Source organism: Pagrus pagrus (assembly GCF_965226575.1).
Source record: "Pagrus pagrus genome assembly, chromosome: 15".
Classification (NCBI taxonomy): Eukaryota; Metazoa; Chordata; class Actinopteri; order Spariformes; family Sparidae; genus Pagrus; species Pagrus pagrus.
The window spans coordinates 7797085-7864336 of record NC_140199.1 but is presented as its reverse complement, the minus strand read 5'-3'; the positions used below and the strand labels follow the sequence as shown (position 1 = coordinate 7864336).

The 67252-nt window shown below is 41.0% G+C and overlaps 2 protein-coding genes across 2 annotated transcripts; both read left to right on the top strand.

Moving 5' to 3' along the window:
- The first annotated feature begins 33775 nt into the window (after positions 1-33775).
- On the top strand, positions 33776-62880 carry LOC311270821 (receptor-type tyrosine-protein phosphatase epsilon-like). The gene is made up of 21 exons (XM_084375997.1): positions 33776-34044; positions 42079-42304; positions 49338-49409; positions 50769-50865; positions 51296-51369; positions 51813-51949; positions 52104-52194; positions 52320-52396; positions 52479-52515; positions 53249-53346; positions 53917-54036; positions 55394-55557; positions 57004-57139; positions 57317-57466; positions 57889-57982; positions 58356-58432; positions 58571-58705; positions 58946-59071; positions 59244-59395; positions 60694-60829; positions 60945-62880. Exons 3-21 carry the CDS (start codon positions 49343-49345, stop codon positions 61017-61019), a joined length of 2043 nt encoding a protein of 680 aa, XP_084232123.1. The 5' UTR covers positions 33776-34044; positions 42079-42304; positions 49338-49342; the 3' UTR covers positions 61020-62880.
- Positions 62881-63142: 262 nt separating this feature from the next.
- On the top strand, positions 63143-64591 carry gnrh3 (gonadotropin-releasing hormone 3). Its single transcript, XM_084375999.1, has 4 exons — positions 63143-63166; positions 63356-63498; positions 63992-64072; positions 64382-64591. Exons 2-4 carry the CDS (start codon positions 63361-63363, stop codon positions 64433-64435), a joined length of 273 nt encoding a protein of 90 aa, XP_084232125.1. The 5' UTR covers positions 63143-63166; positions 63356-63360; the 3' UTR covers positions 64436-64591.
- The last annotated feature ends 2661 nt before the right edge of the window (positions 64592-67252 follow it).

The window sequence follows — 67252 nt, the reverse complement described above, 5'->3', positions numbered from 1 at the left end:
TTGGATATCCAGTCAAAGAGATCAATTGCACAACAGTCTGATCCCTTTCCTAAGCCAGGCACGCTCTCTCTGAGTCGAACAAAAGCAGAGCTTACCAGAAAGCAACACTGCGGCTCCTCTTCTTGGCTGCGGTGTGCTTCACTGTTCAGTCAGTCATATACAGTACACGCACATACACACTCACACGCATACACCCAGACACAGACGCTGAATACTCCAAGTGGTTAGTCATCAAAGAAAAGTCTGTGTCTTCTTTTGCTGTGCTGATGTGACAAAAGGTGAACACTCCATCACAACAGGGACTGGGTACTTTATTGACATACAGTACTTGTGTATAATAATGCTGTTTCACAGCATAACAAAGGAGAAGGTTAGTACAAAGTACGTATTCCTGCCAATTTAACTTAAAGAGGTCATATTATGCTTTTTGCTTTCCTTCTTTGTGTTATGTAGCATTTTCGTGCATGTAAAAGGTCTGCAAAGTGAAAAAGTCCATGCCAAAGTTAGTTACCCTCTCCCACAGAAAACACTGCCCTGCACTGCCCGGTTTGGAGTCGAGCCTTTACTTCTGTAACTTACTTGCATCACTATTTAACATGAATTTATATATATATATATATATATAATGTTTTTTTTGATCACTCTACCTTGCTTGGCATGACCCGCCCTACTGCCTCTGATTGGCTACATCAGATCACAAACATCAAACATCGTCAGTAATGTAGGCACCATGTTTTCACAAGGTAAAAAATGCGAGGAGTAAAAAAAGTCTAATTATATTATTTAATGGATTCCAGTGATTAATTAATGAAATTGGCATAGACTTCAATTATACTCCTAATTCCAGTAACTTCTGTGATCCCTTAACAATTATTGTAGCGCTATCATCAGGTCAAATTTTTTTAATTTGTGCAATACTTCAATTTTGGGACAACATTAGGTTGTGTTTTGTGCTAATTGGCAAATGTTTCCCTAAAGGGAGATGGTGACAGTTACAAACCTGCCTGATTAACATCATCGCTGAACTGCATCCATGTGAAAGCGGTTTCATTTGTGATGCTTTTCCATATAGATATGTTGTACAGACAGTGAGAAGTCATTTCATACTGCTTGTGTTAAAACCTTCCTCTCAGTTCATACACGAGGTGACCGTCGTTGCCTTTTCAATACCCTGTGAAACACATAAACAAACTCTTCTTACCTGTGCATAAGCCAGGGGACATAGTTTTCCAATAAAATTTCTAGGAACTGACAATTCATCACCCCTTCTGTGAGACTTATTCAAACATATGCATGCCCGTTCCCAGAATATTCAAATCAGTTCATATGATTTAATGATTTTCATGCTGCAGATCAATTTCTCTTCTGTTGACACAGCAAAGGAATCATAGGAGGATTTCTTGTTGTATGTAAACAGTTGCGCAGTGAACCGACTCAAGTAATACATTAAAGCCTTTGACAAGACCCAGAGATTGTATTACAATTCATAAATCACTCATTGTAACTTCAAGGGTTTCCCCATCAAGAAAACAGCTGATGAATTATACAATGTGTTCCTGTGTACGTGCGTGAGGCGTTCTGAAAGAGTCAGACAGGCATAGCTGCAGGCACTGGTTGACACAGACAAAGTGTGTTTCTTCACTGTAAAGTACTGTTTATCTGCCAACATCTGTAGTCCTGGAAATGAATTGTCTCATCAGTATAGTTATAAAAAAGGTTTCTTTCACATTGAAATACAGTGCGTTATTTTATCGTACTTTATCACGAATAAAGTGGAAAAACTGACGCAGGATGATGTGATCTGTTCTACTGCGAAAACTGCTAAGGAATGGCCGTCGACATGGCTTTCAAACTTTCCAGATCGCAAATAACGTCCATGTGATATGCCAGAGCAAGTCCGATACATGGAGGCCCAAAGGACTCAAAGGATCACCACAGGACACCCTCGAGGTCCTGTGTCCACGCCTCTACTTGACAGAGCAAAGTCTGTTCACGGTGGGGCTTCTCATTAACTCTGAAGATAGCTGACAGTGTGTAGTTCAGTCAACCCAATCGCCAGAATACATTTTAGATAAGTACGTTTCTGCAAAACCACAGATATTGTCTTTTATATATATAATAGACATTTCTTTATTTTGCATTTTTATGTTTGATTTTTCCATTTCTCTCATCACAGCGCTGTGCTTATGCTCTGCTTAAGTTAAGGCACAAAAACCACTTGGTTAGGTTAAAAAAAATCATGGTTTGTCTTAAAATACCTGTACCCTGTAACCCTGGAGATGGTCCGAATTCCAGTGAAAAACACCAGCTTTTCACACCGCAAAAATGGCTCTAAATATCCCCAGGTCTCTCAAAGAAACGCCTGGTTATGTCGCCACAAAAACAGCTGGAAATATCCTCAAGAGTCCTTACAAATATCCAGTGGTGTGACTCGAACCGTGGTTTGCTGTTTGCTAGCCTTTTTGGCTATAATACCGCCACCACCATCCACTTCACCTACCAACATATAATGTGAACGTGATATGTCATGTTCGCTACACATGTCAACCTTAGACGTCTTGCAAACCCGAAGACACTGCTTGGACCTGATGTGTAACACTGTGAGGAGTTAAACATGAAAAGGTCAATGAAATTTGTGAAACATGTTCAATCTGAAACGTCTTGACGTAATACTTACGGCATATTGACAGTTTGTAATGTAACATTTCCTGAAGTACTCGACAAATCCTGCACACACTTATTTGAGCAAAGACAATAGGATTAATGCCATAATTAGTGAATAATGTGATTAGGTAATCTTCTTGTTTAAATATGTTTGAAATTAATTTGAGCTTCACTCATCCATCATTCGTGCCCTTCATTTTCTCTGCCCGGGCTTCTCCTTGGCCTTCGTACAGCATAGTACATTTTAAAAGTTAAATAGTGGAAATTGTTCTTGAAACGAGAGAGACTTCAGGGTAAGAGGGATGTTAAGAGCGAGGGCGGTTTGAAACTGACAGTGAGACAGAGAGTGAGTGGCAGAGATAATGAATGGTAAAAGAGCCGTCTGTCTGGGGCTCGGGTCGCACGGACCAAAGGTGGCCCAGAGCGGAGGCCGCTGAAGTCAGCGCCTGGAGTTAAATAAAAAGTCTTATGCGCTTCTTCCCATTGCAAATCAATTACTTTCCATTTAGACGGACACTTCCTCTGTCTACACTTCTCTCAGCAGGCTTCTGCTCATATGTGCTTAAAAAGTACAGCTCTCATCACACACATCGATACCACAGAGGGTCAAAGACTTTTAGCTGGGGGTGCAGGGTCAAAGGACAAGAGCATTGGCACAGGTCATTAAGAAACAGTAAAATGTCTACGGCAGCACTTGCATCAGGTTCTTCTAGGGGATCTGAGTCTGAGTCAGGTGCAACTGGAGAGTTATTTAGTGTGTTTGAGCTATGGTGAATAGTGACAAACCAACTGTCACAAATTAACGTTAATTGGGTGAGAAACTCGTCAGCATGCCAAAGAGAAACTTGTCTTTTGGGTTAAAAGGCTCTCTGTGAGCCAGCATGTGTATTCGGTCTAAGATCCTTCGTGATCAAAGATGCTTCACTCTGTAACGCTTCTGCTCTGTTGTGGAAGATTGCCTGAAAAGCACTCTGATGGGTTCAAAACATTGATGGTTTAATGGATAACAAACCTTCCCACAGAAGTCAGAGGGAAGCGTCTCACCGAAGAGTACATGGATTGTTCAGGTGCTTACTGTACGTTTGAGTCGCCTGAACACACACACACAAAACATCTGCCTCACTCCTTTAAAGCACATCGTAGCAACAGGATAGTTGAAGCGTCAGAGAAACACCAGAGTGAATTAATGATAAAACTAATAGCATTTTTCTATCACAGGTAGCTCTTTAGCCGTTTAACAGAGCAATGCACTGCTTGTCCACACAGGGGGAGAGCTGACGGTCATCTACTGCAGGTAATACACTACTATACACTGAACATTTGAATAATGGGATGCCCCAAGAGTAGCTCCTAATATCCAAGTGAGGCTGGGTTTCTTTAAAATCATGTGGCACACACACAAACTCATGTCACATTCAATTACAGAAGTTATTTTAGAACCGGGTTCATTTGAGTTGAGCTAATTTTCAGACATACATAAATTGAGACATGAGCCTCGATAAGATGATTTATATCTCATCACAGGCACGTCGGCATCAAAAAAAGACAGAATGTGTTTGACATGATGCAACAAGGAACACGGAGAGGAGTCGGTCCCCGAGGTGAGGTAAGCCTCTCGCAGTTATCAAGTGATGAAGTAAACCCCAGAATGTCAATATAGATTAACAAGTGGGTTGAAATAAACATCTGACAACCAAAGCCAACAATGGGATTTCAGGCGAGACTGCACAACCCACTTAGTGCAAACTCCGGGTGCATAAATTAAATACTTCCGCTGCTCTGCATAATCACTGAAATCACTTATGACTTCACCGGAATAATGTTGAAAAAGTTGGATTTCCTGTTCAGAACAAAGAATCGGAGGATCCTCGAAAGGTATAAAAACAACAACAACTTGTGGTCTTTATTATATTCGGAATAAAAACATAGGACAGGGATGACTCGAGGGCATTATTATGACAAACACCACATAAGAATCCTGTTTATGAAGCAAATAGCGCACGGGTCAGCTGAAAAGATGTGAAAGGATATTAGATGAAGAGGTCTGTTTTCATTTTCTAATTTCAATAAATAATTTGCTACATCCTGTAAATGCAGATGCGACCAAGCGTGGCGTGTTTCATGTTCAGTGAGGAGAAATAAGCAGGCGAGACTCTGTCAGGGTTGTGTTCAGAGCCAGTGCCAGGGTTGATACGCAGCACAGTCCCAGTGGAAATGCACAGCGCTACAGATCTGAGCAGCTCACAGTCAGCCCTTATTAAAAAGCAAGGACCAGGCAAGTCTCTGCTGAATATCATAACCCTTTTCTCTTTTAGTCTGCTGTCTGAGCATTCTCCCACTTTTAAGCCAAAATGCAGTTATTTGGTGTCTAATTTCAACAAGTTATTTGATTTATTTATCCTTTATTCCAAGGAGCCTTATCGGTATGAACCACAGCACTGCTGACTCTTCACATTAGGAGCCGTTTCATTTGTTTCAGAAATGCAACTCATGCTGGGAATTGCTGAGTGAATAGCTAAACATTCATATTCAGACGCCACCTGTGTTTTCAAACGATCCAGGTCTCTTCTTGTGCGGAAGACGAGTAGATTCCCCCGCACAAACAATCGGCCATAGTATCACTTCATACAAATACAGACGTACATGAATAAGCTATTTTAAAATGTAGATCATTTGTACAATTACAGGGACGTTGTGAGCTGCAGGCTAATGGCTTGTTGAAGTACTTGTAACCCATCAACATTCCAGTTACATCATCAATTCATCGCATCACTTGCAAATGTAACCTGTGGCTGTATTCTGTTTAACTGAAACTGACACCCAGAATAATTTAAATTTTATGCTGTGGCAAGTTCTTTGTGATCTGGTTCAAAATATACCTCAAACATCAATATACATTTTTCTGAATGAGGCCATATTGCACGAAATGCCTCCTTATTTGTGTTATCTACTGACTCCTGGACATCATTTCTCAAACCAGCATTAAAACATAAAGACATAAAATGGCTCCGTACAGTTTTATCCAGCGCAATCCAACTCTCTGGAAGCCCCAGGATCTCGAACTGATTTGAAAAGACGTTATTTATACCCATTTTTAAGTCACAATCTTCACTGCAGCTGCTAATCTAAAGGTCTGATGTCGGTGCACATGCTCGTTTGGCATTGAGGGTATAAATAATGTCTTCAATATGGGATCTAGGGGCTTCGGGAGACTTGGATTAGGCTGGATGAAGCTGTATGGAGCTGTATGCTGCTTGTTTTAAGTCTTTTGTTTCCTTCTTTTTTTTATGTGAAACTTTAGTTTAGTTACTATATTACCTATAGTAATAACTACATACTACATATGGCATTATATAATGTACATTCAGCTCTTGAGTCAGCCCGCAGCAGGCTTCTCATTAACCAGCCAGGCGTCACACAGTGGAATAATCTGTCGCCAACTTGATTCATTTGACATGTGAGTAGTGTTAAAGTGTCTCAGTGCTTTCAGCCTACTAAAAACCTACTCGAAAGCCATTGGTTCGCCTGTGTCAGTGACATCTTTAAACTGCCATCAGAGCACTCATTTCATTATAACCAGCAGCGCAGTGGCTCCCTCATGGCATTGTTGCAAAGGGCCCATTTGGAGAGCTGCCACATATGACAAACACCCCACAAGCCTTTGGTGAAAGCAGCGAATTAATTAATTAAAGTGACGCTAATGTGAATGTCATTTGAATGTCATTGATATGGAGATTATGTTTATTCACATCAATTATGAATTGGCAATATCTGGGCTGAACATCCCCAAAGTCCAAACGTTCAGTTTTCATGTGCATCATGAGTTGGAAGAAAATCAATGACTTTTTATAAACTTTTCAGTGTTTGTTTTATTTTTAAAGTGATAATCCAAAACCGTATACAGTATATAACATAAAACAGTATGGAGCTACATTCATTGTGGTGCCCAGTGATCCCCTGGGTTAGGAAGGTTTTTCACTTTTCACTTTTCAGGATGTTCTTAAGGGTGGATATTTCATTTCACTGTGGGGAAGGGGAAAATAAGAGGGGGACACCAAAGGTGCTGCCAAAAGTGCTGTTATATTAAATGGAGAAGGAACACTGATGACTGTTAGGGGTGTAAAACGCGAGTTTCATTGCTATTAAAATGTACCGGATAACTTCAGTCTCGTCATAACTGTGGTCTAAATGTGTCAATAACACGTCTTTTGTTTTAGTTAACTTTTGCAAAGTAGCTCTGTACTATAGGTCAGCCATCACCACCAACACACCCCCAGAGACAACTTGTACTAAGTGCTAATTTGAGTGGATCATTGATGTAATAAGGGATATCTGGATATAACATCGGAGGCAGGGCCCCAGTCATTCATAGGAAAGCTGTTCAGCGGCACGTGAAGCCAAAAACTAGTAAACTTACTCTGGCTTCTGTATAGTCCGGCCCACAGAGCGTGCACACTAGAGACTTCTTCTGGTTAAGGTTGAGCCCGCCTCTAACTTGAATAGGAATACAACAATTAAACAACAAACTTGAAAATATACTTTCCAAACATTATTGGACCTAATGTCTCAAATTCTGATAACGATAACATCATTTCATGGGGGTTGGGACACTCAAAAATGTATCCAGGCCAGTGAAAATCTTGTGATGGTGTAATTACATGGTCCAACCACTATGTTAAACTGGCTTCATCGCCTGCTGCTGTTCCTGTCCACCCTGTACTTTTCCCTATATGGATTTTCTGACTGTTGTTACTCTAAAAACAAAGTCAAAGTCAATAAATCACAGCTTTGAGCAGCACAAAAACAAGTGCGGCGGTGTCATCTTTAGCCGGGATAACAGGGCATCTACGGTAAACAGAATAATGCTGCTGTTCTCAAGCCATTCTCCAACAAATCCTATTTTAATATGACTAAACTAAATGTGCATGTAAGCAGCGTTTTCTCAATAAGACCTTAAAATGAAATTTATTACTGTCTTGGATACAGTGAATGCAAACACTCGCACTGTTAAGCCCTGTCAGTGGAGCGGAGGTTGAAAGATGTTTATTTGAAGTCTCAATACCTGCCAGGACTCGCTAATGGAGAATAATCCCCTGCACAACTTTCCGATTCGTCTGTAAATCAAAATACGGGGGGATTTCTTTTTTCCATCATCCAGGACATGTCCTTATATTAATAACTCAGTCGACCCACTTGAGAATGAAAAATGTCTTCGGAGCTCAGAAGTGAAATGACGGGGAGCATCATAATCTCTTCCAATTTTTTTTTCAACCTTTCATTCTCCGACTGCAGTGTGTGTTGGTGTAAGTACACTCTCTGTCTGCTTTTTTCCTCTTCCCTTTTTCTCTGTTAGCAAAATCATCTCCATTGATTGTTTTGCATGAAGCCTTTAGCATCTTCCCAAACAGCCAGGTAACCTCAAGCCCCGAATGTTTATTCAGCAGCCTGGCGAGTAGCGCTGCCAGCATCCATTTCTTTTTCTCTGTGGCTAATTCACATACAGTAATCAGGCCTCGGATCCAGACGCTGCCTGATGTGACCTGGTGCTTAAATGATGTTTACTGCTCTGCATTAAGTCGAAAAAAATCCTACACGTGTATAGGGGGGTGATCAGCCATCTCCAATCTCGCCTCTCAACTGTTGCCTTTGTAGCGGGGAGGTGTGTCTGACAGGGGCATTATTGGTGCATTACTGCCCATTGATTCAAAATGATCCGTGCTGGATGAGGATGATACGGTGTGAATACAGATCGGAGGAAGGGCGGGCAATTGGTTGTTTATTTGTTGAATGCTGTGTACGTTGGATGCTCTTTGAAATCACTGTTTTGTGGTTTTCATTCGGCTGCAGCCCTCAAGGAATAATCATCACTTATTCTATTTTACGTACTAACAGTGCAAATTACACGCAGTGGAAAACAGGAAAACAGTACCTGCCTGTGGAAATACTGTATTTTTTTTTTTATAAATATGTAAAATTGCACGTGGAGCGTTACGTTCATCTTAAAAGCTGTGAAACAAACAGTATCCAGCCGCGTGTCAATAACATTTTTTTCCTTCTAACCCTTTCCCCCCCTCGCTCTTCATGATGAGGTATGGAAACAGAGGACATGTGTAATGGTGCTCTCCACTATCGCTGACAATCACTCATGGAGTATAAGAGTCTATTAACTGGAGGTTCGTGGTGCATTTCAGACCCTCATTCTGTCTCATGGTTCTCCTCACATGCGTTCGCCTGAACTCACGCTAATAACAAAGATGGGTGCTCGTGTTATTTTGCAATAAATGTTCTACTCCCTTCCATTTGTCTCCCTCTGCACACCAGATCTAGTTAGACTTTAACCTTGTTTCATTTGTACAATGATGTTTTCACACTGCATTTTGTTGAACGTATTAATGCCGCAGCTCCGAAACAGCAAAATGAAACAGTATATGAAGATAAAATTAAGTTCATTTCATTACTAACAAACATTATTCAAGCTCGCGTATGCTTTGCTCACATAGCAGGCTCTCCTGCTGTTGCTGCACATTATAATCTATGAAGTACAGTGAGAGGGTCAGAGAAAGAGAGAGTCGACTACTAATGATGAATTATTCCAGTTATTCTCACAGCGGAGAATGTTACCCCATCAATGATGGATGCATCTTGTCCTTTGATACAATATGCCATGAAAGTGGCCATATTGTTTGATGTATATTGGAAATGCATCAAAAATATAAGATCAGTGAGCGTAAAAGCACTGTCAGAGGAATATCCTGCTCGGTCCACTTTATTGATTTCAAGTATACTGAACAGCATCTTTGCATTGATGTATTGTGGAACTGAAGGATTGTCATGGTTTGTTTTATAAATTAAAAAACGATCTTTCTCAAGGATGTGAATGAGAGATCTCTCGAGCTGTTGGGTTGTTTCACCATATATTTTACAGAGGCCGTGATTAGATTACGTAAGTACGTAAGTAACACCAATCTGCAGTGGAGATGGTTGTGTTACGTAGTTACTGATTTCCATCTGCAACAAGTCCTTTCATCACGGAGCTACTTGATGCATTGAACTGATTAGTTGATGTTGAGCCTCATTGAGAAAGATGGATTATTCAGCTTTAAGATTATTATGATTGAATAGTAATCTTTCCTGGAATAATATATTATAATACACATATGACTTTTATTGTGTGTGTGTAGATTTGTATATGTGTACTGCATACCTGCGTATTGTTATATTTGTATATCTTTAACTACAATTTATAGCTGTTGTCATGTCTCCCCTAAAGTATTTTTGTGATCCACAAGTTTCCTGGGGAAACCAAATATGTGATACCCCATACCAATTGAAAAAAACCCTTTTACATCGAAATTAGCACGTAATAATCTGCAATTAACTCTGTTCACATGGATGAGTTTGCCTTTTTTTCCCCCCTTGTGTTGCATTCATGAAAATGCCGGAATTACAGAGCAGTACAAAGTAGCAGATCATATACATAAAGTTGTTAATCAAATGTCAAGTGTCAATCAATAACTTTCTGAATTAAACACTCTGTTTTATAGTATATTGTTACCAATCCAAGATGAAACTGAGAGAAGGTCTGGAGTGAGAGAAAAATATGATATTACAAATCCGCCTGCGTCTTCAGCACCGCGGGCAGTGCCATGGATTTATCAATACACCGCGAGAGGGTAGTTCAGAACCATGGTCGGGTCCATAGATTCTAACTTGCACAAACCTCAGTCAGATAACGGATCAATGAGTCAGGCAGACTAGATTAACATATTCAACTGAGCAACAGCAACACCTCTGATTGCGTGGGATGCATTTTGCTAACGAGGATCCCCTCTCAAATGGCCCTCTGTACAGCATGAATCGTTTACAGGAATTGTTTACAGACTATTTTCTCACTGTTAAGACATTAAATGGCTCAACTTCTTTCATTTAAATGTGTCTGTGCAATCTGAAAAGTGCAGAACTGCTTTGCATTTGCAAGAAAATGTTATAAGTATCACTACTTTACGAAAACACTAAGACACTTAAAGTATAACACTTTCTCTTTCTTTCTGGGTTTTAATCCGTTTTCTTTTTTTTTCTTGCTTCTTACATTGGGTCCTTTCTTTCTTTAGAGAGGCAGACTTGATAGAAGTGCTAATGTAACATTTAGGGATTCCACATGAGTCCTGTAGTCATTCCACTTTGATTTGTGCAGTAGCTGTGATGCATGGGCGATGGTGCTGGCTGAGTCTAAGAAGAAGTGGTTGCGGGTGGTGAGGCTGAGGAATCGTTAGGAATTAGCCCACTAAAGTGATGTGCCCAGGGTTCGTAATGAACACGTACACTGCTGTGGGAAAGTTACACAATTGGGAGAAAGAGCCCTGATTGCCTTTGTCGGTCATCATTTAAGTGCTGACCTCTGTTGAAGTGCGAGCTCGCTCAGCTTTGCAGTGGTGTATCACTGCTGTGTGGTTTCTTACTTAATGTAAGGCTGCGATCAGTCTTCAGATCCTTTACTTAAAGGTGTAGTGTGTAGGAGTTAGGAAGGATGTAGTGGCAGAAAATTGAATATAATATTCAGAATTGAGTTTTCAACTCAGAATGAGCTACAGAGGGAGCGGGTCCGTTCCACAGAGTTGATCATGTTGCGCTGCCATTTTTCTACAGTAGCCGAGAACGGACATAACAAATACTTGCTTCAGAGTGGGCTTTTTGCATTTTGTGGCACCACTGTAGGGGAGGGTGAGGCGACTAAATCCTACACTATGGATCTTTGAGTAATAGTTTGAATACCACCATGTAAAAGTAATCTGTTATAAGTAAAAGTCCTGTATTTAAAAAGCTAAGTCCTGCCCAAGCGTCTGCTAGCTAGCGTTAGCAACATTAAGGCAACCACTTGAGGGGGCAGATGATTCGAACAACTGCGGTGCTGTGACATTTTGAAGTGTCTGTCATGTCGGCGTGTATCTAAGAAGTCTCGCTCTGCAGTCTCGGATGCCATTTTGTTCAGTGAACATGAATATACATAACTGTGTCACGTCTTGATGTGTGTGTTTGTCTGTGTCACCCCGGGTTGAGAGAGAAGAGCAAGGATGGTATTTGCGTAACTGAGCCCCACACGTCGTGATGTCCCACTGTGCAGGTAAAAGGGGCCAGTTGTATTCACACGCAAAAATGTTATGCATAATGTGATTACGGTCTCAGCAGAGACGGAATTGGAAACACATCTCATGCCATTATTAGGCTCTCTTCTCAAGACGCCGAGCCAGAATTATTTGTTCGCTGCATAGCAAAGTGTTTATTGTTTTCTTTTCCTCGGCATTTCCATGCTGCTGAGGAGCTCTTGAGGGAGCAGCAGGTGTTTCTTGATCCCAGCACTGCTACTCCTGTTCCTCACTGTGCTGCCTGTCAGAATGACTCCTACCCCTGCCACTTGTTCTCTTGACTGCAGTCTGTTTACCTGACACCGACTTAATAAAGCCCCTCTACTGTATCTTAACACCTGCTCTGAAAAGTGTGCGGTTGAGCCCGCTGCGCTTGAATTACCCCTCGTGTTTTTTCCCCCATGTAATAGATTTACAGTGGAGCGATTAAATGGCCAAGAGAGAAATAAATCTAAGTCTAATTTATACACTCACAATTCAAGCAAATGAAACGGTATCATAAAGCGCATCACGGAGCACCGGTTGAAACTTAAACCTGCCAGCAGGAAAAAAATATTAGATTATTGTAGTGAGCAATTAAACGTTCGCTAAAATTCTTCCCCTGAAGACCGATTGTCCAATCATAGCTTAACAACTGTAGGCGCGGCAGGACTGTCAAGACACCAGCTGAAGTGAGAGAGTTACTCTGTTATTTAAAGCCTGTGGAAGGTGGTGTACATTTTTTATTCTCTCCAAGAAACCAAAAAGGTTAAGGAATGAATTAAACATTGTGTTCTGCTCTAATGAAATCTGCAATTGTTAGCATGTCCAGCTAACCAGGTTCCCCACATACAGTCCTAATCGAGTGTTACTTCCAATGCACATGGCCACACGTCATTTAGTGCTATAATAGTTTATAGGGTTATAGATTACATTAGAAGAAGCCCTGTTCACAGGTATCACATCGACTGTGTAGTATTTCCCCGGTGGATATCACTAAGTCTTAGAGAAGGCTAACGTTAGCAACTCTGTCCTGCTCTCTATTATATTACACTCCACCAGTCCCAGTTAAGGGGACACCTGAGGAAGCATTACGTTTGCCAGACACACAATAAAACACTTTCTTTTAACCTTTGCGGTGAAATAATGGTTCGAAATAGAAAAATCTTTCCACACTAACTAACTTACCAGACATATTGGTTTGTCCAGAGTTGTCCCCGTTTCAAGCTGGGTGTCCCAGATCAGACATATATCTACAGAACGCTAAAATGTCCTGTTTTCATCATTTATTTCCAAATTGTTCCAGTTTTAAACACAATCAAATCAAGTATTATGTTCTGTCCCACTCCCTATTATCAAACCCAACATGTGAAAACATTTATGATGCACCATGCGTCTAAATTCAACACCGATTTGTCTTTCTGTGTCAATCAATCAATCAATCAATCAATCAATCAATCAATGTGTGTTGTTGACAAGGCTGTTGTCATAAGCAACAATGCTTGTGGCTCAGTCAAACTGTCATTAGCTAACGGTTAGCTTTAATGCTGAAGGGAAAGTCTGTTTTTTTCTAAAGAGCTTCAAGAGGAAAAACCTTCATAACGTACCCGGCAAACAAACGTGCTGCTTTCATGGACTGTTAAGTGTAATTCAGAACAGCAGAGAGGCATTTCTACCTTACAGACTTGGCAATTCACCAGTTCATACGTTATTTATGGACAATTAAATCTGAGGACTTCCTTTCGGCTGATGATCAGCTTTATTTGAGTTTTTCCGACTTGATTAAAGGAAACATGCAACATTTATCTGCGGGTTTTGTTCCGCTGACTGCAGCCGACTACATTCATTTCCTCTCGAATGAGACCGATCAATATTTAATTGCCCTTCTCTTTTGTGTGAGATGTCTTAAGTTCACCCTCAAGTACATGGCAAGGACTTTTGTCTGGCAATAAGCCTTCCTCGCTCTCAAGTGAGGACCTGAAATATTAAAAGGCAGAGCGGTCATCACTGATGCAAACTGTCTTCTACAGGATATCCTATGTGACAAGAACAAAAAGTGCAACGTTCCTTTATTCATCATTTTACAACACAAACGGATAAATAAATAATAATTGAATACAGAGGATACTGTGTACTAATTAAGGACAATTTAAAAAAGTTAAAACAATTGATAAAAAAGCAGCATTCAGGCAGCATTGTGAGCTATAAGCATGCAACCTCAGAAATAAAATTCTCCTGTGTTGTTTGTGAGGCTGCTCCGTCTGAAAAGAAGCAATGACATCTAACTACAACAGCAATCCAAGTAACAACCTTGTGATCAATACAGCACATATAGCAGCTGAGGGGGAGAGGGGTGAGGTGTATGTGTGAGATTAGGGGGGGGGCAATTTCACTTTAATGGACATGTTTTTTGAAAAACATAATGGCTTGCAAGGAGAACAGAGAAAAGGCATTTTTGGTCGAATCTCCACAGAATCAGAACTCAGGCAGCGTCATGTTGTTTGCTGAGTCCTCCCATGTCCACCATTTTCCCTGCGTCACCTTCTGACCTCGAAGCTTGCACGCTTAAAACTGTCTGACAAAAACACTTGACCCCTACCCTCTCGTTTCTCCTACTTCGGATAAGCTGTCAGAAAAAGCTATCTGACACTGTTCAGGGATGACCTATTGAATCGCTTTTGCGGGAAAACAGTCGCTCGGAGTTTATTTAAATAACCCCACCGCTGCGAGGACGGCACATTACAAGAGCCGTGTATTCTCTCTCCCATAGGAAGTTTTTGTAGACATCACCTCAGTGTTGGCTGTTGCCTCAGGAATTTGTTAAATCTCATGAATGAGTTGGCCTTTATTTTCATGTGCTGATAAGTGACGGCCGCATCGTGCAGCGGTATAAAAGAGAATTTTTTTTTTCTCTTGGGAGACTGTAGTCTTGCCTGAGCTGTGGTAAAGCTGCACTGGAAATCCCTGCTATGCTGATGAGGGTTTTAAAAGGAATAGCTCATATAATGGGGTGATCCTGGGTGACTTATCCAAATCCCTCACTCATCTTCTTTTATTGCTGTTCACTTTGTCCCCTGTGGCCGCGCCACACATGGTGGGCGAGCAACGCTAGAGAAATCCTCCGTGTACTGCCTGTTAATTTGATCTGCTCAGGTTGCGTCCCGTTGGGATAGACAGCCACATGTTTGAGGGATGCCTTTGAAATTCAAGTTCATTAATAACCACAAAACTTGACAGATAAAGAAGTCTCCTGTTTGATATTTTATAGCCAGTCAAAGACATTCGAGGGTTGAATTATTAGCACCCTAGGGACAATTTGGAGGGTATGACGGAAAATCACATTTATATACAGTGCTACTAATGTGCAACAGCAAATCTGTTATGTTGCCATAGTCAAACCAGAGACGTTATAAAGCAGGAGACAAACCACATGAAGCATTTTGAATAGGAATGTCTGTAACGGCGGTGGCGGTTGTACAACACAAATCCCACCCCTTCTTCCCAAAAGTCAATCGTCTGCTTTATCACAGCCGATCTGAGAAACCAATCAGCCGATCACTTTGATGCACTGACATGAGCGCCCGGCTTTTACAACAGTTTAAACCGATTTGGTGCGGCTGCAGACTGACTTCTGATCGGCCCGGAATAGGAGGTAATCACGTTAATGCACAGGATTACCGAGGAAGGTGAGGTTAATCAAACATCAGACTGACATCATGAAAGCAACCTGTGACTGCTGCGTAGTAGTGCAAGTTTGCTCTGTTAGCTGATTTTCTATGGCACACTGCCAGGGAGTGTTGGTGTTTACACTGCTCGCAGCAGCTTTGGACCGCTGGGAGGGTTTTTTTTTTCTAGGTCCTGGGGTCAGAATGGGCACCAGAACAGGAGCTGGGCAAATGGGCAATACAACCAGGCTCAGCGGGCTTTGCAGGCATAATGATAGATGTGAACAGACCAAAGAGAACACTGACAAAGGAAACTAAGAAGTAAAAAAGAGACAGTGACCGAGCATGGGGCCTGGCTGTTTGGCTTCGCTTAATAAAAGGCTGCAGACAGATGCAGAGGTGGACCTGTTGCTGTTGAAAAGTAAGGAATATTAGCTGGCTTGCAAAGTTGTTTTGTGTTGTTGCACTTGTTTGATGTTCAGCTGTGTTAGCAAAGTTGTCAATAGTTTCTGATCATAAGCCAGGTCAGCTCATTTCGACAGAGGTTTAGCTGGCAGCATGTTCCAGCCAAGTGTTATTGTCTCTGGTTCACGTTGCGTTAGCTTGGCGTGCCGTTGCTGTTCCAACTTGTATGTGACGCTCGTGCACACTTTCACTGCTGCAAAAATGTCTGAGCAATGCATGTGTACTTCAAGACACACATACTCAAGACGTAGCGTTGTTATGACTTGCCGAGTTCTGTTTGTTTTGTAGTTAGCAGCCATCATTACATTATATCTGACAAATTGTCACTGACACCTGGGATTTGTACTTACAGCAGCTGCATGGCACATGGAAACAGTTGGGGGCACCTAATTGCACAAAATACAAATTGCTACACTACATTATGTGATGTTGTGTTAAACTTGCATTTGTTTAAGTGCTCTGATGGGATGAGCTGCCTCTGTTTTTAGCTTGGTAAGATGTTAGAGTCAGAAAACAATGTCTGGGTCAGAGTCGACTGGAGGCACAGTCCGGGCAGGTCTTTGCGGGAGACAGGTGAGAAAAAAAACAACGTAGGGAGAGTGTGTATTTTCAGAGTAATGGGCCTTCAGAGCAATGGACGTTTGTTTTCTGGATAACGGGCTGTTGGACAAATGGACTTTCTTTCCAATGGGACAATTTTCAGACTATTGGGGTTTCAGAATAATAGCCCATTGCAACAATGGCATGGTACTGTACTATCCCTCTTCCAATAACAGCATAAATGCCAGAAAGAAGTTCTGCACCATCATTCCTACGAAAAAAACGGTGCCTCTGGTTCAGGTGACTTCAGGATTATGCTTCCAACGTAATTGGAAATGAATTTTAAGGTTTACAAATTGAAGTAATTTTTACCACAAACAGGACAAGCGAGGTAATTTAAAAGTAATTTCTGGGAACAGTGTTGCTCCAGGTGACACACCGACACATCAAAATGATTCTCGTCTCCATTTCTGCTGCTAAACTGCGTCGGGCCTTTGCATCTATGACAATGCGTGTCCGCCTTTAATTGGTGAGCTGACTCATTTCTTGGATCCCAATTTAATATTTTTGCAAGTCAGATCCTCAAAGATTAAATATTCATTTCGGCGACAGCAAATAGTTTGGGATGACAGACACACAGTTAATGTTCTGAGCCTGATTGTTATGTTTGGTGTAATTAGACTTTTGCAGGCATTTATCAGCGTGAGATGGTGTTTCTTTGTATCTCATTATATGCCGTAATTTCATGAATTAATCATTTTTGCAACATATCTGCCCGATCCAATTACATTGTTCTTTGCATGACCGCTATTCAATTTCTCATCCTGGCATACCTCTTACTCAACTTTGAAATTAGGCGCACAATCTTTAATGGCGATTCAGCTGCTAAATAGAGGACAATTATAACACCTTAATAGTATTAATCAGATCTGTCAGGTATTCGCTACCACCTTCATTGCGAATCATTGCATGTAAACACGCTATTAAAGTAAACAGGGTTGGCAGAGTAAGTGTTCGTAAGTGGCCTTTTCTTTTGAGTTCACAGTGTTTTAGTGGTAGGTTTGTGCGTTCTAAAAAGTATTTAGAGAAGGACGTGTTTTTAACATTTTTGATCCTTTAGATAGATAAATGTCACCAACGTTAGCTAGCTACATGCCAACGCTAGGTATTTAACACTCAGGTAGTTTTATGTGGAAAATTCTGTCAAGCACTTTTTATGTTTCACTACTGAAACAGCACTAACTTAAAAGTAAAATATAAAGTAATCCTATTTTTTCAAACATCACTTTCAAAAACATTAAAAAAGATCTTTTAAAAAAAACAACAATGGAAACATTTGCAAAAATCATTTTAGTAATGATTTTGTGTTTTGCATTGCTGAGGACATTTTTTGTCTGGCATGGTAAAAAAAACGATTTGCAGCATTTATAAGTTGCACACTTACATGGGTCTTTGAGCTGGTTGGTTATGTGGCAGCGAGTTTGTATTGATTACTGTTGTGTTCAATTCAATGGCAGCCACCAATCCATCATGTGATGTGTTTCTGGTTGAAAATGTTGACCTCAGCAAGCAAGGACAAAAAAACAGTAACATTTATTGCATAGCACTGGAAAAGAAGGGGAATAAACAAAGACTGCTTCACTTTTAATGACACATGCAGTATATATCTAAAACAGGCTGTGCTGCTGTAATGTTAGCAATACTGCTCCTGGCAAAAGTGCTGAGTTGTCTTGTTCCTTTTCTTTTTTTTTTTTTTTGTGTGCCATAATTAAGGGTATTGGGCTTATTATATAATTTCCCCCCCCAAAAAAGCTGCAGTGGAATTAATGCAAAGGTAACGTGATGAAAGGTCCCAGTCCAGTCATTTCAGCTGGGTGAAATTCAAACATCAAATTCAGCACACAACAAAAGTGAGTTAAAGTGAAACCAAAAAGTTTCTATTTGGGGATTAGCATCAGACCAAGAGAGACTGAATGTTACCTAATGATGGCTGTTCAAACTTGAATATTCATGGTGGGTTTATATGTGGAACGTTGTTATCTTTATCCCTGAATTAAATGCAAACATAACTGAAGTCGTGAGGAAGATGTCCCTTCGAGGAAGATTTAAATTTAAAATCTAACCCCGAACTGGTTAGTTAAATTAATTCAGCTTAAGTCTGCCATGCACAAATATCAAATGACTTTGCTCAGTTTCTGCTTCACTGAGTGTGTGTTTGTGAGCTTGAGTGTATGCCAGGGCATGCAAATGCCAGTGTGTGTGTGTGTCTCACTGTGCGTGTGTTGTCTTACAAGAGGCCTTTATTTTATAAGAGGTATTTTGGAGCTGGATCCGAGAATTTCTCAGAGGGAAGATGACCAGCCATGTCTGTGATGATAGAGATGTTTGTGTGTAAATAAATCCGTAAAGGTCAAAACCTCCTCCACTCCAGAACCACAATTAGAGCTAGTCCTGAACTCCGGGGTCTCTTGAGTACCAGGGCTAGCATGACTCTGACCTCCACCCCCCTGTTTCCCACCAGCGGAGATGCTCCGAGTGGGTGGCACATTCAATGGGATGCTCTCACACTGTTTACCATTTTTCATACAGCACGGAGGCAAACTGGGAGCGATGCTGACATATGCGGCGGGATTCTCCTCTGCTGCTCAAGCCTCGCTGACACATCCTGCATATGAGTCATGCTTTTCCTGATAGTTACTTTGCAGAGTTTTAGCACATACTCAGGTGTTATTAGATGTGAAACCTATTCAATATTTAAAAACCCTCTACAACACGCCGGGATCTGGCTGACAAATATGCGAGTGATGAATAATTGAATAGACACAATTTACAAAGACTAGCCACAGCAGAGGTTATGATGCTCTCTATTTGTGGCATCCCTCCGGTGTGAGGGCGAGAGGGAGACGGAGAACAGGGGCTGTGCATGAGTGCTCATGTTATATCGTGTGCACATGCTTTAAAATATGTGCTTACATATGCCTGCGGGAAAGATAAATGTCTTCAACTGTACCGCGGGGCATCAAGGGCACGGAGGCATTGCTGCGAAGGCAATTCCACAAAGTGCTTGTATCATGCAACTGCGATATGGTGTTTTGTGTCTGAATGAATATTGATGAAAGCCGAAAGCCGGGTGCTGCTTTGTTATCCAGATACCCACTGTTTTATTTTCACTTTTTCTTATTTGTTATGAGGTGGAGTGATAAGACTGCTTCAGACTCGGGTAATCGTTGTTTATCGCAGTGATGACGCAGCGAAACATTTTTCAAGGTGAAATGCAGATTGCAAAACGTTGTTTATCACAGCAGGGGAGGAAGCTCTGCCAGAGAGACACTCCTAACCTGTAAAAATCTATATTTGTCTCATAACAAGCCAAGATATCTTGCTTGGAAAGGTTTACTGTAAAACGAATCTAAATGATGGAGGGAGTCGCGGGGCCAGTAGATTTATAAGAGAGAGGGACAGAGACAGGGTGGTAGAGGAGAGAGAGAGAAATCCTCTTATCTCTTCTCATGTCAGTGATTTATTCACACATGGAAATGGGGACAAAACAGTATTTCATCAGAGTGATTAAAGCTCTAGCGAAGGACTGAGCTCCTGTGTCGTCTTCTTTGCATATTCATTCGCTTTCACATTGAAAGAATAATTACACATTGATTATCCATGTCTGACACCGGGGTCCGATCGTTACTTCGTGAGAATCTCTTGAAGCCCACCAGTGTCCGCAGACCACGAGAGACATTTATGTCCTTATCAGAAGACAGATAGTTTGTGATGCATTACATGTTGAAGATTGTAATAAAGATTCCTTAATGAATATTCAGTGGTGATTAATTCTTAAGTTTACATTCAGCAAAGCAGCCAAGTCGCCAGAAAAAAATGTCGGCAGTCAACTTTTCAGCAAACCACTGCTGAAGACCTGAGTTTCATATGAGGAGGTGGAGGGGGATGATGGTGGAGTTACAGGTTGCCAAGTCAGTGACCACAGTTCAGGAATCAGTTTCAAGTCAAGAGTGAAGACACTGGATATTCTTGACGAGGGTATTACAATATTTAAAAGCGTAATAACACTGGAGACTTTAAGGAGAAATCTGGTCACCTCCAGCCATGGTATTGGCAACCAAAACAGGTATTTTAATCCAAGTGTTTTTTGTGCCTAAACTTAACCAGAGCATTAGCACATCGTTGTTACAAGAGATGAATAGAAAATTTAACCTAAACAAACATAAAGTTGCAACATAAAAAAATGTAAAGCTTTAAATTATCTGTCAGTTTGCAGAAGCTTATTTAGCTCACATTTACTCTAGCAATGACGTTGAAGTGACAGGGGAGAAGGCGGCCAAGCCAGTGACCGCAATTCAAGACTGCGTTTTAACATTTGCGTTGACACCGCTGGATATATTCCATAAATGTCCAGTGGTGACATTTGTCGCCATCAGGTGACCTTGGGACAATTTTCAGCTATGTTTTTGGGCACCAGAACAGGTATGTTCAGCCAAAACTTGATCTTTTCCTAACCCTAACCAAGAAGTTCTTGTGCCTAAACCTTATTAGAGTACAACGTTATCACGACATTAAATAGAAAATTTCTCAACATTTCTTAACCATGGAGTCTGACTTTAACCTAACCATGTAAATAAAGTAGTCATTGGTCAATCAAATCATGTGGATGAACAATCAGAATTGTGACAGCAGTAAAGTAAAAATCAAACAGAATCTAAATGTAAGTTAATAAAGCAGCATTTAGTGTTTTGAATACCCTGGGTATACATTTCACTGTCTTCCAGGCGAGGTAAGGCATGCTGCAACCTTACACTGATGTAAAATGCAAACTTCCGACACTGGTCACACTTCAGGCACTTGCAATTAAAAAGTTGTTTATCACAGCTCCCAGTCATTGTATTGAAAAGCATAGCAATGAGCTGCGAAGCTTTAATCAGACTTAGGCAGTGCGAAGAATTAAACTATCCGGGTGAAAGATGATAGCCACTGCTGCTTTTTACTATTAGCTTCACGACACCCGCTGAGCTCCACTGAATAATTAAAAGGTTTATTAATTACTCTGAAACACACAACACATCAGCTGTATGGGAATGATTTCACCTGTGATGCAATTCTGGGTCATGAGGTAAAGATGTCTCGTCAAAGAAAGCTTAATGATTTGCAGTTAATTGTTCTAAGAGCCTGTATATGTTGAAACAACAAAAGCTTATGAGAAAATAATCCTACATCTCACTTAATATGTGACCTCAGTAAACTGTTTCCCAAAGAGTTTATGGTCTCAACCTTTAGTTTCAAGTCTTCTTCAATGCAACATGATTTTCATTTTGTGAGTCACGGTCCCGTGTGGTGTGATCGTCGACTTGCTACTTGCCGAGTCAGGATATCGGCCATTGACCTACCAAGAATAAACCAAGATGGCAACAACTGTAATGCCAAACTTGAGGCTTCGAAACGGTAGTCCACAAACCAATGGGTGACCTCACTGGTGGTGTACATTTGGCTCATTCGCTTTCTGGCGGAGAGTTAGCAAACTGAATTGATTCCTCTGTAGTGTCTGTCCATCTTATATGAAGCTACAAGCAGCCACTTAGCTTAGCATAAAGACTGGAAGCAGGGGGAAACAGCTAACCTTGCTTTTGTTTAGGGAAAACTGCTAACCTTCACATTACAATCATTTGTCAGATTTACAGACAGTAGGCAGTTTTTATGCATGTTTGTCTTGAGTCTTTATGCTAAGCTAGGCTAACTGTCTCCTGACTAACTTCATATTCAACGAGGGATACTGATTTCTTGTCTGACTCCCTGCCAGAAAGCAAAACATAGAACTTTTTAATTAGACTATTGCCCTTGCTTTTACCCCGTTCACCCAAATATTCTTAAACGATTAACTTTCCAGCCTTTAATGTTACTGTCTTTATCTCAGTTTACATACACTTTTATCTGCAAAGCTCTAATTTGCAGTGTTCCTAGTTTCCCTTTCTTTTGTCAAGGACACATATGTCATTTGAAATGTGTGTGTGTGTGATGCCAAAGTCACCCGATTGCATTCATTTTGTTTATACCCGTTCATTTGAGGATCTATTTTTAGTCAGTGGCGCCTCACTTTGTCATGGCACTCAGCAGGGTTTTTCTCTCAGCCAATATTCTTCATTACTTCCCTCCCCCCTGCTGTTTTCACCCTCCAGATAGCTCTTTCTCATCTTACCTGGCTTGCCTCGTATTCCTCAACACCTCCTCTTTCCTCGCACGGCTCTCACCTGCACTCCTTCGAGCTACAACAGATTGAGTGAGCATGCAGTCATTGACAGCTTAAACTCCTGACAAAACCGCAAGTTACCGACTTTCATTTCAAAAAAGGAGTTGGAAAAAAAAAAAAAAGCTGTGTGCCAAGCATCTTTTGAAAATCAAGTAAACCTCAGTGATAGCTAACGGCGTGACTGGTGGTTTGCAATGCATTTCAGCAGGAAGCGTCTGCACATATGGTCATACATCATGCTGTTAAGCATGTGTTTAAGAAAAACACAGTGGCACTTTTATGACAGTGTAAAAGGCTTTTGAGCTGCTGTTACATTAAAGAGCCTACAGCAGCCTTTAGTTTAGCTCACATCTGTATTTGTTGAATATGAAATGAATGCATCCTGTGTGAAGAATCAGGTTTGCATAACAAAAGAAGCATATCCCAAAAAACAAAAAACAAAAAAAAAAAAATATATATATATATATATATTCCGCTGTGCTTCACTTCGAGCAGCATCTTTTACAGACGCATAAATATCAAAATTGTTCTGCCTTTTTTTTCTAGCTGTCAGAGGAAAATGCCAAAACTACCATGAAATGAGATACAAAGGTTAGAGTCAAAGAGAGCACTTAACCACACATGAACCACACGCATGCACAAACCTCTCTCTGCTATATTTAATTCATGCTGACGGAACAAACTGTCCAAGTGACGATGCACTTTGTTTATTTATGTGTCCTTTGAAAGAAAAAGAACAAAACCGGATGTGACACGGTTACAGCTCTTTCATCTACAATCAGATAACGCCAGATGTTGCGGGTTGCGGGTTGTGGTTGTGTGCCATATGCCCGCTGAAAGTTTTCATCTTATCTACCTTAATGCACAGTGGAGTCCGTGATGCAATTATTCCGTATTAATCCAACCACAATAGCGCAGCAGCAGGATTTGAGATGATACTCGAAACGGATTAAAGTTGGAGAGTAAATCACAGCAAAAGTTCTGACCCTGAGCAGTGCTGCAGCATCTGAAAAATAAATGCCAGAGCAACGCCTGTACTCAGAATGAACTTCAGCATGGACATGCCTCTTCTCACAGGCCACTCACAGTGTTACTCATGTAATGGGTTTAAGCCATGCGGTGACAAGTTAGCTGATGGATGAGGTGATTATATCCCTCTTTTGCTTCACTCGAGGACAGTCCCCAGTTCCTAACTGGTAAGAGAGCAGACGACAGGGGAAAAGACCTCTCCCTCTCTGTCTCTCCTCCTCCCCTGCGTCCATCCCTTACTACATCCCCAGTTCCCAGTCATTTAACTAATCTTGTTTTATCCCCTTGTCGACAGGCGCAAGACTCGGGCACTAAAATGGAGTGTAGTATAGATAACTTGCATGGCAGGGCCACAGTAATTTAATGGGAACAGATGTTTCCCCTGCTAGAGTGACAGCAGATCCTTCTCCAGCTCCCTGAAGGGAGGAGCGGACACATTACAGATGGTTGTTGTGCCCGTGGTCATCATTACGAAGACCCAGGTTTAGACCATGTGTTCCGATCCCGTGGAAGATACGAAGGCAGTGATGGTCAAAAGAGCCTCAGGATTAAACATGACTTTGAAGGTCTTAAACCTTGAAACAGAAGCAATGATGCAAAAGTGTGAGAGATGGAAGCAAGAGTGAGTGACAGATGTAAACACAGTTTGTGAGTTTGTTTTTGTGGGCGTCCTTGAACTGATTTTTTCTGTTTGTACTGTATGTGTGTGGGGGGGCATTCCTGTATTTGTGTATGACAGTATGTGTGGGCATTTGAGACGCAGTCTGTACGATCTCATCACCAGAGACGGCCTCCACAGACAGCGAGGCAGCAGACACTGATCGACCCGGGCGCTGCACAACAAACAGAGGCAACAACAAAACGCATTAACACTCCCATAGAGAGGGAGAAGTGCCTGAAATGTATTCCTCGCTGGCTTTTTTTCTCTCTGTCTTTTCACAGTCGACAAGATGAATCCCTCTCCATAACACACTCAAATTGAATTCTTGCCTTTTGTGTCATGCAAAAATGGGGAAACATTTCATCAAGTCTTTGCCTTTGCATCATGCTTGTAATTCAAGTTGTCAGCTGTGCTCAGTAGGTCAACATCTCACAGCATTTTCCTGGCTGCAGCACTTCCATTCATAGTTTTTTTTTTTCCTCCTGTCACTATGTTAAGAAAAATGTTAGGGTTGGGAAAATTGAAAATTTTGATGAAAGCTGCAAAGAAATATTTGTCTTTTCACTGGTCCCTATGAATGCCCTGTCCAAAAATATTCCTGACCCATGATGCACTTCCTCTTCGATTCAAGCTTGAACAAATGGAAATAAAGTGTAATCTACGAGCATTCTGAGACGACAACGTCGGGGAAAATACTTAACTTAAAAGCAGAGATGCTGCAAGTTGTTTGAGACACATGTTAGAAGTGGACTTGCACTCTTAAGCAACACTTATCAAATACAAAAAAATTGCGTTTACTGTATATCCTGTGGCTCCTGCTGAGCATGCAAGCTCCAAATCAAACATCCACTCGAGCCTTTTGTTTTGATAGTCCTGCCAGTTCATTCTGCTCCGATATTTCCCGGTGATTGCACATCCTAACAGTTCCGCTGAAAGGTAATCCATTCAAGTAAACAGTGATTTTGGCAATCACTCCCTGTGCCTCCATCCCCAACCCCGCTGCAGAAATGCATTTTATGATACAATCTATCCACATTGTACAAACGGAGACTGGGGATTTTATTGGTATGTACCGTGAACGCTGTGTTTTGCTCTGCATCTTCCATGTGTGTGTTTTGTCTTGTATTTCTTACCATATTTCTTTACGGTTCAGCAGCTCATATCTTACAGGCCAATAGTTCTCTTTGAGTTTCAGCGTGTTAAGATTGCTCTCGAGGGATGCTTTTGGCTTTCTGCATCTTGTTGGCTTGGTATATTACATATTACGGCAAGTTAAAATACGCAAATGATGCATTATCTAATTATGTATGCACTAATTTGCTTAAATTTTCAGAACAGAAATCTGAACATTAAATAAAGCCAGGTTCAAAATTCTTGTTGGATTTGGTTGATATATTAGAGTCAAAGGTTTTTTGGACACCTCTTTTTTAATCTCTCCATAATTCAGAAAATACTGTCCAAAAATCGATTTTTGCCATGTTTTTAGGAATAAAATGTTACATAAATCAGGTTTTGAATTATGAGCTTTTTAAAAGACCTTCAGAGTGTAGATGGGAGTTCGACTGGAAGGTTTGGTTTATGTAAGTGCTATTTAAGGAAGAATTCTGGCTCAGAGTATGAGAATAAACTCATTTTCAGAAAATGGCCTTAAAAGATATGCATTGTAAAATTCCCCAGAATATAAAGATTTTAGTTGACAATGAAACTTCCCTAGCTGATTACTTTAAAGCAATTATTTTTTGTATTGCAAGTCTTCAAAAATGTTATTTTCAAAAAGGCAAATTAGGCTATTTAATCAAATATACACTAATTTGTATACATTTTCAGAACACAAATATGAACTAAATAAACACTTAAATGTGTATTTTGATTGTTTTCTTTCCACTAGTTTGAAAAAAATAAAAATAAAGAAGTACTTTAGGGAAAAATCTTTCAGACAAGTGCATGAAAAACAATGTTTTTACCTGCCAAATAAAAGCTTATATGTCCGTCGTTCATGATGTTATAGCTATTAGTTATTGTGAATAGCCACAGTCTATTCATTCGTATGTATCTCTAATCAAACTGAGGTTAAAAAAACACATTCTAGTGTTAATATTACGTGACTACTACCATTATTTATTCATGACACTGGACATTACATTCAGCCATATTTCAACATATACAAAAGCAATCCATAGACATCCTTTTTTCCATGTTGCCGAAAGGCGAGCACAATGGGACCACCATAAACTCCCAGTGATAACTGACACATCCAACGTCAAAAATGCGCCATACTGATTGTGCGGTATGTTCTCAATCCAATAGGCAAAAATGCAATTTATGTGCATATTTAATGCAAACTCACTCCTGGTTTTGGGAAAGAAAAGCTGTCATATTCGTAAGAGGATGTGCCAATTGGAAAGGTCACAACTGTCTATAGAGAACAAATGAGGCCGGTAATCGTTTTTCCTGCCAGCCTTCTACAGGCACATAAAAGACCAGGTGCTTGTCTGAATCTTGATGATCCCCTCTAAGTGAAATCATTGACGCGCATCCAGCTCAATTAAGCAGCGACTATGGTGAGCATGGAATGATCACATTCGGTAGTAGACAGTGAAAAAAGTCACACTGCGCGATGACAGCATCATGGGGAGAAGTTAAATTATTGGTTATGATTGGCTGTAAAGTGACTAACAACTCTGCGAGGAATTGTGGTGTTAAGAGCTCTCTTTAAATCCTGTTTCAAAACAACTTTTTCACCCACAAAAGCCAGCAACCAAAGTGCCTCTGACATTTAGTATACCTCTGTGAGACTGAGAACCCCTGGGCTGTTAAAATGGTGTGTACTGTTACACCTCAAGGTCGTGTATGGCACTGGGCGAGGGAGGATTACGGGCTCTAATGGACAGTGCTTGACTTTAATGAAGAGCCCTGATGAGGAGACAGATTGGTCCCCATCGACAGATCAGCTGCTGCCATTTCCATTTTCATGGGTGCCTAAAAGCATCATGGGAGGAATTTCACGGCTGGTTGCTGATCCCTGTGGGTCAAATCTGCCTTGACACATACAGTATATACACGTGTGTGTGTTTGTTTCAACCTGTCCTCAAACCTAACAACTGAATACATAGACTGCCAATGATGTCTAAAAAATGACCTATGACATTTATGTCCATTCCCAAAAAGACATATACAGTATGACCGTTCCCAAACAGACACTTATGACTGTTCCCAAAATTACATACAGTATGACTGTTTCCAGAATGACATGTATGATCATTCCCAAATTGAGACATATGACTGTCGCCAAAGCGACATATACAGTTTGACCGTTTCCAAAAATACACTTATGACTGTTCCCAAAATGACATAGATGACTGTTCCCAAAACAATATATATGTCCATTCCCAAAAAGACACATATAGACATGTATGATCGTTCCCATAACTAAACTGTATGACTGTTCCCAAAACATGTTTGATTCCTAAACGACATGTACTGTATAACTGTTCCCAAAACAACATACTGTTTACGAACATTCCCTAAACGACATACATGACAGTTGGCGAGTAGCAGCAACTGGTACTGGGTAAAAGTCTGGGTGTTGGACCCTGCCGTCCACCCAAACTTCCCTCTGCATACTTCATCGTCTTTATACTACATCACATGAATGAGGGAACCAGGAGTGCAGAAATGCTAACTTATTTCCACGTTTTAGGACTCATTCCTGTGGCACTCTATGACTATGACCACTGGAGGTCGCCGCCTAACACTAAACCTGAAACATGTGTTATATTACTATATGCATGCACAGGCGACCCTTTTTTCCAGGTGATATCAGCATTCTTTGTGTATATACTTCCGCTGCGTGTTTTACAGTAAGCCAACTCAGACTGATCCATTTCAGATACAACAGAGGGTTCAGCCTGATTCTCCTCACCGAGTCACTATTCACACTCCTCCATGACGCTAATCTCTAACATGTGTTACATTCAGGCACACAATGTACTGTAAATGGATTTCAGGCTGTAAGTCAGGCAGCCTTACGCACATGCGGCTTATAAGAAGAGTAATCAAAAAGCTGTTAGGACTTCCTGATTAGAAAAAAAGCTTCTGACACAGCTTTTTTTCTGTAGTCTGCAGGGCAACCAGGAACGTGAATTGGATTGTGGTGGAGTCCGTGATACTTAATCATTTTCTTATCAGCGGTTGCTGTCAGAGCCCAGCTAAGGAATGACCCCAAAAGAAAGAGGAGAAATGAAGGACGGAGGGCGCCACATGCTAGCCGGTCGTCTCCATTGAGCTCAGTGACAGACACACCTGCCTATTGACACCAGTGCTTTATTTCACCCGAAATCCCCTCCTGATACCCACTCTGTGAAGGTTAATGGGGGATAAAACATTTTGTCATAAAGCTCACGGCGGTACCTTTTCTCTAGGTCTGGCATTAGAGCCAACAGGCAGGACAGAAAGGAAAAATTTATATCACCGCCAGCGGTCACTAGTGAACAACTTGTCATCATGGCCTATTTCAGAACAAAATACCCGCTAGTGCCAAGCTGCGGATGCTTCAAGTACAAGGGCACAGCTTAAGATGTGTAGTGTGGGTTTGTCATTGGTTGCAGACAGAATACTTCTGCTCCGCGCTGAGAAATAATACATCAAGTCAGCGTCATCAATCACTGCATTGTAGTAGATGTGAAGAAAAGGAACACAGGAACTGTCTTATTAAATGCTAAGGATTGAAGGACTTGAAGGATTCCCTGCGTCAGATGTGATAACATGAAGTGATGAAGGTCGGACTGGATTGTTCTTTAGGACAGAAGTCGCTTTGACGTGCAGGTGGAAAACCTGCTTCCCTTAAAGCCTCCGCAGCCTTGAGGAAAGGAATGTACCTACGACATAGTGCCGCATTGTTCATCCAAGAAACCCCCTTTTGTTAAAACCTCAGCGCTGTTTCACTGTGAAGTCAGCAAGTTTTATTATTACCTGCAAAAAAGGAAGAACAAATTAATAAATAAAGAAGTTATGAGTCGCTGAGGACTAGAGCAATCAGCTACAGTATTGACACACCATTGCCACTTCTCAATTTGGAATTGATGTTTGCATATTGCACAAAGTGCTGCAGATTTAAATCTCAAACAATAAGAATATAATCATTGTTGCCACACTGATAAAGACAAATATGCTCTTTCAAGATGCTACATTTTAAAAGATCATTTCTTTTCTCTCTTTTTTTTTTCTTTTACAGCCGGCTTAAGTGTTTCTTTAATGGCAATTAACTTCAGCTGGGCGAGCAATCCACATGATTCACTCACAATGTGTTTTGGATAATTGGAGCCGAGCATGACGCTTGGATCTTTTTTGACTTCAATGCGGAGTGAAACTAAAATAATTCAATTATATGATGAGGTAAATTAGGTAAGTGAAACTCACACACGTACATGCACACACACACAGGAAACCCTATGAATCACCGAGCAGTGAACAGCAGTAGAGGATGTTTGTGGAGAATTTATAGAGCAACACTGCCCCCAGCTGAAATCTGGTGTGTGCTACTGGAGTGCATGCTGTAAAGAGAAGTGAAAGGAAATTGTTCATATGTAACAGACCCTAACACGCTGCTTCGGTGCAGACATATGGTCGTAGAAATGTCCCCTTTAAATGATTTCAGAGGTACCCTGCAGATGACTGGAATTAGCTGATAACTCCAATGATCAGTCATACGGCAAATGAACCACAGATTCTGCTATAAACACTGTAGGGTGATAAAGAGATGCCACACATCATGTTTGCAACAGTATACATCCTTTCAATGCCAGTAGGCATATCTATGTGACCCACCCCTGTACATAAACATTACAAAAACGATACATATATTTCAGACAGGCTTCTTGCTGCACGAACCTTTCTCAGAGTTGGACGGTAAAGTTGACGGCACCTCTTGGCTGATACTGGGTGTGATATTTATCACTCGCTGCGGATCGCTGCGTAGCCTAATGTTCACTCACAATTCAACGCAATAGAGCAATGTTTTTCAATCCTGTTCATGGGGGACCCCTGCCCTGCGTGTTGTAGACTGCCCTGCTCCAACACACCTGATGCTAATGATCAGCCCTATCAAGCCCTGCTGAAGCCTGATAACGACCCATTTATGTGAATCAGGTGTGTTGGAGCAGTTAAACATCTAAACATGCAGGGGAGGGTTAGATTGAAAAACACTGCAGTAGAGCATTGTTACAAAGTTACTTTGCAACATTATTGTCCAGCCAAGGCCGGACAATCAACAATCAGCATAGGCTGCAAACTCCAAAACTCTAACTGTCAACTGACTCCTGACGATAAAGTATGTGATAAAATTCAAACTTTTTTTTTTTTTTATGGCAGAGTGTTAACGATGTTAATGATGTCTGGAGTCTGATGATGTCTGGAGTCTCACAGCCTGAGGAAAGAAGCTGCTCAGTAGTATGGTGGCACGGCATTAAACATAGTTAACGATGTGAATGAAAGTTCCTCGTAGCCCCTTTAAGTAACTACTAATAATTGACCGATGCTTAAAAAACACAAAGTCATCTGAACATAACACCATGACCCTGCTGCCCAGGTAACATGGACTGAGGCTTGTTGTTTTCCCGCTAACTCTGCGTAACAGACACTTATAAAGTGGGCTTTGTCTCAAATATTCTTAGTTCACCAAGCAAGTTTCATTGTGGTCCTGACTTTATTGAATATTTTATTCGAGGGGCTCTGCTTTGTTTTCAATTTTACATGGAGCCTTTTTGACTGTGCCAAATATCCTACACACTCCGCTTTCTTTCTTTTTCCACAGTCATCCACCCATGAGGCTCTGGGCCACATTAAAAGAAAAATTCAAACTCTGTTATTGTCAATAGCCTCGATCCAAGTCTATGTGTCTGAGACTATTTCTACTTTGGAAAGATGTTTGCAGTATAAATGCTTTTTAAGTGAAATGAGTTGTTGGGATCGTTGTTATCACTGATTAATGACTCATAATTGCACATTCTGCAAAATCATAGTTAAACAGCAAAAAACTGAAGAAATATATTTTCCTTCTTTCGTCTTAGTGATTTTCAGTATTCAGAGTTCCTTTTGGGACTTACAAGTGCAGTCTGTAAATCCTTGACACTTTTAGTCAACTGTACTTAACAAAACCGCAAAAAGAAAAATGACGTTGTCTCCTGACTTCACAGCTTGTGAATAAATCTGCTGGCTGAATCCCTCAACTCAGATTTTGGAGACATTACATAAAACATTTGTAAATTACTTACTCCCACCTCCTGAATATATTTATCCCACAGCAGTCTGTCCCCCTTTACTGCAGATCCAATCAGAATAACTCCACCAACTCGACACAGCTTCCACAAGAGGTCGTCAAAAGCAGCCCAGTTAAACTAAATGATTTGTTTTCATGTCTCTGTGAAGTCAATAAAATCCACAGAGGATTAACCCACATACTGTGTAAGACATCACATTTTTCTAACAGTAATAAACCGAGCACAAAGATGTATTCCCTGTGATACTCAGAAGCCTCTGCGCAGTTGAAATTTCCCTGTATGGCTGCACATACTGGGAACAGAGGACCTTTTACACAGCTGCCCTTTAACAAAACTGCCCTCCAGTTTTCCCTGGGAGCTCATATTTCTGACTCATGAGTCACACTTGCAAATGTCACTTACTGTGCACAAGTGTTTAATGGTAACACAATGTGACTCTATACATTATCTGTGGTGCAGCAGCAGAATAAAGACATGCTCTATAAAATTTACTATAATTTAAAGATTTAATATGTAACATTTCTGCATTAAAGTGTCAAAAAAGAAAAAAAAATGAGTAGACTTTTGGACTTGCCATGAACATTTCTGCATGACTGATATCGATAGATCTTAATTGGCAATTTTGGTTTTTAACATTAAAGACAACACCTCCCACGATCCCACGTTACTTACTTCTTCAGTGTTGTTTGAATGTGACCTCTTACATACTGTGCATTTAACATTCAACATAGCAAATATATGAAATACATGTATTGTAGGCTATAATTTCCAACATTGCCAATCTTACACCAAGGCCTGATATTACATTTTACATTTTTTACCCTTGTATTGTCAACATAAAATGTCCATGATCTTAAAGGTCCCATAATAAGCTAACATGTCACTTACAGCAGCTGTAATGTTCAAAAAACACATAATTTTTCTCATACTATACATTCTGCAGCACCTTTATTCACCCTCTGTCTGAACGCTCCATTTTAGTACCTGTCTCTTTAAAGCCGCTAGAAAAGCCAAGTCAGCTCTGATTGGTCGGCTCTCACAGGCCTGAGGAGGCACCACCCACCACGTTTCTGCATCTTGTGACATCAAAACCATATCAAAGCTTTGACGGCTCATTTGAAGGCACAGTTACTGAATCTGGGCTGTTTGAGCTTTTCAATACATTCACATTATTTTTAACACACCTAGACCTGTGTTATGAAAAAAAAAAAAGGAAATCTCACTTTCTACAATATATAACCTTTTAATATATAAAATTATCATCTTATTTTACTGTCCCTATATGTCAGCCCTGTGATGAAGTGGCGACTTTTCCAGTTTGTACCCCGCCGTCGCCCAAGGTCAGCTGGGATGGGCTCCAGCCCCGTCGTGACCCTGAAAAGGATAAACTGTTTCAGATGATGGATGGATGGATGGATCTTATTTTACTGTTTGCTCTCGTATTTACAACTTTCTGTGAGCACATGAAGGCAGCATGACAGGTTCATCATTGCCAGCAGATGGCTCTACTACTTACATTTATGGTCCGAGTAGTAAAACCTTTGACCAGGTCTATTTATTTTACTGTTAAGTTCAGCCTTTTAGATATTTGATACACTTCAATAAAAAAAGAAAAGAAAAACTTGAAATAGCAGCTTTTTAAAAAGAAAATATAAATCAGAATGAAAACATCCTCCCATTATGAGACTGTTTGCTTAGTCTAACAGAAAAATATAATAATAATGAACAAATAAACATTTTTTGTTTGTTAAAATATGCCCCCTGAGTGAGTCTGTAGCATCATATGAGATGAGAAACAGCATGCAGTTTAATAAGGTCAGTGTAATCCCCCAGAGGACCACTACAGGAATGTCACAGCTTAAAGCCTCTCTTAATGCATTGAAGAAACGTCATATGCCAAAATGTCAACCGTAAAAAAATAAATAAAAAACTGTCATAGGGGAGTAGACAAAAACAAACTGAGCCCTTTCACGCGCAGGCCTGCCCTTTAACGTCCAGTGATGCAGGAATGTGAGGGATGCTGAGTGTCCACCTGATACACAGCTCTGCGCCCGGGGGAGGGTCTCCAGTCTCCACTCCGGCTGCCATAACAGCGCGCAGCTCAGGCAGGAAGGCAGGCGAGGAGGGGGGGAGCGCATCCTCAGAGAGACCTGCTGGAAACATGACCATCATCAGGGGGATACAGACGCATTTCTCCGGCTCCGCTCAGATCGGATGATTCGACAAACCTGCCGTGTTTTGCGTTATTCTCCAAAGGACGCAAGAGAGGACGAGGCAGGCGTTGCAGGAGAGACCCGAGCCGACATCATCATCATCATCATCAGCCGCTGCGCCGTGTGAGGCGAGGTCACCGCAGATTACCACGGTAAGATGCGGGAGGGGGGTGAAAAAACAGCACTGCCGGGCTACCTTTCCATCTGCGTGTTTACGCGTAAACACCGACTCTTCTCTGTCGGCGCGCCGTCATTTTTCAGACATGTCCCCGGCTTTTTTCCAGTGTAGTTGTGATGCATTCAGGCTCCGCGCATCTCCCCTTATAATTACACCTCGCTGCGTTTCGCTAAAATGCTTTCACATCAACAAAAAATCTCCAGGGGAGAGAGAACCAGATGCAGGCCACGGGGATTGGACATGATATTTATATTCAGACAGAAACAACAGGAGCTACAGTAAATATGGGTTAGTGGAGCAAACACACGCCCTGCGACCACAGGGATGCTCCATGTGATTATTTTCCCTCTGACCGATGATTGTTTTTACATTAACTGTACAGTCATCTGATAAATTGTTGATTTTCTAACTGATTTCCGGCTGGATTTTTTGGGGGGGAAAGGACGCATTGGATATGCAGCACAACCGGTCTAGACATAAAACGCAAGGGGGCGAGTACACGTAGTACACATATAGTAGACAGGCCTGATGCACACTCAAGCATTGGATGCTGTAGTTTACAAAAATGTGGGTTGTTTTGTATCATCTGTGTCAGTTTATCTTATTTGGATGCAGGGGCATTTCAAAATAAAAGGCACATCTTAAAAACATCAAAATAATCTACATTGTCCCTGTTTCTCATATGTGTTGGTGTCATGGTGGTGCTCATGTGAAATACGAGCCATGCATCTGGAACAAGTGAACACAAAAAGCTGTAACTGGTTAGTGCAGAGTCTGATTTTAAAGGAGCTCTATGTAACAATTTACACCACTTCATTTATTGGCCACATGTGAGCGGGTTGTAATGTGGCCTGAAAAAAATCAGTCCGTCTCTCTGCAGCTGCCTGTGAGTGATTTGTTTAAGTTGTTGACTGGGGGTTTCTTTGTGAAGGACGTGGGTCGGATTTTCCGTGACTGTCCAAAGGATGTGACTTTATGCACAGTCAAGTGCCTCCTCTCTACGCTCTGCTAACAGAGAGCAACAGCAGCTAACGTTACTTCAGATATGGAGACTGACGACGGGCTCCTTTAATAACAATGAGATGATATGTAAGTGTTGCCGTGTGGGAAGACTGATCGAAATGCCATGTGTTCATACATGAATTATAAATGTCCCTCATTCACCATAACCTCATTCACAATAACGTAACCTTCACTTCCCTCCCTGAATAAATGGCCTAATAACAGCTGATGTTAATTTTAGAATTACCTCAGATTCCTCGTCTGTGTGGTCTGAACATCAGGCTACGTAGCCCACATCTCCTCCACCTGGGGGATACATGCTCTATAGTTAGACACATGTTAATACAAAAATTAATTTCCCGATGATGACTTTTCAGTATCCTTAGGTGAGACTGATGCTGGTTATCTGAAACGCAGTCCACGCTGGCCTGTTTTAAAAGCATCGCCGCGAGTGTGGGCGGTTTGTGTAAACTTTGACACATGAATGCGGGACACCGATATGACAACAGCCCCGAAGACATGAGTCACTGTTGAGTCAACGCGATCCACTTCTCTGGCTTTCAAACGACGCCCATCTGCTTGAGGGATCATCCGGAGGTTGCCATAGATGACAGTCATAAAACCTTCGTCTCTGTCAGGCATGAGATTGGTGTTGAACACCTGGGCTGAAAGAAGAATGGATAAAGAGCACGGGGGAAGGATGAGGGAGTGGAGATGGAGGTGGGAGATAACCAGTGACTAATATCAGTGTCTGTGTGACTACTTTATATGTTTGCTGTGTCCTTTCTAGTGCAGTATCTTAACTCAACATTAATGTTGGCACGCTGCATCTTTACATTTCTTTAGGTTCACTTTTCAGTTGTATCTTGCTAGTACAATGTGCCTATGCTCTGGTTTGGTTTAGGCACAATAACCACTTGGTTAGGGTTAGGAAAAGATCATGTTTGGGCCTAACACACCGGTTTTGGCAGCCACAAACACGTCCGGAGATGTCCCGACTTCTCGTCAAAACTGTCCTGGTTTTGTTGCCGCAAACATGGCTGTTATTTGTCCTGAGGTCTCTGCTGTCACTGGCTTGGCAACCTGCTCACCTGTAACTCCAACACCATCCCTTCTTCCTCCAAATATGACAGTCAGGTCATAAGCATGTAATGTGACTGTGATATGCAAGTTTGGTAGAAATGACGAACATTTTATCCATCCTGGAGTTTTGTTTCTAAAAGTATTTGTGACACTTCTCCTTGTTCACACTCAGTTCTGTGTCTTCTTGAGGGCTTATGGATTTGTTTAATAGCAGAAACGTTTCAGCCAGAGAGGATTTGTACAGCGTGGTAAAGCAAGTCATTTATCCAAACTGATTTATATTTTTAACATTTAATTATCTTGATCATGGTCGGTACATTAAGCCTCGTGGGCTAATCAGAGGTTGATTTAGCCATATAACATTTCATTAGGTTCCTGGGTAATCACCCCTCTTAATTGGCCGACTTTAACTGTCCGACGTTTGTCACTGTTGCCTTCTTTGTCTGTTTTCTGCCACATGTTCTCCTGATTACCAGTCAAACAAGAGGTGTGTCCGCCTGTAGCGTGTGCAGTGAGCAGTGTGAGTTGTTTGGTGGAACAAGCAGATAAGAGAACCTTAAATAACTTCTTGAAACACTGCAGCTGTTTTTGATTGGACTGCCCTCTGAAGGCCTCTGCAGGCTTGATTATTGAGTGTGCTGCGTGAAAATGACTGCGTTCCCTATACATCCTCCGTCATAATCTTTAGGCACCACATTTTATAATCCGCTGCAACATCACAACCCAATTTAAAAAGTTTCTCGCACGCATTAACCTCCGACTCATGATCGTCTCTTGTTTATCATGTTTCGTAAGCGCAGCCGCTTGTCGTGCTAAGTCACTGTTTCATCAGGAAACTTGTGGTGCAGCGTGCCGTGAGAAGAAGAAGTGCTTGTGTTGTCACTCTGTCTGATAAAGAGGGAAGAAAGTGACTGTTCGTTTCAATGAGAGCTACTGCACTTCAACACAAAAAGAGCTGTTTCAGGATACACTCACAGTGAAGGAGACAAAGAAACCCCGAACGTGGCCGTATTAATTAGAAAGACAGTTCGGATTGGGCTGCTGTAGCACTCTTTGTTTGATTCACAGTTCCTACAGTTTTTAACTCACTTACACTGAACTCTACTGAAAGGAGAACTTGTTACCCTTGGTTGAGCTGCAGTGGCGGAGCTGTAATTGCACTGATTACTATCTCTCGTCCCTGGTTTCACCTACACTGTGCCCCAGAAGTGTCATTTTCAGAGTCCTCAAACTTGAGGCCGGAGATTACTCCACTCATCCTCTCATATGAGGTCATAAAACTAATGTTTCCCAGGCTATTTTCCCCCGGCGATAGCGATTTATTTCAAATCATGGGTGTTTGAGGCTCAGGCTCTGACATGCTCGGTGGACCAGTCGCAGTTAAGGTTTAGGACTGGTGTGAATAGGAGGTCGTGTGAGGTCACAAAGTGGTAGATCTTTAAATTAACAGAGAAATCGCAATTATTTCAGCATTGGTATGTCTTCATCTAAGACTTCTTTTCCTTTTTCAGTTTTTCCCTTCCCTTTAGTGTGTGATATGGTGCATGTAAAAGGTCTTGAAAGTTATGAAGCCCAAAGTCTGCGCCACTGGGAGATCCTCTCTCTCGCAGAAAACACTGCTCCTGAAGTGCCTGAAACGCCTCGTCAGGAGGCTTTCCTTGACATCACACCATGTCACCATGTCAGACATTTGCATAATTTATGCACTGCAGCTAGTTTTGCATGTAAGAATTAAGTAGCAGATGTCTGTCGCCAGCATTATTTTGAATGTAAGTGCTCTGTGTGTTACTTTGATTAGCATCCAGCAGTTAGCTTTCTAAAACCATATAAATACTGTTTTAAAGCTTTAACATTAGTGGCCGAGGCTGATACAGATCATATTCCTCCTGTAACATGTGTTTTTGGTTGTGAAGTGGTTCTTGTGGTGATAATTACAGTCACAGTGGCGCTAACTGGGAGCTAAATACACTGACAGAGCCGGCAGTGCTGGCTCAGGCGTGTGTGAGCTGACCAATCAGGGCAGGGGTGGGCCTTAAAGAGACAGGAGCTTAAACAGAGACAGAGAGTAAACACAGAGAGGGTAAGAAAACAGATTTTTTGAGCACCAAAGCATGTAAAGCTATTGTAGCAGTAAGCTAATATAACCTGAAGATGAGCAAAATATGTCTCCTTTAAAAAGCAGCATTTTGTCTTGTTGTTCAGGCAATTTCACAGCAGACAACCTCGCAGATTGAACTGAATTAGCAAACACACAAATACTCACCACGGTCTGAAGTGTGAAATCTAATGTTCCCACCTGACTGACAAAATAATACAGACTCAGCTTGCTCTGCACATTGAGCATCGTGAATGAAGAGTACTGCATGCATCTGCGCTCTCTGAAGACCTGCAGTAGTTTACCCCCATTATATAAGAAAACCGTTGATTCATCGTCACAGGAAACCACGTGCGACTCCGGGGTAGAAGCCATCAATATTGGATTTATGTGTCAGGAAGGCAGCGTGTGAATAGCATGAATGAACTCATTGAATATGTGGGGTGTTTGAATAGCATCCATGAGATTTTCTTTTTTAATATTTTGCAGAGAAACGAGTGAGTAATGAAGAAAGACAACATCAGTGATAATTCTTTGCTATGTGCTTAAAAGAGATACGTTTGCTTCATAGCCGTGCTTAGCTACAGTGCTCAGTGTTGTCTGTTTGGGTATAAATTAATGATCGAACCACAGAGTGCTGGGTGATGACTGCACTCCCATAAAACTTTAATGGCCTGCATGTTTCCCCTCTTACTCAATGGGCTGAGCGGCACAGAAAGGAAGTGCTTGTGCCTGCAGTAATCGTATGCCGTGAGCGTGTCTCCTTCTTCTGTGACTGTGGACTGGATGTGCGGGGCTGAAAGGAGAACAATACTCCGTGTGAAAAGAGGAAGATGGTTTCACAAAAGTCTCCCAAAAGACTTATAAGCAAGTGAAACATTATGTATGAACAGTATGAATAACTTATAGCATATTTTATCCGATATTATAATTTAGCTCAGGCTTTTTATAACATTAATCATAATATATTACCATTCAAAAAAAGCCTAGCCTAGCACTTCCAAGTGTGTTATTACTTGTTAACTATTAATAACTTCATATAATTGTTTGGTAGCTATCTTTTCTTAAGCCTGTCGTGTATAAACTAGCCTTGAGTTGAACCTTGGAGCTGAAAACGTGCTCAGATCCAAAGAAAAGAGCCACGGTTACTCTGCGACTCATCTTTGAGTGACAGATTCAGTAACAAGATTAATGTTTGAGGGCGAGGTCAAAGGTCACACGAGCTGTGTAGTGACATACTTACAGTTCTTTCTCAGTATACGTTGTCATTGAGTACATTTAAAGGAATAAATGCACCAGAGAGTCAACGGATAAAGATTGCAGCTACACGTCAGCATGTTGGAGACGTCTTACTTTAAAGGAACACTTCATCAATTTTACACGTCAGTGTCGTCTGAATAGTCGCAGGGAGTGAAACACAGCTGGTTGTATAATGTTTTCTGTGGCTCAGGAGGAGCTCTCAACTCTGAGAACATGGCATCACTTGAGCAATCTTTGCTTGGGTGTGGAGTTTAAGAGACGTGGGTGTTTACCAGGCAGGGCCTCTCTATAAAGGAGTTACATCATGGTAGTTGAAAGAGCCAGTGTTGTTGGACCTTGACTAGGGCTGAAGAGTAAAAACATGTTTTTTTTTTTGCGATTTAATTTTGTGAAGACGTGGATATATGCAGTTATACAACAAATAGAAATGAACAGAGGAGGCATAGAAATAAGACAAATTAACTGGCAAATTAAACAAGGGAGGCTGCTTTGTAGATGAAACCATATGAGCAAAAGCATTGTCATGTGTCCATACGGCCATAAGTTTGTCCTTAAGGGACGTTAATGTAGTGAAGGTAAAATGTGCGACAAAAAGGCATCAAAATGAAGTACTGTTGTGCTGCAAAAAAACAAAAATCATCATTATTTTAAAGGTTTTTCAGTAAGAATGAAAATTGTGATGCAAAGATGATCATTGCCACTCATCATGACTCATATGATAATCATAATATCTGTCAAAATAATCACAATAAGGTTGTTGTTTTTACCACATTGTCCAGCCCTAACCTTGGCTCATGCTAGAGGAGAGCAGTCAGGATAACTGGGCCTCTGTTGCATTGATTTGGGCTTTTCTGTTTTGCATATTACAGTGGGTGTGATGTGAATGAAAATCCATAATCTGATGTAAATGACAGGCAAGTTGTGGAGCAGGGACCAGACTGCCTCAGATATTTTGTTATCTTGCAGTTTTGCTGATCAAAGAAAGACTGCAGGTTTGAGCTGCCCGGTGGTCGGCAAAGCCTGTAAAATAGAGATTTGAGATTTTTGTGAGAACACATTTCTCTTAATTTTTTAATGTGAGGACCAAAATTGACCCACAGAATTGGATAATATGGCTGAAAGAGATGTTTCTTGAATCCTTACAGTCTAGTGATTAGCCAGATTTTTTAACTTTGTGCCTGTGATGTTTTTAGTTGCCACAGTTCTAATAATTCAGATGATCAAGAAAAAAAAGTCTGAATTCTCTGATTTCAGCTTCTTAAATGTGAATTTTTCTGCTATTTTCTACTCTTTTATGAAAGTAACATGAACAGCTTTGGCTTGTGAACAAAACAAGACATTTGAGGAAATCATTTGGGGCCATGGGAAACACTGATTGACATTTTTCAACAGATTAACTGACAATGAAAATCCTTAGTAGCAGCTCCATTATAGACAGATACTCTTCCAAAATGTTAGCTAGATTTTGGCACCCTACAGTAAGTGGTAACAAAATCATGTCTGGTCCATGGACTGCTCTGATGTTCGTGTCTCTTCTCTAAAGCAGGTTTTTGTTTCTAACAATGTAGACAAACTGGAACCTGTTTCTCTCCGGTGCCTCCACTTTATGTGAGTTGGAGCACATTTTAAAGCCTCATTTATGAAGGAAGGCTTTTGATGGAGTGCTTTTAATGGCAAACATGTTTATGCTCACATGCCACAGACTTTGCAACATTTGGAAAAGTTGAGCACGGCTCGTACGGTACAGAGGAAAAGAGGTGTTTTCCATACCTTGTTCATTCATTTTCCCTCAGACTGAGTGGGCTCGTCCAGCTGGGCCGAGTGACTAATTCACCTCTTCTCCGCTGCTTTCTGCTCGGCTGCGTCACGGCGGCCAAATGTTAACAATATGGCTTTGTGTCTCACACCTGTGGGCAGCGGGACTCTCGGAGAGTAGGAGTGAGGGGCAAAAGGGGGCATGCTTTCGCTCTCATCACAGTGACGGCTTTGTGTAAATATCGAGGAATTACTTCCAACATACTTTACGCAAGGGTTTTCTTGTACAGCCACGTTTATGGACAGATTTCTGGGCCGTGTGCGGTGGTAACTTTAATTGGGCAACACTGATTACAAACACCATTCACCAAGCGTTGAATGTTTACTCATGTGTACCACAAACACTGTTTGGGAAGACTTATTGGGGGATAATTAGTTTTGCATGGTTGGAGATAAGTAGCTTGTTAATGTTTTTGCCTTGCAACAGTGGCTTCTGCAAGTTGCAGCAGAGGCTGTTGCAGAGGAGAGCGCTAAACAGCACACAAACATTTGGACATGTGCGGCGCAAATGGTCGCACGTCCACACACACTCGCCCAGCTCGATGCAAACTCCCACTCGTTCCTCTGCTCTCTTGTTGTGTGTTCATGCATTTCTTGTTTGCTTTTTTTTCTTTGAGTCAGCCTCAAACTGTGAGTCACGGATGAATCTGCCTCTGTTGCTGCTTAACAGTATAATATGACAAATATATAGCTTCGGGGCTCGGCTGAACTTTTATACGTTTCTCATTATTGCCTTTTGCTTATTTATTCCAGGTTCCCATGATCCCTTGTGCCTCGATCCCAATCTGACACACCTCGAGCGACCTCAAACGACCTCATCCCTCCTTCCAGTCCTGCTATCGATATCTCAGAAAGGATGTGAGTGGGAGAAGGACTGAGGGTAGGAAACCCGGATAAACAAGAAAGGAAGCGGGACTGCGTGGCTGCTATGGACTGAAGGGTCAACTGAAACCAGATCACGCTGGCTTTGATTGGAAGTGTAAGTCTTTTAATAATCCCTCTGACCACAAACCAGCTCAACTCTGTTACCGGGAATCAATGGGAATTTAATCAATTAATGGGAAATAATCCAATAATTACAGTGTCTCCTTTCCAGATGAGACTAACTGGATTTCAAATCATCTCCCCACATCGATTCTTTTGACCTTAACCAAAGCAGGAGTCAGTGATCGGAGACATGTAAACAGGATAAAGACACAGCGTTACGCATCATGTCTTTTTGATGGGAGGTGTTGCGATATGATGTTTACAACAGCTGTTTTTTGAAAAGGCAGTCTCGTTCCCCTCCCTCATATTTGAAATCCAGCGATTTGAAGGTATAGAAGCGACTTACCAGACTGTAGAGCTCCATCGTTTCCCACTGCCTCTGTGTACTCAGGATGTCTGCCATTACGGCTGTTATCTGTGAACCCACAATCTCGACATTTATCTCCTGCAGCTCCACTCCTCTCCCCTCTCTTCTCATCTCATCTCCTCTCTCATCTTTCCTCTCCTCTCTCTGCTGCCACACTTTACTGACATGTGTTTGTGCTCTCGTTCCATCCTTTTCCTTGGCACTTGACGATGGAAGTGGTGGCTGTTTCTGGTTTTCTTTTTTTTCTTTTTTTTTTTTTTGTTGGCACTGCCTTTGTTCTTCCTCTCCCTGGAAACCAAAAGAACACAACTTTTATCTTTTCGTGTACAAGACATGCCATCCTTTCTGTGCCAAGTACAAAATGTGGATCTCTCTTTGAGGGCTGTATTGATCTGTGAAGAAACCGAGACATGATTGGATACAGCTATCTGTTTGATATATGTTATTGTTTCAGATACTCCTATAAACAGAATATCCTTCACCTTTGTTGTAAAGCAAATCGCTACCCGGCAGTGTAAATGCTTTCCATATTTTTAACAGTGCTCTTTATGCCTCACTGATGTTTGGAAATGTGTTTCTCATGCGTATTTAGCAACATTGCTCCTGTTGTTCCAGCTTAGAAAATTATATTATCATATCTGGCAAATATCAATGAATGTCATCTGCACACTGTCACTGATGGCTATGTTGGTCTGTCTTCCATAAAATGTTTATGGCACCCAGAGGATGATTCCTACTGACTTTCCCTCTAGAGCCACCATGAGGTTGACATTTGTGTTTGGAGTGAAATTTTGCTATTGGACGGATTGCCATGAAACTTGCTTAATGCCTAATTAAAAGCAGAACGTGGTCAACAGCAGCATGTGAACACCGACTGTAAGCACACTGTCATGCTGCTGGTCTCTGCTGCAGTCTCTGTAGCTAGCTAGCTATCTTCACATTGTTGCTGATTTCTAATTTGTGCATGACAGCACCGCATTCTTACATTTTTTCCAATATTGAATAACAGTCTTTGATCGCATGTGGCGCCTGAAATTCAACTCAAGTCCTGCAGTGAAGTTGCTGCACTTGATACCGCTCCTCTAATATCAGTACAGACTGGTAGGGTAGGAGCACAGGTTGCTAATATGAGCCTATAAAGCCCTGCTATTGGCCAGGTAATGAAGCAGCGTTTTTATTTGATGACTTGATTGATAGCGTGACGTTGTGAGGGGGCCCTGCTTTTCTATCTTTACCAGATAAATGGCAAATAGCATTGTGGTAATAACATTTCATGGGGGGAGATTTCAATCACTACCCCTTGTACCACTGCTCTGAAGGGCAGGGGGCACTCCTTAGTTGTGTTTGACTGCACTGTGCTTCATGTTAAACCGTGCAGTAAGATTACAGAACATCATTTTAGCCACATTCATGTCGCACACTGGGCTATTCAGTATTAGTGATTTGATGTCGAGGCATTTAGCTGTTGGCTTTTCTCGTGGCCACATGTGATTTTATATATAGACCCTTCAGTGCATGCTGGGATAGGCTACGTGCACCCGTAACCCTCAGCGGGATCAGTAGATACAGATAATGGATAGATTGTGAACATAAAAGCAGATTAAAGCAGGTGGGGATTTAGAGTTGAGTTTGATTTTTAAATGCAATGATGCGTCAACTGAGCACATACATGTACGGCACAGAAGCAACACGCCAGGTCAGTCCTATTGATATTCAAATAAGTGCCAAGTACTAATGTAAAACATGCGTGATTGGCAGAATTCAGGATTGCTGAGCAAGCTACTCATCGAGGTGCGTGGATGTGAAACTGAGATGGATTGCCGAAAAATAGACGGCTGCAATTTATCGTGTTGTGTCGAACCAGTGCGCCATGACGGCACATATATTAAAAGAACGTAAAGTGGAAACACAGCAGCAGATTAGACGCTGCAGAAGGAAGAAGACTGACAATCATGTAGGACTTTTTTAATTTTAATGTGCACCGTGTGAAGCCCGTCCTCACATGACGAGCTTCGGCACTCAAATAAGACAGAAAAGTGTGAGCTCTCATGAATCAACTTAAATCTTTCGAGACCACCAGGTGAGGGACTCTGTATTCTTCTTCCAAATTCAGTAAGGAAATATAACGGTTGAATGTATTTATCACAGAATACAGTTAATTATCTCCATGATTTCCCAACAGAATACTCTCAACAAACCTTACAGATTTCAGCCATGTTAATAGATTTAATATCTCTCTTATGAATAATACACCTTACAAGATTGAGCAGGTCAACAGAGATAAAACCACAAGTCCAGGTCCAAGTACCAGCGGATCTATTAGCATCTAATGAGATATTTAAAAGCTCTAAAATTGATTTAAAGCTGCTGAATACTTAACATTATTAGACATTTTACATTTATAGTATGCATTTAGGAAATGAGAAGCTTGCACCATGCTACATGTGTGCATATAATCCATTATTGATATGAGATATTTAACTCGGTCCAGGAGCTCAGCATGGTGCCATTTGATTATGTTTTAGGTCTTTAGAGTTTGCAGATTTTAAGTATTTGCATAAAAACATTCTCTCGTGCTGTCTGATAACGGATTTTTGAGTTATAGTCAACGGAAATCTGTCTTCTGGTCACATCTGCGAGATTAAATCTGTATGAAAAGTCATTTCTCACCTGGGTTAGTCACCTTTTTATGTCTCTGGTTGGAAATAATACATCACCTTCTCCTGCACGGATTTGTTTAAATTAATGATAAGGATGAGTGAACAGGCAGCAGGTCTAGCACGAGGAAAAAGGGAGAGATTTCTCTGGTTGCTGTTTCTGTCTCTGATGTCTATTTTCTTTGAGTCTCATTTTCTGGTTTTCATCTGAGAGCCCAGGTGAGAGAGATGTTGAAGTGAAGCAGAACAGATTCATTTTAGGGTGCTGTGAGTCTTGGGATTTGAGAGTTGTGTAGTATATATATCACAGCTTTTCTGTTTTATACTGAGGATTTTTTTTTTCAACGCTGCCTCTCATTTAACGTACACGCACCGAACTTCATCTCGTCTCTGTTCGCGAGCACAAAAGCAAAGCGGATCGATGTTGAATAATGCATAATCGTGCACAAAATAGTAACATCACCCTCAAGGTTCAGGCGGCATGTGATGCATTCTGAACGTTGGCATTGCATCACGCATGGGTGGGATGATCTGCTTCTGCACTCCAGACGCAAGTGATGCAGTATAATTTAATTCCCCGGGAACATTAATGTCGAGCAGGTGCTGGAGGTTGAAGTCATCACATTGTTGTTCCTATTTCATTAAACAGACAGAAAAATCAGGGATCTGGAATGAATGATGCAATAACCGGTGGGGATGGAGATGCCAATTATACCAAATCCTTTCATGTGACGGCTCGATGATGTCATATGCTAATTAAGAAATATTAATAGTGTATAGTAGGTGGCATTTTCCATGATGAATATTTGCCATAATGAGTCATGACAAGCTTCTTCTTTAGTTTTTTAATGAGAGAATTTAAATAATCACTCTGTATTTACACCGTATACCTTTATCATTGATACTTGTTTATCTAAATATATAAATATCAACTATAAACAAAAGGTAAAGAACAAAGCAAAATTAAGAAAAGACAAGCAAATAGAATCAGGAGGAGAAGATGGAACAGAGTAAAATAAACAGAAACATCATATTCACTGAATTCCTTTAGATGACAATGGCTGGGAAATCAATTAATCCATTATCTATGTCCTAAAAACAGGCACTAAGTCATGTTTGCAGGTCATTCTTGAAGGTAACTGGTTATAATACATCAAACCTAAACGGAATCTTCATACCAAGTACACTCTAAACTTCCTGAACTTCCCATGCAAACACTTCTACTTTGGCTTCCCCTGCTTGGAGTTGTGTTATCAATTCCCTCTGTTGGTCAGACGGCCACACTGCAGCACACGCTGCGCTGCACCAACAGATAGCTCTCAGTTTTATTATTTTTATTTCCACCAGTTTTCTCTTCAGCTGCACAGAAAAAAACATTCAATCTAGATCTGAGTTATCGTCTCTTCGTGTAAGCGAGTCACTTAAAGTGACAGTGCATTTGACATTTTTTCTTTTTTTTTTTTTACATTTCCCTTCTGCTCTTTCATTTCCTGGCTATACGCTGTATATACTGTAGCTGCCAGGAGATGACAGATATGCAGTGGCCTGTGCGGTGACCCGTACGCACAGCATGCCTTGCAGCATAGAGCTGTAGGATGGGGCTGTGTGAGTGAATGTGACTTGCCCAGTGGGGTAGAGTGGAGAACAGGTGCCGACACTGTCAGCTTGTTAACACTGGGGAGAGGACTGGCTCCTCCAACGGAGTGTGGCACATATGCAACACATAGCCTTTGGCTGTGGGACGTATGTGCAGGCATGCACACATGCGATGTGAGAACAGGCAGCCTGTGTGGGTGTGTGTTGTGTGTTTTGCACACAGTTGAGATTCTGGAGGTTATGTTGTTTTTGATTATTAGTGTGAAAAATAGCAAGTGAATCTCACTCCTGAGTGTGTGTGAGTGTGAAATAAAAAACATGGCTGAGTGGACAATGCTTAATTATAATAATATATAATTATTAATATAATAATAATAATTATAATAATTTCCTATTGTTGCTACGCTGGTTAATCTTTATTACTGAAACACAGCTTGCACCTCTGAATCATTGTCATTGTGTTGTGCAGTTATCTGAGCAGTGATATTATTTGTGTTGTGTTACGTACCTGTTTGATTATGTTCTTTTAAGAAAAAACGAAGATTTAAAATTTTAGATTGGCTTCAAAGTCCGGCGTTCTTCCTGGACTCTCAGTGATTTCCAACAGGCTAGCACATCGCTGTCATGTCAAAGTTTTCTTTTGATGATACCCTCAACATTTCTCAACAAAGTAAATCAATTGTTGAATTAGCAAGTGTCCTAGTTCACCAAGACAAAATTGCTTGATCCGTCAGTTTTCATTATTTATGCTTCAATTCTGATAAATAAAGGGTTTCTTGGTAAATTTTGGATTGCAGATTAAAAGTAAATCCCACAGTTTTAGAGCCATTATTGTGAAACTACTCCCTCTTCCACTGTGGACCAACGTAGCTGCTACACGTTTTGCTGTGAGGCTGGGTTGAAAATAGACACCGGACTGGACTGTGAACTAAATAAATGAAATAAAATGAGTTTTGTTCAGCCGGCCTGATTAAATCCTTTAAGTGTGCGAGTGTATGTGCGTGTCTCAGCACTCTGTGTGCTGTAGTGTGTTTTACTGCAGAAAGACGCCATACAATTTGCAAAACACAGAGCCCCTAATTTGTTGTCCGATCATATTTTATGCGTTTCGACATAAATTTAGCTTTGAGCACATTGTTAGAGCTTTATTATGTTGCTGCTTTTTCTACAAAAGCTTTGGGAGATATAGTTATATGAAACCCCCTGGTGTTATGTGCGAAAAAGAAAAAAAAATCTCTCAAAGATCACAAATTAGGCCCCTAGATGACCCATTTCGAGCAGAACTAAATTGACACAATGAATTATTCCATTCAGTCTTGTGGCCTCTATAACGAGAAGGGGACTTGGAGCAGAGGATAAATTAGGACGCTCATTCCTCGCTTCTCTCATTTATTCGATCAAAGACATTTAGGCAGATTTGCCCCTTTTGCCCAATTTATTCTGTGATTTCTTACCCTCTTATTTTGAGGACGTGGGGAGAAAAAAGAGGGTGTGAGTTTGGAGAGATTGGCTGCTACGTTTTGGAGATAATGAGACACGAGGATAATCTGTCAGAATCGATTTAATTCCGGTGTAAGTTGTGAGGGAACGTATCCCCTTTCTCCTTTTTGGAAAGGCACTCACCGAGATCGGCCCCAAATAAATCACTGATGGCTTCCAGCAATAAAGGAAGAGGGAACAGTGAGAATAAAATGACGGTTCACTGTAGAGGGAGGGAAAGGGAGAGGCAGGGAGATGGAGGGAGGGAGAGAAAAAAATGCAGTAAAAGGAAAACAACACCATCTGGCCTCCTCCGAAAAGCCAACTGTATAACCTATATACATATGCTAATTTTCATAAAACAGTCCAAGCCTGTTTATCAATATTACGGCTCCCCTAAAATCACAGTTACGGCCGTTTTACTTATAAATACATTTAACAACAGATTCTACACCATCTTTTGTCACCGTGCAGGATGCTCTGCCAGGCTGCTGCACATCAAAGACAATACAGCAAAATGAGATGGCTTCTAACAAATACTAGGCTGAGCTCGACTCCACTGTCAAATCCACAGGGTCCACGGGGGATATGGTTACTGTCACCTGTGGGTTAAAGCCTCCGCGCTCGTTTGATGTCTGAATATCAGGTTATTTGATATGCCGCTGCTCTTTCAAGTCAGCCTGACAGGACAAGACTGCAAGCAGATTTCCCATAAGGACTTTAAGTGCTCAGCAGAGAGACGGACAGACATCGAGCTCAAGCCTCATCAAAGCTGAGCTCTCCTCTCTGCCCCTCGCTGAGCCTCACCGGGCTGCAGATGTGTTTCGTATTGATTTGGCGCCTTCTAGTGGAGATTGTTAGGAATTACAGGGTTTCTTCTGTTTTTCTGTTTTAACTGATTGTTGTATTTTTTGTGCTGTCCACAGTGACAATGGTGTTGTTTCTGATCGGGATCTCCATCGCTGTGAATAATTCATCTCATGAGAACCAAACTGCAGGTAACTGTTGCAACGACTGAAAAGCAATTATACTACACACTGTGAAACACGAGGAAAGATGAAATAACAATTTTTTCTGCGTACAGATAAAAAGTTGGATTTATTAGCGTCACATCACACCCTTACTCACTTCAGTACACTCAGGGATTGTGCTGCTACAGCCTATACCTTATGGTACAGTAGCAGCTAATATTTGTAATATTTTCAGTTTGCTGACTTTATCACTCTTCTTTACTTGTGCTGAAAGTGGTATAGTATGGTATTATGGCATTTGCTTGTCGACGGTTGTTACAAATGTATAGAATTCAAGTTCATATCAAGTCTCATGTTTGTCAGGCAAAAGTCATATAGTACATGATATACAAATTTTTTTATTTAAAACGATACTTTGGTAAAAGTGAAAGTCACTCATATGAAAAGTTTTAAAGTGTCTCATATGAAATGTACTGTAAAGTAATTTTCTGGCAATAGATTTACTTAAGTATCAAAACTACAAGTAAAGTAAAATATACATATATTTACATATGTACACTGTATAGTTTAGGTCAGACGATTATCGGATCTGATTTTCAGCATTTTTCTAATGATCAGAATCTGTGCTTTTTTAAGTCTAATTGCCAATAAAATAAATTAATAAAAAAATTGTGCATCTTCTGCTTTGATGTAACATGTAATCTGCAAAGTAACATTCCTGGCTAAAGTTATCAAATAAATGTAGTTGAGTAAAAAGTACCATATCTAGTGGAGTGGAGGTATTAAGTAGCAGAAAATGGAAATACACTGTACTACTACTAACAATACTAATTAAAAAAAGTACAAGTACCTCAAAATTGTAGTTAAATACAGGACTTGAGTAAATGTACTTAGTTACATTCTATCACAGATGGTTAGCTTATTATCCCAAGGATCAGACACAGGGGAAACAGCTAGCCTGGCTCAGTCCAATGGTAAAAATCTGCCGACAAGCTCACTAGATACAATAACAAGATATATTTTGTAAAGATGGAAAAGAAACAAGATATAATATGTTTATTAATGAGCCTTGAAGGTGCTGCTAGGCAGCTTTTCTTCCTTTGGACAAAGCCAGACTTACTGCTTCCTCCTGTTTCCAGTCTTTGTGCCAAACTCAGCTAACCAGCTCCGAGTTTCATATTTCATGGACAGATGGCAAAAAAATGCTTGTGTATATTTCCCAAAATTGTCAAATAACTCCTTTTAAATCAAAAAATGTAGGAAAGAAATCTAAAAATGTAAGGATAGGAGCGCTTCCTGGACTCACATTCACAAGAAAACTCCAAGACACCCTCTTTTAAACTATTAAAATGTTTTCATTGAATGTTTCATCTATCATTTCTGTAGGAAACCCCACCCATCAGGGTGCTCATGTGCTGCCCTCGACGCTGGTCATATCCCTGCTTCTCATCATCGTCGTCCTGCTGACGATCTACTGTCTGAGGTGGATAAACCTGCGCACACATTCACTCTATTTCTGTCTTCTTCTTTTCTCCCTCGCTCCCTTTTAGCGTGTGTGTGCATGAGTGAGTGTGTCAGGTCAGGACATCAGGGTGGGGGTGGTTTGGAAAACAGGCGGTAAAGAGTGCCTTATGGGTAAACAGCTGCACCTCAAGCAGGACAGCACACAAAAACAGCTAGGTCAGGTCAGGCCACAGCCACTCATTCACTGACCAGCCTGACGGCAGCATGAGGAGGAACAGCTTGGCCTCTCTGAGATGGTTGATATTGGTTTTGGTATTTGTTGTTTGCCTGCCATGTGTTCAACAGCTCCTGTGCTGAGATCTGGGTCACGTTCTTTAATACAGATATCTGCCCTTTTATCGTGTCTGACGCTTTTGCCTCCTCTCTCCTGCTCTCTGTCATTACTGCAGGTTCAAAAACCACAGGAAAGCTCTCGTTACCTCGGTGGATAAAAAGATCCCAAATGGCTTCATGGAGGAACAAGGTACCGTTGTGCTGTACTCAATATAACTGCCAGTGCATGAAGATATAATTCAGCCTTTTACTTTTTATGCCTTTTTTTATTTTAATTGCAGATTTATGTCCTTTATGGACTGGGAAAGTTTCATGATCTGAAGTCCGAGGTATAGCTGGAAAGGTTTTTAGAAGGCTCTTAGCTTCCCCAGCACGTAGGGAGCCATATAAACTTTCACTTCAAGCAAAAAAATAAATAAATAAAGGGAAAGGCCAAATTCTGAGTTAAGACAGCGTCGTGCAGCAGCGGCAGCCGCATGTTTATGGCTCAAGAAATCATTTCTGTCATGTACCCACAAAAGTAAGAAATCTTAATGGCCATCAGGCTTGTTTTTGCAGGTGCTATGAGAGCTTGTAATGTTCTCTATTGGGAAACATTAGCAGTCTGACCGCCATATATCCCTTTAACCACAGGAGAGCAGACAGTGGTCCTCCTCCCCAGATCTCCCTCGCCCTCCAAGAGGTATTTCCCCATCCCCCTGGACTCGCTGGAGGAGGAGTACCGGATACGCTCGGCAGACGACGGCAAGCTCTTCAGAGAAGAGTTCAACGTGAGTTTTGTGTGGTTGTGTGGACGCAAGCAGTGCAGCCTGTGTCTGACTGAGATCTTTGTCCCGCAAGCACAGAAGATAGCAATAAAATGTTATGTTAGTGGTACCCTCGGCTTTATGTTTACCTCATGAGGATTGGGTTCTTTCTTTATAGTCGCTGCCGTGTTACTACCACCACGGGTCCTTTGAGGAGGCGAGCAGAGAGCACAACAGAGAGAAAAACAGATACCCCAACATTTTACCATGTGAGTGAGGACCTATAGTGTGCAGCAGGCAGTATTAATGTAACCTTTAGACTTGAAGTTTTATTGATCACTAAATCATAAGGTGAAGGTGATGCAGGCTGTTTTTTCCTCTCTCTTTTCCACAGATGATCATTCCAGAGTGTTGTTAAGTCATCTTGATGGACACCTGTGTTCAGACTACATTAATGCATCCTACATAGATGTGAGTCTTTATTGCAAATCAGCTTGGAATGCAGATTATTTGGCTCTCGGCAAATAATCATCAATACTGTTTTTTCACGCAGGGTTTTAAGGAGAAGAACAAATTCATTGCAGCTCAAGGTAAATTTATGCTCACATTTTTAGCTTTGTGAAGTACTTTGAAGGTCAAGTGTGAAGGATTTAGGAAGATCTATTGGCAGTAATGTTTTCAATAGCATATAATCACTGCTCTCTCAATTAATCGATAAGTTGTTTAGTCTAAAAAATGGTCATTCAGTGTTTCCCAAAGCTCCAAGATGACGTCCCTCAAGTATCTTCTTTTGTCCACAACCTAAAGATATTCAGTTTACTGTCACAGAGGAGTAAAGAAACCAGAAAATTCAAATTTAAGAAGCTAGAATCAGATATTTTTTCATATTTTTGGGGCCTTTGCATGGCTTTATTTGGATAGGACAGAGAGAGAAAGGGGGTGACATGCAGCAAAGTGCCCCGGGATGAAATCAAACCCTGGGTCGCTGCAGTCAGGATACAGCGCTCTAAAGATGAGCTGCTGGGGAGAATTCTGACCTTTTTTTAATTAGAAAAAGTAGTCGAACCAATGAATCAGTGGTTCGAATAGTTGCCAATAATTAAATGGTTCACAACTAATCGATTAGTCATTGCATCCCTAAATTTATCCTGGTTTGAGTGGCCACCGACAGAGAAGATGTGTTCAGATGTGTTCCTGCGACCTCACCACTAGATGCCACTAAATCCTACACACTGGACTTTTTAATTACTTTTGCAAATGCAAGTAGTTGAGTTTACGACCACTTGCGCTGCATTTTTAATACATTTCTCGTTTCTGCTTCAGGTCCGAAGCTTGAGACAGTGGCCGACTTCTGGCGGATGGTCTGGGAACAGAAAACGACGACTATAGTAATGCTGACGAATCTGAAAGAAAGGAAGGAGGTTTGTCTGAAAGTCTTCTCCCACTGCACCACAGTCTCGGGGCGTGTTGTAGAGCGAACCTATACAATCTATATGCCTTCAGTGCGGCATTAGTGAAACCCTTTTGTATTCTCATGACCCAAAGTCATGGGCATAATTTATTTGACCCCTTCCCCCGGCTAAGAATCCATACAAAGTGTCACCCAGCAGATTACTTAGCATCGCATTAAATTTAGCCTCAAAGGGATGATCAATTGAGAGCTCAACAGCAGGTTTGATAGGGCAGAAGAGAGGCATTGGGGATCAATGACGGAATAATTGTTGATAAGATCCTAAGAGGCTCCATGATAATTAGTCTGAGAATCTAGTTAATGAGTTGAAACGTCACGGTGAAGATCTTATTGACTGACTGAGTCGCACAAAGTCCCAGTGATTGCCTTTTGGATTGGATTGTGAAATACACACACGTCAAACACACATCTGATATACACAACAGATGCCGCTCCACAACAGTTTGATACGGAAGTCGTAATGTTGTGTGTCTGGTGTTGGAGAAGAATAACCTCTGCGTTGTTGTGGTTCTCTCCCCAGGACAAGTGTTTTCAGTACTGGCCGGAAAAAGGCTGCTGGATGTACGGGAATGTCAGGGTGGCCATGGAGGACTTCACCGTACTGGTGGACTACACCATCAGAAAATTTTGCGTTCAATATGTGAGTAAACATATCAGAATATTAATGAGGGATGGCCTTCTTTAAGTTAATTATCAAAGCGTTTTAAATACACAGCAGCGTCGTAGCTCACAGCACATCCATTATAATTAAATTAAAATTATATTGCGCAGTAGGAGCTGGAACATTTATCCAAAATGTGACCTAAGATTAAGATAAATGCTGCTTTTATGTAGTCACGCGCGAGCTCTGGAAATAATAGTGTGCTTTCTCAACATGGTTCTTAATATAGTTCTTAATTGCTATAAAAATCTATAATCATAATAGCGAGACTCTTATTAAAAATTAAACAAGAGACAAAGCTGTGTAGAGACGGTGTAAAAAAGTAATGCTCCCCACGGGGAAGTTGGAACGTTTTAGTAAAACTGTAAGAGGAAATAAAAATATAATAAATAAATGAAAACACATTAAAGAATATTAAAGTATACATGGAATAAACACAGAATCAAATAATCACCATGCAGGTGTGTTTAACACACAGGAAATACTGTACAAATGTGCCCGTCTTTAAGAGTTCACACACATACAGTATCTGTATTTCTTTCCCCTTTTTTTTTTTTTTGACTGCCGAGTTCCATCTCGGTGCACCGCAAAGCCTTCAGATTGCAAAAAATTCACTTTGTTCCCTCTCCATTTGAAGCCAGAGACGTGCAGATATCCTCCCTCTGACTCCGTGACTGTCTGAAACTGCGACTGTGCTCTCGCTCTGCGCTACAAGCCGGATGCTTTTGCGTGCGGCTCTCTGAACACAGAGTAACCGAGTGTTCAAGAGAACCAAAGTTACGTCCTCCTGGGAGAGCATGCACGAGACACGCGAGAGGAGAAAAAGGGGAAAGCAGTACACATGTTTAATAATTATATTCTGTCGTAAATTTAAGTGGGAAAAATGTGCAAAATGTTCATTTAATTCGAGGTTACTTTTTCTGAAGGTTATAGATTTTAAATGGCTTTTTTATACAAACGATAATCAGCAAGTCAAAGGACTCATTGATTGGTGGATCGGAAGAAGATTAATTGCTAACTGTTTTGATAAACAATATAGTTTTAGTCATTTTTCAAACAAAAATGTTCAAATTTTCTTGGTTCCAGTCTCTTGAATGTAAAGATTTGCTTCTTTTCTTTGTGATTTTGATGTTAAATGAAGAGTTTGAAGCTATTTGAAGGGAAATTGTGATGAGCATTCTTCCTAATTCTTTTGCCATTTAATTGATTAAACAATGACTCAATTAACCGATAATGAAAATAGTCCTTACATTCAGCCTGACGCGGACTGATGTGTGTCTGCACAGCGATCAATATTCATGCGCAGGTATAACCTTTGTGTGTCTGCGCCTCACAGCAGGGCAGCGACGGTCCCCGAGCTCCCCGGCTGGTCACCCAGCTCCACTTCACCAGCTGGCCAGACTTCGGGGTGCCATTCTCGCCCATCGGCATGCTGAAATTCCTCAAGAAGGTCAAGGCTGTCAATCCATCATATGCTGGACCCGTTGTTGTGCACTGCAGGTGAGATGTCTTGCGTGAAGGAGGCCAGAGTCAGGGTTGATTCAATTCATTATTAACCCACAGTATTGTCAGTTTCCTTGACACACGTTCTTTGCTCAAGTAGAAGCACTGATTCAACTTCTTTACTCAGATATAAAAAGTATCCCTCTTTCTGTCAGCCATCTCTGTGTGAAGCTAACTGAACCTCACATCATGTCAATGTAATTCAAAGAAGGAACGTCTTGTTTCTCAGAATCTGCTCTGTCTGGTTCAGTTTCATTCATGTCACTGGCTTTTTTCACTACACGCCTTTTCTCCCCATTCGAGTCTCCCTCTCTGTCTTGTTACGTCTTTTATACGTTGTTTCCTCGAGCCGTGCGTGATATGCAGTGATCAGTCTTGTGATTTTGGGAAGGCGGCGTGCAATGACACTATATAAAAATTGTCTGTTTTCAGAATGTAAGGAGTAGAGAGTATAGATATTTGTGTTAAAATGTAGGGAGACAAAGTAAAAAGTCGTCAGAAAAATAAAAACTCTAGTAAAGTACAGATACCTGAAAAATCTGCTTAAGTACAGTAACAAAGTATTTGTACTTTGTTACCTCCCTGTCTTGACCACTGAATTTTTTCAGATTTTTTTTAAATATATTTTTTCAAATGGATGTTAAACCACCTTTTTGTGTTTTTTAAAAAAATGACATTAACCTTATTTACGAATTTAGACGTGATTAAGATTTGATTGGCAGTTTCTGCAGCAGATTTTGTGTTTCCAACTCTAAAAAAATAGTATGGTCATTCTTCATTAATGGGATTATTAAGGAGAAGAACAATATTTTGCAAAACTAAAATAATAATAGGTATAATAGGTATGTAAAATAATCTATTGTTCTCACTATTTTAAGCATTGCTTTTGTCAGAAGCACAACGATTTCCTGGTTTTCAAGGGTTAAAAGACTATTTTTAATTAAACAACGTGATGTTAAATAAATGTCAATGTTATGCTTAAAAAAGGCCAGAGTTGGTATGTGCACACGTCTGTCTGGACGATCAGTGTGAAGCCTCACCAAAGAAATCTGCAGCCGATTGTGGCAACTGCTGCAACAGGTGCTCGGGGAGCGGGACTGTTGTTCTTGAATGGGGCCCATTGAAGAGGCTTCAACACCCCGCTGTGGAGCCCCTGCTCGGTGCTCCCAGAGGTGCCGTCTGCTGAAATGACCCCTGTAAATCTATTAGGAGTGTGTTTGGGCTTCAGAGGTGAAGCACTTTTACACATGCTTGGGGCTGTCCACAGTTGACGTCTATGTTAAGAACACAGGGATAGTGTGGCAACACATAAATCACCATATTATGTGAATGAGAGAACAAACTTTTATATAGTACAGACACAATGTCACACGCGTCTTGTTTCGTAGCTACGCTCGGGCTGTTTGTCAAAGACGAGACCTTGTGCCTTCTTCCTTTCCACAGCGCCGGGGTGGGGAGGACTGGGACGTTCATTGTCATTGACAGCATGATCGACATGATGCACATGGAACAGAGGCTGGATGTCTTCGGCTTTGTGAGCAGAATACGAGAACAGCGCTGTCAACTCATCCAGACAGATGTAAGTGTTGACCCCTTCCGACCTGTTGTACCTCGAGCTGACAGCTCAACTCGCTCGCTCCAAACAAGCCGAGGACGCGCAAAAAACAACCAACCTATGATGCGGAGAATAGTAGGAAAGAGTTTGGCAAACTAAAGCAACTACCTCTCCCTTCCCTTCCTCTGTCTTCCTCCTCAGATGCAGTACTCCTTCATCTACCAGGCTCTGTTGGAGTACTATCTGTATGGAGACACGGAGCTAGATGTGTGCTCTCTGGAGGGCCATCTGCAGAGGCTTCACAACACCAGGGCTCCCCACGACAGGCTGGGCCTGGAGGAGGAGTTCAGGGTAGGAAGAAAGGAGCTCACTCTTAAACATTTCAGTCAGTAATGAATCGTCCCCATCACCCTGTGCCCTGCATCGGTACATTTTCATGGAAAACTTGCCCTGGGTGCCACTCCTGGCAGTAGTAACATAAATAACAATGCTTTGAAGCAACTAAAACTTTATAAGGCACCACCATCTGCCACACAGAATTTACTGCTGAAAAATTCTCATTTTTTCCTGCACACTGAGTGGAATTATTCCCCGTTGCCTCGTCCTCTTCCCGTCTTCTTCTGTACTAATAAGAAATGTTTTTGTCCAACTTTCGTGTTGCATTTTTAAAAAAGAAATTTTATTGTCTGTCTTAAGCATCACCAGATTTAAAAAATCTTTGATGAAAACAAACTTTTTGATCACGTCAATCCGCCCGTGTTCTCTCCCATCAGAAGCTGACCAACGTTCGCATTATGAAGGAGAACATGAGAACTGGGAACCTCCCCGCCAACATGAAGAAGAACCGCGTGCTTCAGATCATTCCATGTAAGGACTACGCCGAGACTCGAAACACCTCCATAATACATCACGTCCGAGCAACATCAAAGTATCACACTGCTGGTGATTTCATAGATAGCCGTACACAGATATCTGGATAATCAGCTTGTCTGTGCGATCAATGACATTTAAATAGGGCTTGTATCTTAAGTCAAAGTTGGGAGTAGAGCGGGAAAGGAAAGCCTGGGTACAACTTTTTTACAGTGAAAGCTGATACAGGCTCTGGCGTGTTTGGCCTTAATAACACAGCTAAAGTTTTACTTAGCTGTTTTTTTTGGTTTTTTTTCCACCAGCCTCTTCAAACTTTTATTTTATTAGGAATCACTTGTGGAAAGTTTCATTTCCCTTTTTTCTTCCGCAGATGATTTCAACCGAGTAATACTGTCAGTGAAAAGAGGACAGGAGTTCACCGACTACATCAATGCCTCCTTTATTGATGTAAGCACTCCCTCATGACCTCCTGTATAGATTTCCCATAGAAGTATAAATAAAGCTCATTGTTTCCGTTACAAACAATGCAAAATATTATGTTTGCTGCACTCTCAAGTGTTGTTTACCGGATGATCTGCCCTCCAGGGCTACAGGCAGAAGGACTATTTTATCGCAACCCAGGGCCCCCTGTCTCACACAGTGGAGGACTTCTGGAGGATGGTGTGGGAGTGGAGGTGTCATTCAATCGTTATGCTCACCGAACTCAAAGAGAGGGAGCAGGTACAGTACGGTGCTCTTGCAAAAGTACAGGCTGAGAAGTGGAGTTGCACATTTTAAAACCGTCTTTTCTGTTCCGTTATGGCATTGTCTTATTCCTCTCCCGACGGTCTGTGTGTGTATTTAATAGTTTTATATTGTTTTTGTGGCGCACGCTGCAGATATATAAAATACAAAAATGAGATATAAATCAGTCAAATGAAGCTTAATTGTATTTCCATCTGACCTTTTTTTTCCAAACAGGAGAAGTGTTTCCAGTATTGGCCATCAGAGGGCAGTGTAACATTTGGAGATTACACCGTGGAGCTGACTGGAGACACGCTGTGTGAAACCTTCACTCTCAAAGACATGGTGCTCACCTACAGACCAGTGCGTGATGTTTTATTACCGCATTTTAAAGCAGCGAAACAGAACTTTTACATTTCACAAATTTTACCTTAAATATGTTAAAAGATGAGCAGTTTAAAAGTTCAAGAAACGTCATTGAATCTGTCACGTTTAGCCACATGAAAATAACAGCATTAGCTCTCTGTCTCACCAGGAAAAGCAGTCACAACATGTCCGACACTTCCACTTCCACGGGTGGCCCGAGATCGGAATACCGGCCGAGGGACGAGGAATGATTGACATTATTGCTGCTGTGCAGAGGCAGCAGCAGCAGTCTGGGAACCGGCCCATAATTGTGCACTGCAGGTGAGGAATTTCAGATGGACAATCCCCGCAGCATGACGGGGAAAATTACATCCTGCATTACACATGACGCTTTTATCCACTTCTTCATTTTCACTGTTATTACCTGATCACCTGAGTGATATTTGAGGGAATTTTACCGATACATTTTTCTTACGTCTGTTACAATAACTTCTACATTTTGCCTCAGTAGGCCTGGTGTTCTGTGCCTAAACCACTTATGTGATCCCTTATAAAGACTTAGCAGCGAACGCTTTGATCAGAACCTAGCTTCAGGTGAAGTGATTCTAAAGCAGCATGCCCCTGTGGGATTGATCCAATCCACTGATTCACAGTCAATTAAAACCTCTCAAAGTGAAATCTCCTCTGACTCCCACTATGATTAATCTGATAAGATGAGCTAACGACAGGAAATGGTGTCATCACTCTCTTCTATTCCTTCATCACCACTTGTCTAAGAAGGGCTTTTTAAAGCTTTTTCTCAGCCCCTGGGAGATGGGGCTAACCCGCTGCAATCCCCAACGTCTCTCTCTACACTCCTCTTCCGAATCGCACATCACTCTCCCGCTCGCTCGCTCGCTCGCCGTCTCTCCCTCCACGTCTCTCTCACTCTCTCTCCCCATCCCACCATCATTGTAAACATTGACTCAGTCAAACACCGAGCTTCCAAACTGATTAGTGTTAGCGTTTGGATTAGCCCCTCTTTAAGTGAGGATGATTATTAGCACTATTACACAAAGGTCACCTTTTCCTCTTGCAAACTTTTTTTTTTTTTTTATTTGAGTGGGAAAAAGGGGAAGTGCTGCTGAGATTACAAGGGTTTCATTGCAGCATTACTGGTCGGAAATGGAGAAGTGGTGAGAATTTAAAAATGTCCTCTGAGCCACAGCTGCAGTTCTGCAACAAATCTCACCATGTCTGAAGGCGGTCCGGTATTTGTATGGGGTGATGAGATTTTTTGTGAACATTTTTAAATTTATTACAGCGAGAAGAAGACTTACTTTATTAATCCCTTTACAGAGAAATTCAGTTTTTTCACTCTGTTGTTACTTCTTACCTCTAACCTCTGTCAAGACTATAACATACAGGCATGTCAGGGCATTTATAAACCAGGTAAATAAGCAAAATAATTAAATAATAACACAAATAAAATAAATAATCTTTCTAATCTGAGAAAGCATACACCTGCACATCTGATAACTCCCGATCCGTTCCAAATCCCACTAAACATGCAAGAAATCTCCTCAACAGTGCTTTGCAAAGTAAATAAATGTGATGTGGTTTTGTCCGTCGTGTTTCAGTGCTGGCGCGGGTCGGACTGGTACCTTTATCGCCCTCAGTAACATTCTGGAGAGGGTGAAAGCTGAAGGCCTCCTGGACGTTTTTCAGACAGTCAAGAGTTTACGCATGCAGAGACCACACATGGTTCAGACTGTGGTAGGTGGAAAACCGGATAATTTGAAACCTGCTGTGCAGAAACTGTCAGCTTAGTCACGTCTGTGTTGTTTGGAGCCATTTTTTAAAACACTTTTCTTTGTGTTTTTCCTTTCAGGAGCAATACGACTTCTGCTACAGAGTGGTTCAGGATTTTGTTGACATCTTCTCAGACTACGCCAACTTTAAATAAAAACCTGTCAGATACGGTTCTGTACGCTTCTGGCATATCAACTTATGCATTTTCTTTTTCCTGAATGTTATTTTCTAAAGCAAGCTCTTTTTACATTTTGCACTTGATTACAGATCTCAGTGTTGTAACATACTGTAATATAATCCAAAACATCTGTGCTCCAGGAGAGTCCGTCTCCGTCAGGAATGTTTGATTTTCAAGTTTCCCAACTTAAAATACAGTAATTCCAGTGGTTTGCTGAATGGGTTGGCTTGATCCTTGAATATGTAAAAAATAAAATAGAATAAGAATAAAAGTTTTATGTTGCTTAAGAGCAACATTGTAAGAACCAATAAAGTGTTTAAGAGGACAACTGTATCGCAACCTTATATATAGTAAATAATGTATATATATCCTGTAGTATGTAAGCTCACTCCCTGAAATGCATCACTCATGTGTTGTAGAGTTCATGCTTTCTCTTTGACTTCTGCTTGATTTTGTTACTGACCACAATGCCTTTGGGTTACAGTAGTCTTGTATTTTACGCCGCCCGCTCAACACGTCTGATTGCTACGAGGAGAATAAATTGTGTGTATGATTATTAGGGTTAAAATGATTAATGCTTTTTCTAAAATGATGTCCTGTCCGACATGTGTAAATAATATTTATGATCTACTTTTAGCTCAAACCGAAATATAAAACTCAAGATACATTTCATCGTGTGAGACGCTGCAAATTACCTCACTCCTGTCTGTGAATAACTTAACAGCTGCTGCCTGTTGCAATTTTATTCAACTTCACCAACTTTCCTTTGTTGCCTGTGGCAATATTACTTAGTGGATTGGCGCCTGACGCTGCGAAATGCAATTAGCCCACTTTGGAACAGGCAGAAAACAACGTAGTATTACATGAATCCAAAAGTATCATTCGCGCAAATGGTTTGCAGCCAAGCAACACATCCTGCTTTTAAAAAAAACAACAAAAAACATTTTTCTACACGTTAACAAGCCAACTTTACACATGCATATGTGCATAAAGCAGTGCCATACTGATTAGAAAGACACTTCTAATCATGAAAAACTTGTCACCAAGTGACACAATTTTATTACAGATAAGCCAGATGTTTATGTTTAATTTAATATAATAGACACATTTTTAAGAGTGTATTGTTTTTGAATGGTGGATCGCCGATTCATTGTTTGTACAAACACTTGTCAGAATATTATAAGGATAGAAAATGTACCGTAATTTTAGTTCAAACGAGTGTGCAAAGGAATCAAGAAGGAAAACACTGCAGAAATGTTTTTGATGAAAGAGTTGAAGAAAATGTCTGGGAGAGTGAAATCATTGATACGAACAGTGTTCGGCCGAAATATGAAATATGCATGCACAGGCATTCTGACATATTTTGACTATGATAGCTAGTCTTAGTTTCATATTTAAACAAGGAAACCCCGACATTGCTGCAACCTCAAAAGCATATATTTTTGCAAGGCTTCTGCTTACTTCTTTTAGAACAGTAAGCGTGGAAGTCTTATGTTTGGGTAACGAACTTTCTACCGTGTTTGTACTTCCTTTATTATAAAGTCATAGGATGGGTTTATACATGACGCACAGATCATTGTGTTTATTTAATGTACATACGTTGTGGTCATTAATCATCACTAAGGTTTACTGCATCGTTGACTTCGTTTTAATGTGTTGTCACGCTGAAAGAACAAGACGTGAGGGTAATGACAGCGCGGCCTTGCAGCTGATGTAACATACATGCACAAGCATCTTGTTTCGATGATGTTTCTGCCTTCTGAGTCTGTATGGATTTGAACTCCTATTTGTTTGCTAAAAGCTGATTCCAATAAATTATAGATGGAGAAAAATGTCAGGATTCATCTTAATGTTGTCTTTTTGTCCACATCCACACAGATGCATCCGACACAAACACAGAGACGTTGCAGATATATATTTAATGCTGTTTGAACCCTCGCGGTGATGTCAGCATATGTGAGCACTTAGCCGGCTCCATTAGTATTATTTTGTGTCCCATTAGTCAGTAAATGTGTCACACCTGCAGAGAGGGGATTATAATCCTGACAGCAGCCTTCCTGCTACAACACCTATAAAACCCCCCTCTGGCTAATGTACCACATGCTAACAAGGCAAATACAGAGGTGAGTCAGTCCTCGATGAAGTTTGCTCAGTGTTCATTAAGTCAGAATTACTTCTCGTATTAATTACTGTCTGAAATGCTGTTTACTAATGTTGGGCAATGCTTTGTGTCCCCCGGTCCGCGAGCCGTGGAGCCGTGAGAGAGGAGACTGTGACTTTTCTCTTTATTACAAATTTGGCTTCCTCCGCAGCTCTAATGGAGGCGAGCAGCAGAGTGACGGTGCAGGTGTTGTTGTTGGCGTTGGTGGTTCAGGTCACCCTGTCCCAGCACTGGTCCTACGGATGGCTACCAGGTGGGAAGAGAAGTGTGGGAGAGCTGGAGGCAACCATCAGAGTGAGTGATTTTTATGTTATTGTAGCGTGGCATTTTTATGAAATTTAAAGGGGCACTTTGTAGTTTTGGATAATTTATTATTTACAATATTAATGAGGTAATAATACAAACTAAATAAAGAAGCTGCTCTCAGAGGACAATAAGGTCCCCAGAACACTGTTTGAAGCGAGAAAGGTGGCAGGGTCCGCCACAGTATGATATTGTGTTGTCCTTTAAGGTCAGTTTGTCTATTCAGTTTATCCAGACATGAAAACAAAGAGAGTTTGTTTATTCAGTTTGTTTAAACATAAACAAATCAATTTCTTTCTGATTAAAATTTCTCCCCCAAAACTACATAGTGCACCTTTAAAAGCAAAATGTAACAGAAATACCTCAGTAAAACTGTTCAGGAAAGCATGACTTGCGTATTGTTTCTATTTTTACAAAGCTGTAAATATTCTGTTGGGTTCTTCAGTTCTCATCTTCTAAAAAATCTCTTTTTTATTGTGCTAAGATGATGGGTACAGGAGGAGTGGTGTCTCTTCCTGAAGAGGCGAGTGCCCAAACCCAAGAGAGACTTAGACCATACAATGTAGTAAGTGCTTATTATACATAATTTATCACCAATGTCTACTTCAATTGTACAATATTAATGTACACGACACCACTGTGTGCCACTGTGCTCCAAAGCAGCAATGACAATATACAAACTGCTCAATGACTGTTTTTATTTTCCCCTTTTTGCATGATTGAATGTGTGAATGCCTAATTTTTATCTTTCTGAATGCTGGCAGACGTAATGCTAATTTGCTCGGACGTGTTTGGTTTCGTATATATAAAGATATTGCTCTGATTAAATATTGAAATGGCGGATCGACTGAGATTTTAATTTTAATCCCTTCAGATCAAAGATGATTCCAGTCATTTCGACCGAAAGAAAAGGTTCCCAAATAAATGAAGAGCTGCAAAAAAAATAAAGAGAAGAGAAACACTGACTGTATTCGTCATCATCAACATCTTCGAGATCATCACATGTATCGCACAAATGTCAGATGTATGTCTGTAACGTTTAAATTCATTTCAAACTGTAATAAAGTTTTTTTTTTGAAAATTTGATGGAATTATCTCGTCTCTCATCTGGTCATTAACCGAAATGAAGCTATTCGAGTATAAAATGCTGTTTTTAAAGCCTTTAAACAGATTAGATTGTCTTTGTAAAGCAGCCACGACCGACAAGCATGACAAACTTGTGACACAACAATCTTAGCATGACAACAGCTGGTGATTAAGCCAATTTATTAGAAATCAATGACTTAATTGAATTTGTTACAGTTTTGGTAATTCCATTTTCTGCCACACCAGTCATGTGCATATGCGATGTGGAAAATTACACCAGCTGATTTTGTGTGTTTGCACCTGAATGTTGATTAGCCCCCCAAACTGAGAGACACTCATCTCCTGCTCGCGGTGTCCACAGCAGCTTTACGCTAATTTAGGATAACCGCAGTCATCCAAAACAGAAAAATTGTAAAACTTTTTCCCCCCTCTCTCTTTCTCTCTCTCTCTCTACGTACAGCAAATTGGTGTTCATTATAAAAATTGGAATTTCATATCAGGAAAGGAAAAGAATCAGCAGGGGGCATATGTTTTAAAGAGAACTCATTTTCTGGCAAAGCCCCACAGACAGAGCACCATACTAATCGCCTGGTGCATAAGGGGCCAGGATTCATGAACTGTGCTGACACCGTGGAGGCCCTGCATTGTTAGAGCGCGGTTGTAATGCACACCAATGAACCCAAACCCGCTGGCACAACTGGGAAAAGGTGAACATTATAAAAGCACATAGAATTAAAGAGAAATTAAACCACATTCCATTGCACTTCCAGAACAATGCTCGCTCATTTGTGATACTTCACATCGTCGGTTTAATATTCATGGTTGTGATTTGCATAACACAATCATTTCCTTTGATGAGGGAAGACTTGAGAATCTTTCCTATAAAGTGCTGTAAGTTGGAGACGAAAATGTTGTTTCTTAAAGTCACTGTGAGACTGCCTCGGATTGATTTCTTTATGGAGTTTTCAATAAGTTTTGTAACATCCTCATAAAAGATAATTATGCTTTTATAACATTTCCTAAAATATGGTTTTAATTCAATTTGGTATACTTGTGCGTGAGAATAATTAATGTTTACAGATGAAGCATAAAATCCCATAAATTCCCTTTAAATAATCCCAAAGCGTTTGCTGTGAAAGCCTAACTTTCTCCCTCCCTGTGTCCTCATCAAGGACCTGCCTAATTGCACGTATATCAGGACAACAAAACCTGCTGGTATCTATGTTTCCAAATTTGATTTAACCTCACTTTCTCCTTCCCAGACCCCCTGGTGGATATTCACTTTGTTTACCTCAAATTAAACTTCATATTGTTTACAGCCTCCCGGTCCCTGAACATTTTATAGCATTTTAGAATTATTTCTTTATTTATTTTTTGTAATGATTGTAGAGTTGGGATTCATTTGAATGTTTCCCTCATCTGCATGAAAATTATATAATTAACTTTTGATTAACCAGCTCAGTTGAGTTGGTTCCCCCATGCACACTGGTGAATAGTACCCACCGCATTTTAATGACTGTTTTCCAATTGAGTGGCGACCTTTTCATCAAAGAGCCACAACTGGGGCTAAACAACGGTAGAAAATAATCACGGAGAAGACAATAGCAGAGGCCGACAGGCTAGGATGTCATCCTTAAATATAACAACAAAGATGAAAGCAGCCTTAGCGCACGTAGTGGCTGGTGGCGTGGAGCCAAGTGCTTATGCTGCTGGATGCCCCATTGTTAAAGCTGTGGAGGTCACGTCCATTGGCATATAGAGAGGGAAAGCACAGGAAGCTGAGAATGGCCCATTGTTACATGTCCTTGCTCAGAGGGAATTCCATTATGAAGGGCAATACATTTTTGATACTTTGATTTTTGTGCCATTCATTTGTTTGAAAAACAGAACATATTTGGATAATGACTTCAGGAAAAGGGGGTCTCAGAGCTCCTCCATCCAAGGCTGCAGCCCCTGCGTTAACACACCTGCCAATCAAGCAGCTGCGCATCCTCCCTCGCACAGCCCACCATCAAATAAGCACTCTATCATATGCATAATATAGTTTTCATTTCATCACAATTATGCTCCGTGCGCCATCCGTGTGTGTGTGTGTGTGTGTGTGTGTGTGTGTGTGTGTGTGTGTGTTTTTTTCCGATGGGTCACAGGAAACTTTTATTGAAGCGCAGTGTATAATAAAGTCATTTTCCAGGTGCTTGTTGTGGCTCTTATTATGAACAGAATGATAATTTCCCCTGGAGGAATCCGGCACTGCATATCAATTGAAGTTTAGTGTGGGTCTTATTATGTTCCCGCAGGCTATAGTAGAAGGCAAAGTCATCTTCAGAGAGAGTCTAAATGTCAGGGAGGTCTTCAAACACTTTTTTTTTTTTTTTTTTCCGGGGGCCTTAGTGAAAAGGGTCTTTTGGAAGTGATGCGTCTTGGAATAGATACAGTGGAGGTGAGGTAAAGACTTAATGTAAAGCAGTTGACATGCAATTTAATTGTGGTGGTGGTGGAGGGGGGGGGTAGTATTTAAAAAAACAGTGGAAGGGGTCAGAGAAGAAATGGAAATATGACCGCTCTTATTGCGTTTCTCAGGTAAATGCATTTGCTCCCAGTTACTCTTCTGTCGTGTCCGCTCGCCTCCACATGGTGCCACTCTTGAGCTGCGCGTTTT

Excerpts from the sequence above, each read along its gene's own strand:
- LOC311270821 (XM_084375997.1), top strand. The coding sequence starts at position 49,343 with ATGGTGTTGTTTCTGATCGGGATCTCCATCGCTGTGAATAATTCATCT. Across the intron at positions 50,866-51,295 it reads CTGACGATCTACTGTCTGAG|GTTCAAAAACCACAGGAAAG; the intron begins GTGGATAAACCT and ends TCATTACTGCAG. Across the intron at positions 58,706-58,945 it reads AACTCAAAGAGAGGGAGCAG|GAGAAGTGTTTCCAGTATTG; the intron begins GTACAGTACGGT and ends TTTTCCAAACAG.
- gnrh3 (XM_084375999.1), top strand. The coding sequence starts at position 63,361 with ATGGAGGCGAGCAGCAGAGTGACGGTGCAGGTGTTGTTGTTGGCGTTG. Across the intron at positions 63,499-63,991 it reads AGCTGGAGGCAACCATCAGA|ATGATGGGTACAGGAGGAGT; the intron begins GTGAGTGATTTT and ends TATTGTGCTAAG. Across the intron at positions 64,073-64,381 it reads GACTTAGACCATACAATGTA|ATCAAAGATGATTCCAGTCA; the intron begins GTAAGTGCTTAT and ends TAATCCCTTCAG.